Source organism: Ixodes scapularis, unplaced genomic scaffold, assembly GCF_016920785.2.
Source record: "Ixodes scapularis isolate PalLabHiFi unplaced genomic scaffold, ASM1692078v2 PGA_scaffold5__190_contigs__length_132052651, whole genome shotgun sequence".
NCBI classification, from domain to species: Eukaryota; Metazoa; Arthropoda; class Arachnida; order Ixodida; family Ixodidae; genus Ixodes; species Ixodes scapularis.
This window is the reverse complement of record NW_024609880.1, coordinates 44,359,076-44,431,164: the sequence shown is the minus strand read 5'-3', so window position 1 is coordinate 44,431,164 and position 72,089 is coordinate 44,359,076. Positions and strand designations below refer to the sequence as shown.

Sequence of the window (72,089 nt, the reverse complement as noted above, 5' to 3'; positions counted from 1 at the left end):
TAATGTCGAAACAAAAAGACTTTAGATCACATCAGGTAAAAATGAAATCGAAATTGTGTATAGTTCCGTATAGTCTTTTGATAAAATTAATAAGTTAATTACACAATGTTTCTTAGTAGTTCACAAGACGACGTAATGGTGTCTATGGCGGGCTATTTACACACGGAACGGAAATAATCTATGGAAATTTTTAACAGGCTTTGATATCACAAGAAACGTTATATATTGAGGCAACTTCACAACGCCAAAATAATAATTTTTTTTTTATAAAGCATTTATATTTTTGAACTTAATATCAGCGAAAACAAACTGCGACTGGTAAAAGCGAGCGGGTTGAACATGAATGCATAAAATTGAAAGAATAAAACAAGGATAAAACGTGGTTGTCCTGTGCTGGTCCTCCGTATTTTATTCTTTCAATTTTATGTACAAACTGCGACGCAGGTGTAATTTTCACGTTTATTCGTAAGTCGCGAATTACTTGCTTTTGGCTCTTTCTTCGAACATAGAGGATTTTCGCTGCATGTAAAAAATCGCAATATGGTCGGAATTGATTCCCTGTTCCTCGAGGGGACATGTTAACACACTTAGTTAAATTGGCACATTAATTTCCGAATTTGGTCTAACTCCGCACGGACATTATTTATTGCCAGTTTAACTCTTCAGTAATTATTTGTTGCTTGTTTAAAACAATAAAACATTTATATAAAATTCGCATGTTCGCCAGGAAACCGCTATCTTAAGTATCAATTACAGTATTCTGTACATCAGAGATAGCAAAATTACTTTAAGAATCTAATTAAATTACATGGCTAACCACGTTTCTGAAAACTGCAAACATGTAATTAGAATACATTACAAATTACTGCAGACTAAAAGTCATAATATTCCATTACAAATTACCGCAGACTAAAAGTAATTATATTACTGTACCATTACTTTTCGAAAGTAATAAAATTAACGGAACATTACTTTTCAACACATTGAGGAAGTGATTCGTGTGATTACATTCGAAGTGATCACATCTTCCTGTTTACACGGCAATAGCCGTATGCGCCTCAAAGCAAACCACACTGAAGAGCAGTTTTGCTGGCGCACATGGCATATGCATTAAACATGATGAATAGCTTCTCCTTTAGGTGTGACTCAAAGACAATCAGCTCACCGGTTTCACTGTTTATTCAACGGTGAAGGTCCTTAGTTAAACCGTGATATCTTTCCGTCTTTCTGAGTTAAAAGAGGTTATAGTCCGTTTCAGTGTGATAAAAATACACTGAACCGAAATTTCGAGCAAAACATCACTCATACAGCGATATCTCTTACGGGTCGCAGTATTTTTGTGAAATAAATGTGCGATTGAACACGGCCGACGAGACAAGGCACGTCACGATTCTCATTCCCTCTCCTCGTCGCTACGTCCCGTCGAGCTGGTGAACGTAACTGAGGAAGAGAGATGCGATGCCGCTTATCCTCATTCTCAAATGTTCCAGGAGGACTATGACGTCATAACCCTCGCTTGATCGCGCCTTTCATTTCCAAAAGTATGGCCATTCGTTTGAGATATCGATGTATGAGTGATGTTTTGGAGTTCGTAGCGTCCCGTTCAACGCTTCTGCGGCCTTATTTTGCAAAATTCAGTTTTAGGTTGAGTATCCCTTTAAGTCGGGCCATGAAAGCTCGTTTCTAGAAGGAGTCGTCACTCCAACCGTTTCCTTTCCGCCTCGGACGCAATCTAATCCTAATTTCCCAAGAGCACTAGTTCAGGCATTTCCGGTTATTCCTTCATGAAGTTTGGTTCCCAAACACCCGAAGAGCCAAAGTTATTGCGCGTAGTCAGGCAAGGGGGCTGGACATTTGCGAGGCATAAGCGTCCCCAGTTCAGGAATGGGATGGTGCCAGCTTCCTAAAATGTGTACTTTCGCAACAAACGGGTAGCGACATCTGCTCGTAAGCTTATTCCAGAATAAACTTTCCAAGAAAATTCAGCGAGGCATACTGCGGGCGGCAGCTGCTTTGCTCGATTCTTGTCTATTCCGACTTCAAAAAACATCTTTACTTAGCAAGGCCAAAGATACGCGCGAAACGTTCTGGAAAGTTGACAAGGCATTTGGGATTAAATATTCTTTTCCGGTCGTTTGTTGTTCACGGTGGTGGAAGGTTACGGTTTGACCTTGCTTAACGAAAGAGCAAGAAAGCTGGGGATCAGTTTGTCCCGTCCTCTCAGGTTTAAAAATGTGCTGACCTCACTGGTATAGACCGACACGCGAGCTTCACGTCACGAAGCTGCGGCGGCGCTGCGATCGCGCCGCAGCCGGATGGTGTGGGCAAAAGGGCACACGTTTCGCATGGGCATTATAGCATTTCAGCATGCCGCAAAGCTGTGCAGCCGTAAATTGCACCGAAAAGTACAACAAAAGTAGCGGAGTGAGTTTCCAGTACTTCCCGGAGGACTCACAAAGGCGCAAAAGTTGGATAATATCCGGAGATCGAAAAGAATGGTAGCCTCGCTATGACGACCGTTTGTGCGGTAAGCACTTTCTTGAAAGGAAGTGTGCCTTCCTTTCAGTCCCCTTCTCGAGGCTTGCTTATGTGCAGGGAAATTGTCGTCTGATTGAGACTACCCTGCAGAGTTTATTCACACAGTGTTCGCACACTAAGCACCGACCAAGCGCTCGACGGTGGCTCGCTACGCCCGTGCTACCAAGCCGAAGGAGATCGGCAGCAAAACTGAAAAAAGCCTTTCCGCTTGTCGTGCCTTGTGGTAATGAGGGTAAGAAAAATAATATACATCGACTTGAAGGACGTTGAGTATATTTAATTAATTAATAAATACACTTTCGCTGACCTACAGTCTGCTGATCCCGCCGGCAGCGCGGAAAGCGGCTCGAAGTAATCATAAGCCTCGAGAGACTTGCACGCCTGCACCTTGTCGGCCGTGAACTGGCTTGGCGTAAAAACTAAATAAACGACGACCTAAGCCATCAACGTCGGTGGCAGAGACTACTCGTCGAAACTCCATCAGTCCTTATTTACTGCGTGCAGATCGTTGAAGGCAACGCCGTCCACGCACAGTTTGTCCCGATACCGCTGCAGCTCAGGCTCGGGTAGCGAGCTCAAATAGTCGGGCATAGCGTACGACATGCATTGGCGAAAAAAAAAAACGCACAAATAAAGCTATAAGCTCATCTACAACGTCAACAACGAGCGCACACCACAAAACGAAATGGCGAGAACACGGAGAGCCTGACCGCTTCTGTACACATAGCTTCTGCGCATGCGCGGCTTTCTGGCGGTGTTGGTAAACAGAGCCGCGCTGCGTGTCGGTCTGTAAGCCATTAATCCGTAAGCTGACAGTGCGGTGGAAGCTACGTGCTCGTTGGAACAGTCACACGTCTATCTTTCGCCACTTAACCACGCTCTTCTTCATACCCACGCCCAGAGAAAAGGCCGGGTCAGGTGATCAAAGGGAGGTGGTTGATTGGTTCTGTTTTACTTGTAGCTCCCACTGCAATGTGAGCTTAGGGGTGAGTGAAGCATAGTACCGCCGTGATGCGGGACGCTATGAATCTGCCTTGATTGGAGTTCGTTAGCCGTGGCCTTCTAGTGATGCCTTTTTGCACGTAAGCTTTCCTCTTTCGACTTTCCAGCCCGTCTTTGTGCGTCTGTCGAGCTCCTCGTACGATGCTTTGCGCTCAGATGGCTGTCCTTTATTTGCTCTGATGTCTCGCGACATTTCACGATGCAAAATAATTTTTTTTTAAGTTCACAAATAAACTTTTTAATTTGGGAAAAAAGCAGTTTCAAAAGTAATGAGTAATTGTTTTTTAAATGACTGCCTGAAAGTAATTCATTACATTACTAAATGTCCAGCTTAGAAAAGTAATTTATTGCATTACTCATTGCCACAAAAAGTAATAAAACTACTCTAATTAACTCGAGAAGGACGCTCTACTCGCTACATCTCTGAAGGCTGACAAAACATCATCGAGAATAAATAGGCAGGTAAGATGACTACGAAAATCAAGAATCATGCCTGAGACCAATGAAGTTCCAAGCGGTGACGAGCTCTCCACAGAAGCTGCGAGGATGCTCCGGAAAACGTCGAATAAACGGCATCGAGAAATCAGGTCACGAGGTGGGGTCTTTGAGTCGACCGTACGATCGTTGCTGTCAGAATGGTGACAGAACAGCTATGTATCATCGTTGAGCATGTGCTACAGTCCCAAACGGATTTGAGTTTCACACTGGAGTGCTCGAAGGTAGCTGTGCATCATCAACCATTTTTGTTTTTATGTGCCCCTCCGCAGGCACAGGTTACTTGTCCACTTTATATATGCCCCAGTACGCCAATAACCTAATAACGGAAGCCACGGTGAGCTGTTTGAACATCCTTGGGATCTCCAAACCGATAACTCGAACCCAAGTAGTTTGGTTAGTGTATAATGGAAAGAATACACAAAAATTAGTTTTTCCTAAAGCCTCTTTATGATCTTAACTGCAGTTATCGCAAATGATCTTCATGAACTAAAATAACCTTGCTCCACCTGTCCGTTTTATCCTAATAACTATAACAACTAGGGTGAGAGGTGGAAGCTTGGCTCTTGGGTTTCCTGAAGTAAGCTAAAACATTTACATTGTGGGAATATTTTGAGCTTTCCTAGTTTTAAGGAGCATTTGAACTCACTGAATTCTGTTGTCTCGGTCAGTGAAGCTCTTGGAGTATAAACTTACATAATTCTACAATAGTTCATGGCAAAAAGTGGTTTGAACTAGTCGGAATAAAGTACTTGTTACTATGCTCCCTTATGCCTTTATATCTCAAGTATATTTCTTTAGCAAAATACCCGGTTGTTTTCTATCTTCATATCTGTCTTTTTCACTGTTTTCCTTTTTGTCGAAATTTACAACTCACTCAACTTACCATTTCATAAAAACACATTTGTGGGACTAGAACACCTGTCAAGTGCATATGGAAATAATTAAGAAGTATAGTTTTTGCACCTCTTTGTTCTTAAAAGTGACAAATGCGTATATCAACAATTATGATTCAAAGCTTCCTGTGGTGGTCTGTTTTTTGCACAACCTCGGAGTGAGTTTTATGAACTTCACAATTCAAATTCTACTTATCAGGCTATCTTGATAATAATAAAGGTCTTCCTTACAACACATTGCTTGGTCAAAGTCATAGTCACCAGAGACATTGAAACATAAAATAACAAAAACCGCCCAACACTTTCTTCAACACGGTCTTTTGTGTTTCAGATATTGTTGAATAGCTTCACTATTTATTTTTCGAGGACCCTGGTTAGCTGAGTTTCCTAGCTTTGTTCGCTTGATTTCTATCCTGAGCTACCATCCCTGCACAAAATGCAGCTTATCTAAATTCTGTACAGTCCCATTATGGAAAAAGGCATTTCCAGCTAAGCCACTGAAATTAAGCCAAGCGCATTTTCATAAAAATAATTGCATACGTCTGTTTGCAGCTGTACCAAATATGAGGAGCACCTACGCACAGTGCGATATGACTTAGTGGAACTTGAATGTGCCTATTGTCAGTGACGCGTCTGGAATAAGAATGGCAGTGCCCTTATGTGTGTCTTTTCAGTAACTTTTATATTATCTAGGTTCTTAGGCATGTCTTTTTGCGACATGTCAAGATTACAACCTTTTCATGTGTAAATAATTTCTTTTTTTAAATTTTAACGATCACGGTTTTTATTTCAACGATCAATCTACAATCTGAAAACGACGACCATCCAGTGGTAGTTCTTAGCACTTCAGAGCCCTCTGGAGGTAAGTTAGGTCACCAGAAAGAAAACAGTTTTGTCATAGCACCGTCTAAGAACAATTATTGACTGCAATCGGAGGACGACGACCATCCCGCGGTAGTTCTCAGCACCTCAGAGCCATCTGGAGGCAAGTTGGGTCACAAAATAGAAAACTTTGTTGTAATAGCAGCGTCTAAGACCAATGACCGACTACAATCTGAGGACGACGACCATCCTGTGTCTTTTCCAAGGCTGAACTCTTAGTGGAGCCTTCATACGTATCATCAGGCAATGATCACATACATAAAGTTGAAATTCCGCAGTGCCAAACTAATACCTACTACAGATCATTCATACCTCGTACGTCTGCTGACTGGAATCACCTTTCCACATCCACCACAACAATTATTAATCCTGTTGATTTTAAAAATTCTGTATCTGTACTTCTAGAACTTGATTCGTGATTTGAGTGTTTTATTAACTTGTGCGTTCTAATCCCACCCACTCTGTGATGTTTCCGGGCTCTAAAATTACAAAAAAAAAAAAAAAAATATCGTGGTAGTTTTTAGCACTTCATTAGTGCTGTGCAAAAACAAGTTGGGTCACAAAAAAAAATGTTGTAATAGAACCGTCAAAAGAACAATGATCGACTGCAATCTGCGAACGATGACGATATCATGATTGTCCTCAGCATTTCAGTGCCCCCTGGAGGTCCCCGATGTTCTGCGGAAGTGCCTCAGCACCTTCCAGAACAAGTCTAAAATAACGGTGCAAGCATGTGCAGCCTCCAAAGGCACTGAACAGGCTCACACTGCGGTTTTCCCTCAATGTGGCAGTTGCAGCTGTTTATAGAGAGATTACAGACTCCAAAAAGCACTGGCCTAAAACAAGAACCTGGTTCACAGAAAGATGACGCACTTCAGAAATGGCAAAGCACAACCTAGCAACCGTGCTCTCTGATGGGAGCAAGAAATATGTCAACTGTACGCTGAAGAGAAAAAAAAATAATATAAAACAATTGAAATACAAGGGTGAGTACAAATTATTCACTCTGGTTGTACTTTTATTTTGATCAGAACTTTTCCAAACCCAAGACTGTCATGGGTTTGGACTAATTTGCAAATGATTTGTCACATCATCCACTGTCACCCGTCTATCCGACAAAATCATTTCACAAGCACGCTCAACGCTATCATCAGTTGTTGACACGGATGGGCATTATCTTCTTTATGAAAACTTAGAAACAACGCAAAATATAAACGAAGGACAAGAACGAGAAGTGAACGAACACAACACTGACGGGAACTGAAGCTTATTCCTGCGAGGACCAGAAAGGAAATAAAAAAAATAAGCAAGATAGATAAAAGATAATCAACCAAATTTGCCGAATTTCTCGATAAAAGACACATCGTGATTTACTAAAGCCACGCTTATATTTTGCGCTGTTTCCAAGTTTTCATATTACACTAACTAGCGCAACTGCATGCCTCGTTGCAGCTTCTTTGTGGTTGACACTTGTGCATCCTTCATAAAACTTCGGCATCAATTAAAACAATTTTTTTTTGCGACAGAACATTTTCATGATACCGTGCACAAAGTGTTCTTATATATATTGGCACCAGACTCACCTTCATATAAAAAAAAACAATGTCTCCTCCGCTTGCACAAATTACATATGGGGGAGCTAGTCTTCCTTGTACCTCAATGACAACCGAACTCATTTAACACATTCAAGCATGCAAAGCAGTGATTGGCGAGACAGGAACCTGGTACGAAAAGTGCCGATGAGACAATGCAGCCAGCAGAAGGTGTAAGATAACCGAAGTTTGTATACATTTTAATCAACCTCTTATGACATGAATCCTTCGTAGCGTCTGCATTCTGGCTCCAATCCCACTGGGTTTCTTTACTTCATGAGCCATTTTTAGCAACATAATACGTAAGGCTTTACATCAAGACACTCTTCGTGTGGTCACACTGTCTAGTATATGCCTAATATTTATCTTTGCATAGGTTAAAACGTACCTACTTTGACTTTATTATGATCATAGAAGTCAAAATCAAATGAGTTTCGACCACTTTGATTTTGACTTCAGAGAGCCTTGAGTCAGTCAGCTATGAAACTAGACGGGTTGTGTCTCCACTGTAGAGGAAAAATTGTACATATGCAGTGGGACTGCTAACTTGGGGTCTTTACATGCAACCTTCTAACTTGATAATTTGTTCTTGTGTGTACAAGATTAGTCAATATGGTTATGTTAGCTTATAAAATGGAGTGTAGGTAAATTTAGATTAGTTATTTCAAGAAGTCAGCTGAGTTAGACTCTGGTTTTTATCTAGATGCCGCACATTGGGAAAGTTCCACCTTTTTTGTGCCAGTCGTGCATTTTATTCCTCTGGTTCTACTGTGTTATTCTAATTTCTATGCCTTGGTGTTGAGGGTTTGACTTTCTAAGCATCTGTTATTTCTATCTTTTAGCGAATAGATACAAACTGTGCCTTAGACCTAGAGAGTGCACATAATTTATATTCTATTATTTCACACTTTCTGTCTTAGATCTCATTCATGAAGACCAACACTAGGATCATCACATTAAGGTTGGGTTATTTATGTCCTACATTGTTTTCCAAAATAAATCATTATGATTCCCAAATCAGCCTTCCGAAACATTTAATGTTTTTGTTTGTACCTCAATTATTCTTTTATGAAATCCCATGAAGAAATGTTAGAATAATCAAGGCATGACTCTAGGGCTGGGGCCCAGCTGTTTGCCAAGAATAATTTCAACATAAATATTTGTAATAAAATGTGAAGTTCAGCCAAAACGCTAAAGTACAAGCTGTTCTCATGAAGCCTACTTCACCACACAATAGATGTGTCTTACAACAAAGACCACCCCAAAAATGGAAGCAAACATTTTATTCAATTCTAATAATGATATTGAAATATATCGAAGTACAGGTAATTACCTAACGATTATGAGCTTCTACGATACTGCACCACATGTCGTAAAAGGTGTACCTATAGAGGGGCATGACATATATGCTGTTGCACAGTACACTGCGTGTCTACCTATTTGAACAAATAGGCAGCGGCGGATTTCGAAGTACGAAAACTCTCACTAGTTCATCACATCGTGTCGACAAGAACGGCAGTCTCTTCGCACTGCCCGCCGCAGCCTGCCCCAGAATAGTTACGATTGTAGGACGACACAGTTTTTAGAAGCTAAGATTCTTCTCGCGAGACAAGGCGACTTTACTGAAGCTTGTCCCAAAGCCCGAAAGACGAAATAAATGGGATTTTTGTTCTTCTATTATTTAAATAAGTCGTTCGTCACAATCTGATGAGAAGTGAAGTAGTGTCGACAATCTGCTGATTGCCGAGAACATGCACTATCGCCGACACTATGAGCTGAAACAGTGCTCCGGCCAGCGCACGCTACGACCTGCGCCGCCTGTCGCACCGCTCCGCACACACAGCGCCCACAGCGCACCCTGAGGGTAAAATAAATGCTCACATGCGCTCGCTGCACCACGGCGCTCTCCCGACCGTCTGCTTGCAACGTGATGGTGTCTGGAACGCGTCTCCGACTGGTGTGTTTAGCGTCTTATCCTGCCCATACATCAAAAGGTTTCCCGAAGTGGCAACAAACGACGTCATAAAACCGGAGTGTCATGCTGTCGCATGTTGCGATCCTGGAGGTTGGTCGTAGAAATGCTGGCAAAAAGCACGAGAGAACGCGAGTGCCGCTGTCTTCGTGGCGTCCCAACACCTGGCTGCTGAAGCTTCCATGGACTGTCAGATTGGAGAGTGACGCGCAGCAGAAAACGCGTCTGCTACATTCACCGCCGCTGCTGGAGCACCGCCAGGATCGCGACCGACGACAGCATGACACCGATATGACGTCACAAGGCGAAAATCGAGGGACCCCTTCTTTGGACGCGATAAACATTCCAGTTGAAGACGCGTTCCAGGCACCACAGTGAGACGGCGGGTGTGACAGCCGGCGTGTGTGTGCTGTGGGAGAGCGGCGGGGGGGGGGGACAGAAGATTACATTTGTCGTCCCTTTTTTTTTCAATTGATTTATTTCATTATATCCCGTAGAATCGCGTAGAAAAAAAGCTGACTGGTCAAGAAAAATGTAGAAGTATTCTAAAGTGCAACTCTGTGATTACCGTTTTTGAAAGTCATATCAAAATACGTTGTAGGTTGTTTTTGTTTAATTAAGTGCATGTGCAGAGTAAGACATCGCAAAATATTGGCCAACATATGTATATGAGATTTAGGCCGGCTCCGCCCTCTGGCTTACGGCACAATACAGTTACCATCAAATAAAGACAAAAAAAAACTTTTATCCTTTTACATTTTGGTGAAGAAGGAAGAGTAGCGAAGCTGTACTATGGTGGGAATGAAGTAATGGCCGGCCGCAAGTCAGCAGGCCAGAGTGGAAAGCAAAGAGGTTAGAAATACTAGGGGGGGGGGGGGGCACGCTGCGATATTGGTGAAGCCTAATCATAAAAACGATGTTGTGGCGAACGTGACCGTAGATCTCTCTGGCAATTGGTGCGCGTGACATGTCACGTGTGAGATGGATGGTTGATTGTAGGAGGACTCCTTTCAGGCTTGCGCGCGCTCCGTCCGGTAGGTTTTATCAGATCGAAGTCTAGACTGTGGTGTGTTCTAGTACCCCATAGCTAGACGAAGGCTAGCTACGGTCAGGTGGTGTGGTCACGTTGGCATGGTAAGTGAGGAGAGTAAGGAGGAAAATGAGAAAGAGGCGAGGCGTCAAGGGAGCATGGCTTGTGGAGGCTACGTGGCTGGCGTCATGCCCTCTCCTACCCTCCTATCCTCCTTGGTGGAAATACTCGAAAAGTTACGCCATCTATGAGCGACGGTGGCAAGCGGACAACCGGCAAACACAACACTCTGGACAGCTACCTCCATCTATGAGCGACTGTGGCAACCAGAGTTTTGTGCCGACATTTCTATGCGGGGGACACGATCCTGAGGAAACTAGCCCTTAACTGCTCCGTTGTAAAATTTACAATCGTTCAATCTAGAAGCGAACAAATTTGCGTTTAATAAAACACTCGTCCTGAAACTACCTACCAGAGTAGGAGAGCGAAGATACGAGCGGGACAACGCATTCTCCACTTAGGCTCTTTCTTGAAATGCACTGCAATGCATGTTAGCTAAAAATGTGAATATTGGGCTGCACGGAACACGTGTCGTGATGGCGGTTCTACCAACCAATAGTTTCCCTAGAAGACGGTCAGAAGAGCGCAGCGGCGCAGCGAGCGCAAGTGATGATTTATCTCAGTCTCAGGGTGCGCCGTGCTCTCGGAGCGATGCGATAGGCGGCGCAGTTGTAGTACAGTGCACAGGCCGGAGAGATGTTTCAGCTCATTCTGTCCGGAATATTACCGTACTGGCGCTGTGCAACACGCCAATAGGAATAAAGGATATGCGTTAAAAGTAAAAATAGACGAAGTTCTATATAGCAATACGGTACAGTTACGCACAAATAAGTACATAAGAATCAGAAAGTTGACAGAAAAACCAACGGGAACACCGACGTTATCCCCACACCTGCGTACCCTCCCCGGTTAGAGCTAACACGCACTCAGAGTGGAGAGCCAACTTAAAAACAGGGGTCGATAAACATTCCACACGGCAATATTTTGCACCCTTGTCACTATCGAAGGCCATTCTGTTGAGACTCTTACGCTGTTGTACCTTAAAACTCTTTTTACAACCACTTTCGTCCACCACGTCGACCGGCACAAACCAGTCGCCATGATTTAAATCAGGAATAAAAAAACAAAAACAAAAGTAAAGTGGTCGATGTAGAGCGCTCACAATAGGCGAGGTTTTAGTGCTAGGTTTAGCGATAAGTGATTTTGGTGAAAGAGAACCATACCGAAAATCAGCTTAGGTTTCCGGCTGAGCTAGAATTTGCGCTAAACTTCGTTGGTGCAGCCGGCCCTTAGTCATTTCGAGTTTTATAAACATGCTCAAAGAAGTTTGGCGGGCGTGCCTATCCCTTGCCTTCAAAAACAAGGTTTCAAAAGGAAATACAGCAGAATCATTCTGCCGGCAGTATTCTGAATAAAAGACAGGAGCGAAAATCATAGCTTCTCCGCTATCTGGTACCGTCCTGATAATACGAGTATTGAGGAGGGAACTTTAACGAAGAGAAATTATACCAAATGCCCTATGCTCCCACCCTTGCTTCATTATTGTAGTTAGTAAAATTATACGGGTTAGCGAACGCACCTAAATGATTCTGAGTAAAAGTAAAGCATATACATGTATAGGATTCGTTGGGTTCCCTTAAAGTTGCCTCTGATTTCTCTTGCAATTTTGCAAGTACGCATGACCGCTAACCGCTCACCTTTACGTACCTCACGAAATGAAAGCAGAACCTGACAGGTGCATGCATGTTTTTTGCGCTCACAAAGAGGTGAATCTAGAAAAAGAGAAGTATAATGACACGTCAATTAGCCTATTTAAAATGCGCTTCGACATTTCGAGTTGCCTCTGAAAGGACCGACGCAGTGCGACAGTTCGACCGTCATTCAGGAAATCTGCGTTGTTCTCCAGATTATGTCAGATATAAGAACAAAACAAACAAATTTATGAAACTGCCGCATGTGTGCAAGATCAAAAGCTTTTCTGCTAACGCGTAGAATTACCATTCCAAGGAACATGGTTAAAATCAGCTAAAAAAAGGCAGGAAACTGAAGAGTACAGGAGACAGGGTAGTAGAATAATACAAGCGACAGGAGACAGGAGACTGTAGAAGAATACAAGAGACCATTCCAACCTCGAATGTCAGAGCTCGTCATTGTATACAGAACGATAAAAAGAGGACATGAACAGAGATGCACACATCGCAAATCACGTGTGCTTTAAAGGAAAAATCGAGATCAAGTGTATAGTACACACGCCGAAACGAAATGGCGCAATGAATGTCTCATGCGGACCGAACTAAATTAGTAGTTACCGAAAGTTCCGTGTACATTTGTCCGGTGGGAACTGTCCGGGTGGATGGGGCGTCAGGCAGGCAATTAGTGACACAGTAATTACGTTGTCGGCCAGCCTTTATCAGCTTAGTATCGGATAAATTGTACAAGTCCTCTCGCAAATCTCGACGATTTATTGCTTTTCCATCTCTGCCCATTTTCTTGCTTTACGATCCAAGAAATTGATTCTTAAAGACGAAGCGTGCAGACGTAGTTGAGAATCAGTCGAGTATTTTTGTGAAAAAGGCATTCGCTTCAAATACAATCAAATTTATACATTTTTTAGTGCTAAATGTACATGTCACTCTCTTCGTTTACTTCAAGTTCGAGCACGGTAAGCGCCTTGAGCATAAACGAGCGCATACAGACAAACAAAAGCATAAATTCGCGGGGTACTCTCTGCGCTTAACTGCAGGAGCCAGCGGCTGAGCGTACAAAGAAGAACGGCAAACGCCATGATGTTGCGTTTTCGGAACTTTCGTATTGGCTCTTGGGCCCATACAGTCCACTTCCCTCGGCTTGAAGGTAAAACAAAATATAATGGAAAAAAAAGAAAAAAAAAGTATGTCGATTTGCCCCCTTGGCTGGCGATTTGCCCCCATGGCGTGGCTTGTAAAAGTGGTTTCCAATTTTTTAGAAGTTTTGAATTGAAGGGGAAGGGTGGGCGTCATTTTTTTTCAAGTTTAAAAAGGCGTTCGATAAGGTAACCCTTAGGAAGTTTTGAATGAAACAGCAGATGCTTAACAACCCTAAGCTCATAACATGGATTGAGTCGTTTTGAAGTGGGAGAACGCAATTTGTAGGCCTCAAAGGTAGAAGGTCGAATAAGTGCGAAGTTATATCGGGGGTCCCTCAGAGGTCCTTGCTTGAACCCTTGTTGTTCTCGATGTCTATCAATGACTTGGTTTCGAACTAAACCGTACACGTCAGGTTGTTCGCTGACGATTGCATCCTTTTTACTGAAGTAAAAGCTGATTCGGACCAACTTAATCTCAAGCGATCTCTAGCTCAGATTGGTGACTAGTGCAAGGAGTGGAAAATGTGTCTAAATATTGGATAAACTGTGTTTAGGACAATCACTCACAAAATGAAGACCTTAAAGTTCCAGTACAGTATAGACAATAAACCAATGACCCCTGTTTTGGAATAGCCAATGACCCGTGTTTTGCAATAACCAATGACCCGTGTTTTTGGAATTGGAACACCTCGTAGGTGTTACAATACCGTATGACCTTCGTTGGGGGCTCACATGATTTCTGCGACGGACCTTGAAAGAAATCTCGAGTGACACCAAATTAACAGAGTATAAGCCGATAGTGCGACCACTATTAGAGTACGCGGGTGAAATTTGGGATCCTCACACAAAGTATGACGTGCTAAAATTGGGGAGGATGCAGGGGCTGACTCTGCGTTTTATTTTTTTTTTTCAGCTTTCGCAGGCTGGGATCCTTCCCCCCCCGAACTGTATTCCAAAGCAAATCTCCCTTTACTTAAATATCAACGAAAAAATAAAAGACTGAAATTCTTGTTTGTGATATGGAATAATCTACTTTTGGTTGACAAATATAGTTATTTAACACCGCATAAGTCGAGGATCTCTAGGTGTAGGCAGAGTCATACTCTACAGCAGCACTGTTGTCTGGAGGACTGCTTGAAGTATTAATTTTTTCCATTGACCCTCAGCGATTGGACTCTACTCCCCGAGGCGATGATTTTCTGTCAGTCCTTATCCTCGTTTTGCGCTCAAATCGATACGTACAATGGTGATTCACTGTATTTCTAGGATTCTTTTACTAGTGTCACTGTCGCTAAATGTTTTTACTTGTTGTAATAGCTGAGTGGTGATGTGGTATATGGTTGTTCTTCTGTATTGTTTTTAGAGCGCAGCTCTTAGGCGCCCGTTACCAGCTTAACCAGCGTCGGCGTCGGCGTCGGCGTAACCGCGTGTTGCATTATGGGTAAATTTCCCCGCTAAATTTAGCAGAAACATTTCGCCGCTAAGTCTAGCGAAAAAATTTACCCGTTAAATCTAGCGGAAAAATTCCCCCGCTAAATCTAGCGAAAAAATTTCCCCGCTAAATTTAGCGCAAAAACTTTTAGCGGAAAAATTTCCCCGCTAAATCTAGCGGAAAAATTTCCCCGCTAAATCTAGCGAAAAAGATTCCCCCGCTAAATCTAGCGGAAAAACTTCCCCACTAGATGTAGCAGAAAACTTTCCCGCTAAATCTAGCGGGAAAATTTCTCCTCCAGCGGAAAAATTTCTCTGGGGGGTAACGTGACCTGGGGGGTCACCTGACCTGACGGGTCACGTGATCCCTTGAGGTCACGTGACACCCCCCGAGGTTACGTGACACCCCCCGAGGTTACGTGACACCCCCAGGTCACGTAACACCCCCAGGTCACGTAAACCCCCTCCCCCCGAGGTCACGTGACCCCCCCCTAAGTACCCTTCCCTCCTCCTCAAGAGCTGCGCTCTAATTCGGCGTTACAGGGAGTTGTAAACGGCTTTCACTTTTTGACCCACACCTATTATAGTCCTACACAACACTGATAGCATGTGAAATAAATAAATAAAAAATAAATAAATAAAAATTGGACTGTAATTATTGACCGTGATTGTTTCTAGATTGTTTTAAATATTCATCTTTGCGCAAAAAAATAAGTCTTCTTCTCGAGATTAATTCACGAAAATGCTTAGGTAATATGTAAAAGATATGTAAAAGCGCCTAGAAAGAAATTGACAAAGAAGAGTAGATACAACACAAGGCGTACTGGCAACTGAAGTTTATTTAAGGAAAACGTAGTATATAAGCTGTTGTAGAACGCTTATTAGTCACAACTACTGATTAAACCTTATGATAAAATCACTATTTCCCTGAGGGGGCAAGGAAGGGCTCGCTGACGCACTCCATTTCCTTTTGCCCAAATCTAAAACGCCTCCTGGACTTCTCGGCATATTTATCTTTATATTTCGCTAGAACCTTAACGTCATGCAGAACTGGTAAGCATGGGCAGCGACTACAATAGATGGTGTGATTACCAGAAGGGCTTGCTTTCATGGCTACCGCTTGTTCGCGTGCACGGCCCTTGTCGCACCTACCCGTCTGACCAATGTACTCACAACCGCAAGACAGCGGTATTTCGCACACCACTTCCATGGTACACTCAGCATATTCGGTCCGGTGTTTTATATCACACTTCTCTTTATAGTGGGCTGGGGACTGTTGATTTCACGGCCCGCACGTACCAATTTATCGGGGACGGAGAGTATCACACCTTGTGTTGTATCCGCTCTTCTTTGTCCCTGTAGTATTTGGCTCTTTGATAAATTTGACAGCCTCAACACGTGTCAAAACAGAAAAAAAAACTGTGCATGTGAACACAGGAGACATTGGCCCTAGTAAAAATGCTAACTCGTGCAGACGGATCGATTCACAACTGTATGTGCATTTGTTTTTCACTCGAACCTCAGCTTTCTTTTAATTTTTTTTCACGTACTTCATGCTTGACGTGAACCCGCTTGCTAATAATTCGTCCTCTGAAGTAGAAAAAAAAAAGAAGGAAAGAGTGGCTCTAGAATATCTAACGAGAATTCGGCCCTCCATGATCCCCAGACTCGTCGAATACGAAGTTGGAGCCGAAGTTTGCCGACCGTGTCGATTGGACTCTCGGGACGGCAACGCCGAGGTTTGGTGGCCGAGATCCAATCGTCTCGCTGCGCAAACTTTGGGCTCCAGTTATGCGAGTTTCAAGCAGTTTCAAGCACTCACCAGTGCTTGAACCTCAGTACGTACATACGCAGGCTTTTCTAGTGCAGAGGCCTATTATGCAGAAGACGAGCCTTTTGTGGTTTCGTCCGGCGATTGTACTTAAAATGGTTCGGTTGCATAGAATCTTAAGTTTCTAAAGAATCATGAATTTTCCGTTCGTTTTTTGTATACTGTTAAACTCCCGAATTTCTTCAGTGCCTGGTCGGATCTAAGCATCGGGCATAAGCATGGGGCATATTATTATCATATTTTCGGTTTAATTTCTCGATCCTTTTTATCCTCCATTTTGCATTGGAATCCAACTGCAGCTAATGATACGGTCCATTGGAGCCAATCAAAGAGAGTCCAAAAGTGTCTATACATTATTAATTTATTTATTTATTAAACCTCGAATGCCCCAAATAAGGGGTATTACATGAGGGTAGTACCAAGCATCAAAAAAATTTCTTCGATGAATGCCTTGAAATGGGCGGGGTTGGAATGGAGCACGGCGTCAGTGGGCAGATCATTCCAATCCTTTGCTGTCTGGCAGAAAAATAAAAGAAGATGCGCAGTGGAGCGGGCATGGGGGGATAGACAGCTTCCTGATGACTGATGCGGCATGGAACGCGGTGAGCTCGTGCGATAACAGAGCTGCCAAGTGGTGAGTGATAAAAATTGTGAAAAAGGCAGAGCCTGGAAATTTTGCGCCGTGATTCGTGGTTAAGAAGATTAGCTTGAGATTTAAGGCGCTGTGACACTGCTATGATAAAAGTAGTCTGAGAGATGAATCTTTCTGCGCGATTTTGCACGGCTTCGAGCGTTTTAGTAAGATTAGATTGATGTGGGTCCCAAACAGCAGATGCATATTCTAGTTTGGGTCGGACTAGTGAGTGGAAAGATAGTAGCTTTACCGATGGAGGGGCTAAGCGTAGGTTGCGACGTAGAAAGCCAAGGACGCGATTCGCGTCATTAGCTATGTTCGTTATGTGAGACGACCAAGTTAAATCGTTTGAAAAGGTAATGCCTAGGTATTTATATGATGGTACAGGAGATATGAGTGAACCACCAATGACGTAGTTAGGAGATGGGTAAAATTTCCTACGATGAAAAGAAACAAGGGATGTTTTGTTAGCATTCAAAGACATTAGCCACCTAGCACACCAGGCCTCAATATGGTGAAGATCAGACTGCAGGGCGTGAACGTCAGTGCGGTTATTTATACGGCGATAAACAACGCAATCGTCTGCGAATAAGCGTATGTTAGATGAAATATTAGCAGGTTCGTCATTTATGTAAATTAAGAAATGTAGGGGACCGAGAACAGTGCCCTGGGGCACTCCAGAAGCAACCGGAGATCGGGGCGAAGGGTGGTTATTAGCATGAACGAATTGTTGTCGGTTTGACAAGAAGTTACGAATCCAGTTACAGACTTGAGGATCGAGGTTTAAACGCGAAAGTTTTAATAAGAGACGTTGGTGTGGAACTTTATCGAAAGCTTTTTCGAAATCTAGAAAGAGGGCATCCACAGGTATGTTATTATCAGCACTTGAACATAGATCGTTAGTAAAAAGAGCAAGCTGGGTTTCACAAGAAGATCCTTTTAGGAAACCATGTTGGCTCGGATGAAAAAAACTAACAGATATACTAAGAAATTTATAACATGCGAGTAAATTATATGCTCCATTAATTTTGATGAAACACTGGTGATGAAAATAGGACGATAACTGCTGCTTGAGGTTGGTGGACCTTTTTTTGGTATGGGAACGATCTTGCCCACCTTCCAGTCCAGTGGTACTACTCCAGATGAGAGAGATTGCTGAAAAATGTGTGACAAAAGGACGCTTATGGCACTTTTTGTGTTTTTGAGTATGTTTGAATTGATACCGTCAGCACCTGCGGATGATGTTAATTTCCAAGCTTCGATTGCTTTTAGGACTTCATTAGAATTAAAGACTATGTCGGCCATAGCCGGGTGATCAGAATAAGGAAATTCAGGGAGATCGCCGGCTGGTTCTTGCGTAAAAACAGAACAGAAGGAGGAGTTCAATGTTTGGCGAATGTCATGTTTGGGAATGGGCGAGTTGTTCTGATCACATAATGATATGGGCTTCGATTGACCGGGGTTGATCTTTTTCCAAAATTGCTTGGGATTGCTATGCAACATCGCGGGCAAAGTAGAAGAAAAAAAAACGTGCGTTTGGCTTGAGCAACAACTTAGTTAAACATTTTTTTGGTAGCATTGTATTTATCCCATGCCCGCGAGCTGTTCGACAGTTTAGCTGATCTAAACTGTCGCTTTTTTTTGTTGCTGATACGTTTCAGCACGTTATTGAACCACAGAGTTGAAGTTCGTTCAATAACAGTGATAGTGGGAATATACGTTGTGATTAGATGTTCCATTTTGTTTTTAAAAAATAACCAGCTTTTTCAACAGAACGTTTTGCAAAGTCAGTGAGAAACCAGCTGCAGAAAGTGTCTAGTTCTTCGTTCATGCTTTTGTAGTCACCTTTATCATACAGTGTTAAAGTTTTCTTCACTTTTTTGGGGTGCGGAAGTTCACACTGAAATGTGGCGTGTATCGTTACGTGATCACTGAAACGGGGTAAATATGTAATTGACGACATGTTTTCTGGGTGCGAAGCAAGCACAAGGTCAAGGATGTTAGAAGAATGATCAGTTTGCCTGGTTGGGGAAGAAACAAGTTGCGATAAACCAAATGTCAGGCACGTGTTAACGAAGTCGCTTTCTGTGTTGTGTTTGGATGTAGTATGTGCCAGTTCCGCCCAGGTTATCGCAGGAAAGTTATAGTCACCGAGCAGAAGAATGGGAGCGTGCTGATATGACGTAGTTATCCATCGAAGGGCTACATGAAATTCATCAATGAAAAAAGAATCGGCACCTGGTGGGCGGTAACAAGCACCAATAATTATGGGTGGGTAGGAAGCATTACAGGATATAAACATGATTTCTGAAGGGGAGAGGGTGCTAATAGCAACGCATTGCAGGTTGCGATGAGCAGCCAAAAAAACGCCTCCGCCGCGTTTGTTCGCACGATCGAGACGAAAGATATCAAAGTTAGGAAAAGAAGATGACAATTCTGTATCACAAATAGATGAATTTAACCACGTTTCGGTGAGAACGACAATATTACACTCAGTGGTATCAATGAGACTGCGAAGTGGTTCTCGTTTGGGCAGAATACTTCTAATGTTTGCATAAATAAGAGATAATCAGCTGTTGTTTGAACTCGCAGAAAAGTTTGTTGATAGCTATGAGGGACGTGGAATAACCTTTCGTGTAGTGTGATCGAATACGTAAGTCGTGTTGTTAATTATAAGTTTATCATGACGGAGCTTCAAGAGACTTCGTTGGTTTTTACCAAATTCAAGCAAATGCTTTCGAACAGTGCGTGTATTTGGCGAATAGTCTTCGGAGATACTGTAGCTGGTACCCTTAAGCTTCTTAGCAAATGAAAGAACTTGCTCTCTGATTTTGAAATGTGCAAATTTTATAATAATAGGCCTATTTTTGTTAGGCTGGAAGGTTCCAATCCTGTGGGCTCGCTCGATATCCGTTGGTTAAATGGGCACGTTGAGCACCGCACTGCAATGCTCAATTATTAGGCTTTCTGACTGGGCCCATGTTTCGCGTTGATTATCTGCGTGTCCGAAAAAAAAAATAAGATTGGTTCGACGAGCCCTGTCTTCGGAGTCGTCGAATCTGGCTGTTAAGTGAGCGATTTGTGCAGCGCTGTCCTTGGCGAGAGTCTGAACGCTTTCGACCTGTGACTTGATTGCAACTATAGACGAGCAGTCCTCTTCTATATTCGTAAGCCTTTTTTTAATGTCGTTAAACGTTCTATCATGTACTGATAGTTGTGAACGGATCGATTTCATTTCCTCTAAAAGTGACGTTTGTCCAGCCTCGATCTCCTTTAGGGCCGACATTATGTCACTAAAGTTTTCAGTGGTATTCATATTTGCAGAGCGAGTGTTGGGACCAGGGTTCACTTCAACATCCCCAGATAAAAGCAGTAGTTTCAGTCATGAAACTACTGCTTTTATGCAATAGTTTCGCACAGTATTTTCGCACGCACGCCCAGTCATGAACAATAATAATACAATTAATCGGCACCCATCGTCCTTGTTCGTCTGCCGTCAAAGGTGAAACCGATCGTGCACAGTGAGCGCGACATGATCCTGCACATTTTTTGTACTTGGGCTTCGTTTAACCGGTGATATCAAACGTGCATGGACGACGAGTGTTTTGTGGTGCTCCTTGATTGATCATATGAAGTATTAGCTCTGACTGTGGTCGCACTTTATGTGATACGGATTATAGAAATAAAAGTATTCTTATCATTTTGTTTATTCTTAGTTTACTATATTTCAAAAACGAGATTTCGCCAACAGAAGTTCGGCTTTAATGCGTAGTCTGCTAGTGTCGATATGCAGTGATAATGGAGCATAGTGACTTTTGATGCCTTGATCAAATCAGACGAGCCTCCGTCAAAAATATTTTATTCTAGCAAACGGAAACAAACGGCGTTGCAGCATTACGTTACGCATTACTTACATGCAACGTTCATCACGGGTGACACCAATAAAATTTATTGTTCGTTAAGCCTCGCGTAGTAAGCAGTAGGAGTTTTTTTTTTAATGAATTGACAACGTTTAAAACAAACGCAATGTTCGAATGTTAAAAAAAATTTTAACAATAATTCTCTCCTCTTTTTTTGGCTCTCTTCCCCCTTTCTTTCTCTTTTTTCTTTCTTTCTCTCTCTCTGTCTCTCTCGCTCTATATATATATCCAATTTTTTTTTTAACTTCGAGTCGCATGTTGTATGAATGCGAATGCAGCAACTTCATAGTTTAAGCCGCACCTGAATATTTCATGAAAAAATTGCTATAGCAATGTAAAAAAAAGCGCAATCCGTACCTAGTTTGACAGTGAATGACTCAATCAGAATTTAATTAACAAGCTAGCATCGCGTCGTTCTCAACCATTTTTTTTTAGAATTTAGGAGTGTCTTTTTTATCTCCCAGATTTAAGGAAGGATAAAAATTATTATTATCCTATTGCACTGGCATTAATGTGTTTACTTAGTTGTACGTGTTTATTCGTAGATAAATCAAATATGTCGAAAAGAGTAGAATTTTGAGTTTCACGAAAATTAAATAAAGCTGATTTTATCATAATAAACCAAAGGATATGGTGGACTAACAAGTAGAACCCCGGACTAGAACATTTCGGGTACATATCCACCGTCTTAACAAAGCATGTAAAAGTTTATTAAGTGTTTTCGGACTATTTTTCATTCAATTATATTCAACGAAAATAAAATTCGTGCATGAATCTCCGTTCTTTTCATAATTATTCCGCTTTATTTTCTTTTGCTTTAATCGTTTTCGATTATCAATACAGAAATGTTTGTAAACATTCAAACGTCTTGTAGAAATATAAAACGGAGAATCGTTTTACAGGTGTTTCCTTTTTTTTCTGAATACGACAAATGTGTCGTTAACTTCCTCGATTACACACTTGCTGGTTTATTGCTGCTTCGCTTTCAGAATGAGTAAACCATACGTAATAAAAAAAACTACTAGCCTCAAGAGAAATTCATTGGGGCATAAAGCGAAGTGATAATTTTTGTATTAATAAATAATCTCTCCAGACAAAACGCAACAAAAGCCAATGTCGTGATTCGTGCTGTCGCGCAAAATTTACACCTGACTAAGTAGCAATGATTGATCACATGTTTTATTTATTTGCATCGGATAATTAGAGAGAAATATTCCTTAGATGAGGCAGCCCCTGTGGGGAGCTTACCGAAGGCATCAACGTTTAAATGGTTAAAATGAAACACTTCTGCACGCATACAACACTTTAAAAAAAAGAAGCTTTGTAGTAACGAAAGAAGAAAGAAGTTGCTCGCAACTTAAACATTCGAAAAAAAAAAAAAAAAGCTTCGGGTTGCTCTTTCTTTTTTTAGAAATAGGTGATAGGAGACTGAGGAGAACAGAAATAATTAGACACCACCCAAAGAATTCGAGATTTTGTGTTTCATGGTGCCTCCTTTTTTTCTGTTTTTCTCAGTTTCCAAAATATTCAAAGATGAATTGTCACCAGCTCACGTGTTGTTTGAGGATTTTATTAGCTTTTGCTTTGTAGGCAAAATAGGTGATCCCGGACGCATACATTTTACGTTTCTCTAGACGGAATTCGATTGACAAGCCCATCACAAGTTTAGTTTTTTTACTTTTTTGTACCATATTAACCCCCTCTTCTTTCAGTCGCGAGTCCCTAACCACGCGCAAAAACATACTTTTTCAGGCTCTGCTCCGGTAATTACGGTAATTTTCTCAGCCGACGGCATTCTGGGTCCATTACGAGCCCCGGAAGATAGCTCCCCATTAGTGCCCCTGCATGGCAGGAATGGGAGATACATGCAATAATTTTGTCTCACCTGTCTCACATGCTTATCGGATTCAAATACCAGGCGCTTTGCTGAGCAAAAGAGAAGTTCTCGTTAGTATTTCGCTGATAAAATTTACCGGGATAAACAACTTGCCTCATTTGTGGAAGCAATAGAGAATAACAACCTAATATAAAAGAACACAACAAGAAAGAGGAATATCGATGTTTTAACAGTATAGCACGGTGTACATTAAGCTGGAGTTAAAACAAACAAACTCACAGTAAAAAAAAAAAAAAGAAAGCCCACGCTGCAGATTCCTCAGCACGCGTGTTTAGGACGGCGTCATCATTAGGTATAACCCCAAGGATGTCGATATCCTTGGGCATGTGTACGGTCGCACAAGGTTAAAAAATGGCATTTTAACAACAAAGTACACATCGAAGCTAAAAAAAATAGTATTCAGGGAACTGTTACCGGGCGTTACGTCAACGCTGCGCTACGCTATGGCGCTATCGAGCCAATCAAACAGCCTTAAAGGTACATCGGACCGGCGCTTATCGCCTTTCTGCGTTGTCGATCCTCGATTAAGTCAATCACGCATGGTGAACGCGTTCCACGCTGCGCTTTCTTTTATGCGTGATTGGTTTTGAATCCGGAAGAGAGCGAGCGCCGTGACGGTGCAATTTGGACGCGGCTTGGTCGGCGCCACGAAATTGTGGCCACGACTGCCTCCGTACTTGAAATGAAACGAAGTATAAAAAACATGCAGTCCCCCCCAAAAAAAAGTAGTTAGTACAAGTGGGACGACGAAGCTCTCGACTTTTAACTCAAGCTGCGTTGTCTAGGTTGTCCTTCTGTGCATTTATTAATGCAAGAGCATTGAAGGGGCACTGACACCCCAAAAATCGTACACTCTAAAGAAAAAAAAGGGTATCACCTTACACCCTTTTGTTCCATATAATACACCCCACAACTTCATTTCGACGTACAGCGCCTGTAAGGGTTCTGGAAAAGACGGCTGGTTTCTCGATCGGCCGGGCGACGGTCGTCTTGTCCGGCGGCGTGTATGATGCCCCCTCCCCGGTCGTTTTGTGTAGTTTTGCTTTTCTAACGGCGGACCGCGCGGGCCTTTCTGCCGACGCGGCCCCCTGGAGAGCGTCTTCCTGTGTCTCCCCCATCGGGATGACCCCTCTGGAAGAGATGTTGTTCTTTTATTTTGAATCTGGAAGGCTTGCGCATTCTACGGGGCTTCTTGGGTTTCAACCTGGGGGTTCCGGAGAGGCGCCGCTATGTCTGCAACGGGATGCACGGACGAAGTTACGGAGCTGTCGGCTGTAGTCCGTTGGCAAGTTAACGAATGTGTATCGACGCCCTTGCCAACTATTGGACGGTGGATATCACGGGGCTTCAGCAAAGCTTTGAAATGATTGGTTGATCCTCGCCCGAGAGTGAGGGGGTCAGCGTCTTCAAAAGCCCGTGACGGGGGAGAAAGAAGCCCCTTTTTCTGGCTTGGACTTGGACTAATTTGGAGGACGGCGAATTCCCTTTGCTTTGTATATACTGTGTACAATAGCTCGTCACGTCTAAATAAACAGTTTAGACGAAGTCCTCCCGCATCTGTCACACTCTTCTGATCACCCACCGAACAAGGCTCATCAAACGACTGGCCCCGCAAGACACCGCCGAGCTGTCGTCATCTATTCAACCAAGGGACGAACCCTTACTGGCGCAGCTCGACATCGATGAGCGAGCCTCGGTGACGATCAGAGGATCAAGAAGGCGACAGAGGTGGTCCAGCTGAAGCTTCCTGGCTGGCCAGGTGCTTGAACGGAGCGACCGACGGAATCCGCCGACAAGCAACGCTGAGCGTCAGGGAGCGGTACTGCCGAAGCGGACTGGCCGGTGGAAAGCGGCGCATGCGGCACATCGACGGAGAGAAAACCACCTGGGTCATCGGACAGCAACGCTGAACGACCGGTGGCTGAAACCAGGGACCTCGAGGGTCAGGAGTTCCGACGCCGAGGCCAAGGACGACTACTGAGGACGCAATATCCGGGCTCTGGGCGTCAAACTGCAGCAACGTTTGCGCCGGGTGAGTGGGATTTCTTGCGTCGGGTCGAGGTTGGCATGGCTGGTAGTTGGCGGGACTTATGGTTTTGACGCGTCAGATGCTGGCCGACATGGAGAACGGGTTAAATGGAGAGAACTCGCAGGGGACAGGAACCTCTGGTCAGGGGCAGGAGGCTCCACAGGGTGCGACAGAAAAGGAATCGGAGGCGGTCAGAATTCGAAGGCTCGAACTAGAATTTGAGTTGCGGAAAGCGCAACTTCAGATTGAGTCCGAAGAGCGGATCGCGTGTCGCATGGCACAGCTAGGAAAGGAAAGTGGTCGACCTTCGTCCTCTGGGTCGGAAACAGACGACCAACGGCACGCAGGCTTAGACTCGGTTGCGCAATGCGCAAACGTTTTGAAAGGGTACAGCCTGCCATGTGACGCGGACGTTCCTCTATGGTTTGATGAGGTGGAAAAATTGTTTACCACGTACCAGGTGCCGGATAGTGGTCGAGTACATTTGATTATGCCACTGCTAACGGAGCCTGTCCGCTACCTGCTGCGCAGTCTAGGGCAAGACGATTGTTTAGATTACGAGTCGGTAAAACGGGCGGTGCTGAGCGAACTGAAACTCACGCCAGCTGAGTACCTAGACAGGTTCGACAGTGCAGCCAAAAGAAAAGATGAAACATGGGCTCAGTTCGCCTCCCGTGTCCGAACCTACTTCACGTATTACCTTCAGGTGAGAGGTGCGGACACGCAGGAGGCAGTAACGGAGCTCATGGTTGCTGATCGGATTAAGGCGAGCCTGAGTACCGATGGTTTGGAGTATGTTCGCCTTCGCGAGGGAGAAACTTGGTTAAAACCGGTCGAGGTGGCGAGGGTGTTACAGACTTATGAGCAGGCAAAAGGGAAAGGGAGCGCCACAAAACAGGTGTACGTTCCAACAGAACAGTCAGGGACGGGGCGCTCGCCAGGGTTCAAAGGTCCCGTGAACTCGGGTCGAGCAGCTGTAAGGTGTTATGTATGCCATGAGCAGGGACACATTGCCAAGCACTGCCCTCGCGCTTCGGGTAGTGAGGTGCCTCAGGGGCTGGCAAATGTTCCTGAACCGAAAGGGCAGACAGACAGAGTGTTAACCGCTCGGGTTGAGGTGAGGCGGTCGATTTCGGAGACGGCCGCTCGAAGCTACAATTGGTTCAACTGGAGTGCGGCGACGTACACACCGAAGCAGTGCTCGACACGGGTACCGAAATGACGGTACGGGAGAGCCTGCTACCTCAAGCTTTGAGGGAACTGTCGGGCCCAGTGAAGCTAGTGTCCGCTTTTGGCCACGCCATTGATGCCAATCTTGCGACACTTCCAATAAGGTTGAGCTGTCCAGGGGCGGTAGAAAATCCAACTAAAGCCGACTTAGTGTGCGCGCTCACCAATCAGCTGGCGGAAGGGGTGAACTGTTTGCTTGCCTGGGAAGATTGGGAACTGTTGAAAGCTAGGAGTGGTAAGGTCCAGGTGCAACAGGGAGGTACAGCGGCCTATCCTTGTGAAGTTGAAGAACAGAACGTCAGAAGAGATGAAGACAGCGAAGCACTGACTTGTGGGGTTGGCTAGGTAGGCCTCGGCCCTTCAGCGTTACAATGTAACAGCCCAGCATGGGAGGGGAACCAGTAACGGAAATACTGACGCGTAGTGTGGGCTCAACAATTTATGTTGGGAGTCGACTGAGTGATCATGCCATGCCGCCTCGGTTAGACGTGAATGTTCCCCTCACCCGTGCCGCAGGGCGCTGTGGGGCTGTGAAGTGAATGGGCGAGTTGAACTTGGGGACCCAAAAGGACGTTTTTCTCGTTGCTGTTGTGAATACGTTCAATGCGAATGTAACGCTGTTTTTCTCTTTGTGTGTGTTATTTTATAGCCTTTGGAATGTCACGCACGCGTTTTGGCCCCTTTTTATGTTTGCACTGGGATTCCGGTTTGTTAAAGTAGAATCTGTTGTTTTTATGTGTTTTGTTTTATTGTCCGCTTACGATTATGTTTGCACGCTTTGAGTCGGTTCTGAAGAACTTCACGTTAGTGTTATCTAGTTTTATTTCTTTTGCGTGTGTTTAGATTAACTGTTTAGCAGGTCCAAGAAGGACCAGAAACAGTTTTAGGGGAAAGGTGTAAGGGTTCTGGAAAAGACGGCTGGTTTCTCGATCGGCCGGGCGACGGTCGTCTTGTCCGGCGGCGTGTATGATGCCCCCTCCCCGGTCGTTTTGTGTAGTTTTGCTTTTCTAACGGGGGACCGCGCGGGCCTTTCTGCCGACGCGGCCCCCTGGAGAGCGTCTTCCTGTGTCTCCCCCATCGGGATGACCCCTCGGGAAGAGATGTTGTTCTTTTATTTTGAATCTGGAAGGCTTGCGCATTCTACGGGGCTTCTTGGGTTTCAACATGGGGGTTCCGGAGAGGCGCCGCTATGTCTGCAACGGGATGCACGGACGAAGTTACGGAGCTGTCGGCTGTAGTCCGTTGGCAAGTTAACGAATGTGTATCGACGCCCTTGCCAACTATTGGACGGTGGATATCACGTGGCTTCAGCAAAGCTTTGAAATGATTGGTTGATCCTCGCCCGAGAGTGAGGGGTTCAGCGTCTTCAAAAGCCCGTGACGGGGGAGAGAGAAGCCCCTTTTTCTGGCTTGGACTTGGACTAATTTGGAGGACGGCGAATTCCCTTTGCTTTGTATATACTGTGTACAATAGCTCGTCACGTCTAAATAAACAGTTTAGACGAAGTCCTCCCGCATCTGTCACACTCTTCTGATCACCCACCGAGCAAGGCTCATCAAACGACTGGCCCCGCAAGACACCGCCGGGCAGTCGTCATCTATTCAACTAAGGGACGAACCTTTACTGCGCCCTATAGTCGAACAGACGGTCCCAAATATAAAGAGGGGCTTGATAACGGTGCGATAGAACTTTTTAAATAGTTAAAGGACGCATCAAAGATCACATAAAGAAAACACTGAGGTTCTGCAGTAGGGCCAAGAATACCCCAATTATACTTTTTTGTAGTCACCAACACGTAGTACATCAGCTATTTTAAAAGGTTGTACCACACGGCTATCAAGCCACTCGTAAAATTTGGGGCAATCTGTTCGACTTAAGGGCGCTGTACGTCGAGTTGAAGTTTTGGGGTGTATTATATGGGACAGAGAGTGTAAAAATACACCCGTTTACAACCCTTTTTTCTTTAGAGTGTATTTTTTTGGTTGTCTATAACAATGCAAGTTGTAATCATAACCACAAAAAAAAAAATAAGACAAACAAAAAACTTTTTTAAACGCAGGTGCGTGCCTTTTTATTTTGGGCGTTTATCTGTCCCGCTCTTCACTCCCTCGCTTCTTTTGATTTGTGGAGTCAAATATGAAGTTTAGAAACTTTGTCAGTGACACTTCAATAACGTTTAATAGCGGCATTCGTAAAGCATGTTTTATTTTTAACGCAATTTCGAACGCACTACTGCCCTTCTCTTTGAAATACCGAAACTCGGAGTCCGGTGTGGTGCCGCCTCCTTTTTATCCTCCCTCGTAAAAATGGCGGCGCTCGACGTATGTAGCAGAGGATGATCCATGAGTCAGCGAATCAGACGAAGTGGTATTTTTTAGGTGCCCGACGACTTCTCAGACTACGAAAAGGAAATCGTCAAACTGTCAAAACTAGGTTTGGTATCTCTGCATCGTAGTTTCGGTTGTGACTCCACCGTGCCAGCCTTTCATGGAGAATCGGCGGGACGTGGCCCCTCACGTCCCTCGCAAAAGTCCACGGCGCGTTCTCTTCGACCTCACACCGTTTCAAAGAATTCGAGATCGCCTGAAGGGGCCATAAAAGAACTGTGAAATCGAAAGTGAAGCATCGTCTGCTCGCAGCGATAGGCGGCACGCACGGAGGAAACCGATTGTTCGCGGGACGCCGGCAAACAGAACACTTCGGTTGGTTGTGGTTTGGAGGCTTCTGAGGAACTCAACTCACAGGATGGCTCAATATTTGACGTCACTGCACTGGCGCGGATCTCGCGGGAATTTCAAAATCGGCCTTTGGAAAATGTTATTTTTTTTTTTTTTTTTTACTTCGCAAACATTGGATTTTTAAGTTTCGAATTTTGAGAGTAATGTTTAGGCATCGTTTTCTATCGTTTCGGATAACAAAAAGCAACAACAAAAAAAAACACACACACATGATTTTGACGCGTCAGTCCCATGTCCCATGAAGCGAAGCCTGCGTTGTCTGTAACCGTCTGTAGCAGCGAAACGGCAGTTAAATTCCCATTGGCCGAAAGCACAGCAACGCAAGTGTTTCGTCACGGGAGCCGGGGGCCGTTGATGGTCAAAGCGGACGCGCCTCAGAAATAAAACGCAAAGAAAAGCACAGCATCGCAGATTCTTCGTCACGGAAGCCGTGAAGCCGACCTGCGCTGTGGGGAAGTTGATGTCACCGCCGGAGCGCCGTTTGCGATAGGAAGGCGTGACGCGCTGCTTGTAGGAATGCGCTACGTGTGGAAATTCTGTAGCATTCCTACACGTAAGCAGTCTCAAGCTTCCCCCTGTAATGTTTTGCTTATGGATAGAGCTTCTCTACGCTGGCGCCGCCGTCTGAAATCGCGGAACTTTCGGTATGAGGAAAAGGAACATCGTTTTGCTCTCGCCACACCAGTGGAAGAACCTCACATTTTAATCGCTACTGACTATGCATTCTTGTTTTTTGACTTTTCGATATTCTTTTCTTTGTTATAAGTCGTAATGCCTTGCTTTTGTTCTTCATGTCGCATACCGAATTTATCAAATACGTGGGCTGGAGACGAGGGTAAACGAAAACCAATCTATAAACTGTTTACAAACACGCTTTAATATCATGTGGTTGAGGTGCACCTGGAGAATGGAAATAAATTATATGCATTTTTTATCTGTGAGATCTTCTCATTGAAAGGTTAATCTCGTTATTTTTGAGTGTTGGTTTATTTTTCGAACTTAAGGGTGACATAACTAAAATGTTTCTTTTGTGCCTCTGTTCTTGAGATCTTTCTGCTGATGCCATATGTTCCCAGTCAGCATGTTTGTAAGTTTCTTATTTGTTGGAGCCAATTGATGTGTGAATTTAGAATTGTCTTTACTTGTCTTCCAGCGATATATTAGAAAATGAATGACGCAAACAATTATTTTTTTGTTCTTAAGTATGAGAGGAATGTTTTTTGATGGCTACATTCTGAAGCTAATTCAAGGAAAACGTGGAAATGCATTAATTACCCGATACGCAATTCCATTATCTTGAGTAGGGAACAAAAGGCGGAAGGGGTTCAGTACATGAAAACGTTCCCTATATTGACGTAAATAAAATAAACAAAATAGTTGTGCCTCGGACAGTTTTCTTTAAATATAAAAAGAACAGGTACTAGGGAAACGCTTACATAGCCAACCCAAACCCAGTAAAACATTTGTTTTCTTTATCGGCCCTGGTTCTGTACTCATTAGCAGAATTTCAGGATGTTGGCCGCATACAAAAAAAGAAATTTTATTTACGGATATTTGCTTACAATGTAATCAATATGTAAAATACGTGACAGGCCCATCAAGCGAAGTTTAACATGCGTCTTGCACGAAATTTACTGAATGCAAGTAAAAGGACGCCAATAAACATGACATCCGGAAAGTTTGTTTGAAATCAACTGATGATTACCACTTCGTGTACCTATGTAGGCAGATGCTTACTGCTTTCAACGTATGCGCTTTGTAAATTTTGACATCGCCACCCCCTGAGAGTAAACCCCATCCGCAATCCACAATGTAGCGGTCGGCTGGTTTTCATGTAGACGGTTACTTTTAGCGTGGCATATTGAGGGCCCCATGCACCTTCGTCTCTGTGACAGACATTGCATCTGGGTTTCAAAGCAAAACCCAGGTTTTGCTTTGAAAAAAAAAAAAAAAGATGAATTACATACATTAACAAAGTTATTAACTTGAGTGACTACATCCGATGCGGAGAGAATATCGATATTTTAAATTCATAAAAAAAGACATCCAGCAAATGTTTACTTTGCAAAACGATTAAGGACGTCTAATACATTCAAAACCAATCTTATAAAGAGACAAACTTCTGATATGGATGTTACCTTTATTCTCAACCATCAGATACGTAAAATGCAAGTTAAACATTCTAACCTATATCCGATGCTAGTGCTCCCCATATAATAAAAAAAAAAACTGTTTCCTATGTGCTAGGAATGTCAACGACGATACATTCCGGGGGCACAGATAGTGGCTTTCTACGCTGATTATTTTTTTCTCACTTCTTTTCGTATACAAGGTATTCATAAGATACTAAATGCGCAATCAGATATAAGCATTGCAATGAAATCGAATGTATGCACTTCAAAATGGTTATCGGCATTATAGTTGTCAGCATCATCATCTCTTTGAAACAACAACAATTATGGGCTCTTTGTGGTATCGCATGTGCTAGTTCCTAAAAAAAGGTCCAGTGTGAACTGTTAATTCTTACTCAGATACATCGAGTTTGTCCGTCTAGTAGAGTTAATTTCCCTAAATAATATGGTGGGTTTAATCGAAACCTACATGAGACCACCAATAAGACTCAGTCCTAGTCTGACGATCACTTACGAAAAGCGCGAACGAAGCTAGCGCTACGGTTGCTAAGGAGTTAAAGACAATATACATGTATTTGTTCGTACGTTCAGTTTGAACTCCAAAATCTAAAAGCGTGCTTATATAACTCACTGTAAAAAATAAAAGGTACTAACAATCGTCAACAAAAGGTACAGCATAAATACTGGTGCGCTAGTCAGTTTATGTTCATTTCTACGTGCAAGTTAACTCTAGTCACTCTAGGGGCTACACATTTGGCTATCAGCTTTTCTGCACAACGAAACGACAGGGTGAGCAACGGAGAACGTACTAAAGCCAAGCACATCGATGTTGAAATTATTGGGCTGGGACATAATCCCAAACAGCTCACATCCCGACTAAAATCGAGTGCTTAATCCAGAAGGAAGCACCTTATCTGTCGCGGGTATAGAACATAACTACGCCTCCAATCCTTCTGGCTCTAAGCTGCGTTAGTGTGTGAGAATGTTAAGCGTGAAGCGACGTACCCAAAACACTTACCCCCGTGCCTTGATGGCCATTCCTAAAATGTGTGCCAACGACAAAAAAAAAAAATAAATAAAAAAGACCAGACTCAGGTTTGGTTTTTCGGATTAGTAATTTTATTAGGTTTGATTTTATTTGAAAACCGAGAGTACATTTTGTTGAAGTACCCTTCGGCTCCCGAACCCGTATGCAATTAGCGTATCAAAATTTTGTTTCCCATGTGAATTGTTTCAGGTCCCTACGACGGCTTTGACGTTACTACAGTCCCTGAAAGCTTGACGAAGACAGCGTGTGGTGGAACCTGTGGTTGCTCTTTGTGGTGCGCGTCCGCTAAATAATAATCGCTTACATCCGATCGGTATGCGCTTCACTATTCACCCAAGAAGTGGCACACTGCATGCAACGAGAAGAGAGCGAATGGGTTTACTGTACTTCCCGGTTGCCCGTCCTCGAGAGCAGAAACTCCGGGCTCAGCAATCGACGTTCCTGGCCTGTGGCGACACTGATGTGTTTTTATTAAAGTTATTTCCTTCGCTCCGACTGGCGTGACTTTCTCCTCGCTGTCACTCCTCACTCTCTTTCACTCTCTCTCGCCTCGAAACACATAAGAAGTCGAGTGTTAGGCTTAGCGTCTCAGGCGCAAGGTTTGAAACCCAGCACCGGCTCAACCGGAGCGAGCAAACGAGCCAGCATTCTTCTTTGGCGAACCAGACTAGCGGCCACTTGACATAAAAAAATCCCGAGAGAATCTACGCACCTTCCGTTCGGTCCTAACTCGATCATCGATTCCCAGAGCTGCCCCCCCCCCCCCCCCCCCCCCGCCCCCCCGTGCGTACCCGCCGTAGCCATGGTAACGGGGAAACGTTTTACACACGTTTTTTCGTTGTTTTGGGCTTGTTTCTAAAGTGGCGAACCGATAACTTCAGTCACGCGTTCAACCAGCCATCCAGAACTGAGGCCAAATTAATAAAAAACCTCGTACGTGCGACAACCTAGCTGCGAAGTTCGTAAAGTTAGGATCATCGTAAGATGAGGCCAAAACGGTATTCACGAACGCGTTCTTAAGTGAGAGGAGGAAAGTTACGACCTCTTCGGAGAAACGACGCCTTCCGGTGCTGTTGCTATGGCGATGGCGTCTTCGGCTACACGAACAACCAATCAGAGAGCTGGGCATAGTTCGGAGCACGTGGATTTTTAAAACCAAACACAGGATAACTGCTCGTTGATAGTCAGCTCTGTATTTCTTTTCCTGTCTGTGTGTAAATGGATAGTGTTCAAGCAGCTTCTCATAAACACAGACGGCCTTGCAGTGATATAATGACGCTAACAGGATTCAAACGCTTCGTTGACTGCTACGAACTCGATCGCTACGAAGTCAACACAACTGTCATCGTTGGTAAAACACCCCGTGCCAGTCGTTTGCAAAGCGACGTAGTTAGAAACAAACCGCCGCGGCGTTTTTCGCGGCCTCAGAAATGCAGGAGCGAGCCGACGTCAAAAAGATACATTGGAACTACGAGAATGTCAGCAAGAGCCAGGAAAATACCTGTTCACACTGGGAGCGGACGCGTGCGTTTGATCGAAGTGCTGTATTCGCTCTGTTAGACGACGTCTTGGTAAGCGCCCCGGGACCTATATTTTAAGACAGCAACTCGACACTGACGTTACACTCGGCAAAGAAAGCTTGGACCGGCATTGCGTAGCTCCCATGAACTGCAGTTCATGGGAGCTACGCAATGCCGGCTATAACATGTTATAGCTCGAATATGACTTAGCGTCGTGTCACGATAAAGATGGCATACTAATAACAATTTGTACATACCGTGTTGCGAATGTAATCCATACGGCGTTTATATGAGCTTTATGTCACACAAAACAAGGAGATAGAATCAACGAGAGACTCTTTTCGACGACCGCGTTCGTCACCGCTGCCTCGGAAAACAAGGAGGTCGAGATCGTAATCGTAATCGTAATCGCAATCGTAATCTTTATTGGCTCAGGAGAGCCGTGGCACCGCAGAAAGGCGACAGCCCGTACCATGGAGGCCCGCGGTGTCACGTCTAGTGATGATGATTATGAGATGCTATATACAATGGGGGGTCGACGCGGTCCTCTCAACATCGCAAGTACCGTTGCTTGAAGGTTCGGGGTTTGCCAAGACACTTCTACGAGCTGTAAGAAGTGTCTGGGCAAAGGGTGGTGTCCGGAGGCTTCACCGTGCGTTGCGACTGGGAAAGCCATGGCGCTTTGATGGTGTTGAGGACGACGTGCTCTTCTGATCCGCCGCACGAGTCTTGGAGGTTCGGCAGCGGTTCAGGCCAGTAGGCAAGCGAGCCAAGTAGACCTTCGGTAGGCTGTTCAATGGACGTTCTGGATGGTAAAGCCCTGACGCTTGATGGTGCGCTCGCTCGCTTCGTTGAAGGCAGCGGCTCCAGGTGGTGGCCCAGTCAAAGTAGACGGCTGCCACCCCCGATGCATTGACGTCCAGGGCCAGAACGTAGCGCCCCGGTCACCCGGTGTAGCTTCCTGGTATCGTCGCCGTCGTCGTCCACACAAGGGGAAGAGATTGACCTCTAAAATTTAGTTTAGCGGTCAAACTATTCATACGGGAAGGGTTCACAAGGGTCGCGCGGGCATATACCATTCGCAAGGCAGCCGGTCGTGGGCAGACGGTCTTGGCCAAGGACCGTCTGAGCAATGCTGCGCCGGAACAGGACGGAGTGCCTACTAGGCCTAAATTCTGCCGAGCTCGCTAGATCGCTGGGATCGTTGCCTTTGTTGCTTTTCCCGGATGTTTGTGGATCCAGTGTTCATGTTCGTCGTGGTCGATATAAGTAGTTCTTTCTTTTTTGTTTTTGCTGCTTGAAGTCGGGACGCGCGAGAAGAGCCCGTGTAAAAATAAATGTCCGTTGGCCGTCGCGACCAAGTAACTGAGCGACGCGGCGACGCTGTCGGCCATGTTGATTTGATCGTAAAAAGTGCGAAAGACAACTTCGGAGCTGTGGTAGGATTCTGTTTTAACTTGCGCAAAATTTACGACAATTTCGTTTGGAGAAAACGGATTTTTTCTCAAATTCTTCGTACCCACTTTTTTCGTCGTAAGTTCGCTTTGAGAGTCCGCCCTCTGTATTCTGCAGGGATTGACTTCCGGTAAGGGGATTGAAAGACATTTGGTACTCTGGGAACATTCAGTGACTCTAGTTTCTTGCTTTCGTGACATCCAGTGCGTCTAGTTTAGCGTCTGACACCGCCTGCCAGTCGTGCGAGCAGTCGTGCGGCAGCCTTCGGAATCGTCTGCTATTGCGCCACCGTCTATGGTCGCCTGCAATGCCCATGAGATCTGGACACGAAAGCTGCGAGTCGGCTTTTGTATTCGCCATAGTCCGTCTGCTATCACGCCCCCGTCTAAAAACCGTAGAGTTTTTACGATAAACGCTTACGGCTCAGCTGGCGCTAGTGTGCTGTTGCATTTTGAAACAGACAGAAAGCAGTCAGAAACTGACTTCCGGTAATGCATTTCTATGGGAAAAAGCGAGTGCATTTTCTCTCTGCGCTCGATTATAAGAGCCAATATCAAGAATAATTTGTACGTACTAGGCACATTGCTACATTTCTCAGTCACGCAGACGAAATAATTGGTCAGTTACAGCATTTTTATTTGAAATTCGTGGCATGAAAAACGGTGTTAAAACCGCTTCGTACGTGGATTTATGTGCACTGTCGGACACTGTCAGCGCGAACACGGCGTCGACGCTTTGCAGCATGGGGATATACGTGCCAAACGATCGAAGAACATGTGGAAAACCAAGAGAGACGGCAAGGACTACGCAGTAACACTGGATAAGTAGCTCCCTGTGCACGCAGACGATCAAAATAAATTGAAAGCCACGTAATATTGTCAGATTTGCAATAAGTAAGTATTGCTTTATTCTTTCTGTTCATGCATATGTGCGAAGATGCTTGTTCTGGGTTCAAATCATCACCCGCACGCTCCAAATCCTTGCAAATAGGGGGTGCCAGAAAGCGGGTGACCGATAAAAACTGCCCGACTTAGAAAATAATAAAAAGACACACCTTTTGTAGCTCACGTGCTTTATTTTTTTGCGTTCGAATGCTTCTTTAACCGATCGTAAAGGTGCGCGACGGAGTCATTTTCATCCAATGACAGGACGGGCATATTAGCAACATATAAGCACCACCGAAATGCTAGAAAACCTTGAACACACTCTACATTCCTTTCGATCGTTAGTTTGCTTAGAATCGTCGCTCGTTTTCACATACCTTCCTTGAAACAGAGGTTTGGACCTGAAATAGAGCAAAGTTTAACATGGTTCAGTGATAAAGAAAAATGCTGTAACTAAAGCAATTGCACTTTCACAATACCAATAGAGGTGCATACTATCCGGTACAACCGAAATGACATAAGTTATTTATGTTATGTTCCGATGAAGAGACTTAATTCACGCGCGTTTTCCCATAGGAATACACAGGGAGGCTGGAAATGTAGACTGCATGCTGTCTGCTTCAATTTGCAACCGGAAGTCCAGTAGACACTAGCGCCAGCTGAGCTTCTAGCGTTTATTGTAATAACTCTATGCTAAAAACTTCTGCAACGCTCAGTAGACCCGACATCGAAAGCGGCGTTCTAGCGTTCCATCATGCAGAAGCTACGGTTCAATACAAGCGCCTGTCAGCGTCTCTCGATGTGTGGTAGTAAGCGAGCGAGTACTAAACAAAGCAACGAAATAAATAGGCTGTCCTTCTAGCTTCACTGTTCTTATTTTATTTGCACATTGCATGCGCGAACAAGGTGGGGGCGTTTTATGATTCACAATTAAAACCCGACTTAAAAATATTTGCTTTGGTAGGACAGGTGCACTGCAAAACTTGGCCGCTAGCCTTTCGAACCAAAATGAGGGGAACATACCTAAACAAGCTTGATGCGAGCCGAACGCCCGATTGCCTCCAGCCAAATGGCTCGAAAATGTTTGCCTCTGTAGGAATCTTCTCGGTATTAAATCACGATTGAAATGCCAATGGTCGCACAATTCAAAGACCTGAGGGGCTGCTTTTATGGGAACCATAATCTTTTATCAGCAGCAACACGCGCAAAGGAACAAATCAAAATAGATGAAGCAAAAACAGTTGACCATGGACTCTAGGCTTAAGCCACTCCGGCTATTAACCCAAGCACCCGCACAGCGCTTCCGAAGGCCTCCAAAACTGAGTTCAATAGACAGTTGTTTGCTGCCGACTAGGTGGCTCCAGGAGATCTCAACACCTTGGTGAACGCAGATCGACTCGCACTCATAACAATAAACGAGGACAACGAGCGTAGCAAACGACGGCAGCCATGTTGGTTATCGGTTGAAGCCGAGGCGGAAAGGCAATCACGGGATATTTTCCAAAAAAATGATGACTCTATTTAGAATATTTGTTTCTAAAACATAGAAATATTGTCGATTGAAACGGTATTAAGGTACGGAGATACAATTGGAAAAAAAATTCACACGTAAATTATCTTCACAAACGATGAGAGCCAAGAAAAGGTGCTTAGTTTTGTAAGCACCGGGCTTGGTCTAGCGCATGGCGATCCCCACTCGTATTGCGCCTAACAAAGTAAATATTACTCGACATTTTTTTTCTGTGCAACAATTTACACAAAAAAAACAACAAAAAAAAACATATATTTGTTTTATTTAGACCGGTGGTGGCCAGAATGGCATGTTGTTAGAGCCGCAGACAAAACGACAAAAGTTCAGAAAGCAGCAGGGAAGACCAAAAAAAGAAAAGGGGATGGTTGTGAAACTTTGAACAAGAAACGATTCGGAGGGAAGAGTCCTTTCCAAAGGGGACAAATATAATTGTCGGCTGCCGTAAAAAAGACCAGACCGCAGAACGTTTATTCACGCTAAGCAAAAAAGAATGCATGGCTCGCTAGCTAGCTATCCCCGACGCCCGTAATGCGTATACGGCTGGAAATTATTGGTAGAAAAGTAAAGAAAACAGGGAAACTTGACACATCTGTGTCAAAAAGCAGCCCAGATTTATGTATGTAGTGTAGTACAAGACTCTATCAACTGTCAGTTTTCTTTTTTTTAATTCACGAACTCATTTGTTTTGGGGACGCAGGAGGGGAATGGGGGCACGCTTACCAGGGAACCGCGAGCCGCACTTCAGCCCGCGAAGAGCCGCATGCAGCTCGCGAGCCGCAGTTTTGCTACCCCAGGTCTAATCTAATAATTTGAGCAAAAATACTTAAAAGTAAAAAAAAACAAAACAAAAAAAAAAAAAAACAAGGACGAGGAACAGGTACGTAGAACGCGGACTGGCGCTAACGTTTAACTGATTTAATAAAGGCAGTCAAACCAGCACACATGCAGAAACACTCTTGCCTATCTTACCAAGCTCGTCTGATAAAAGCTATCATACAAAAACAACCACGTAACAATAGTTCAAATGTTCGTATCAATTCAACAACGTGTCTACGGAAAACAAACTAGAAAGGGAACTGTAAAATGGACGGCTAGATATATGCTGAATTGAAATTTTTGTTCGGCTAGTTGGTTCCTTCTGGAGCTATGAGATGGAGGACTTAAAAGCGCCAAAATTACGGACGAGGACTATGCACATACTACATGGACTGGTGCTAACTTCAACTGATTTAATCGAGGCAGTTAAATCAGCACACATCCGTGAACATTCTTGCCTATCCTGCCAACTCATTCTGATAAAAGCTATAATATAAAGACAAACAACAGGGAACAACGCTTCAAACATTTGCATCAATTCAATAACGTGTCTACACAAAAGCACAAAAAAAATCAGAAGAAAAAGACAGGGAAGTTTATTTTCTAGTTGATTTTGTGTAGACATGTTGTTTAACTGATACGAATCTTTCAAGCGTCGTAACGTGTTGTTTGTGTTTATAAGATAGGTTTTATCACAAGGGGTTGGTAAGATAGGCAAGAGTGTTCGCGAATATTTGCTGGTTTGACTGCCAGTTAAAAGTTTGCGCCCTCCGTGTTTTATGTGTCTCTTTGTCGTCCGTATTTGTGTGCTTTTAAGCCCCCCAGTTTATATTGAAAAAACTAACCTAATCCAAAGTTTTAAATTAAATCATTCGCCTTGAGTCAGCCAGTAATCGTAATAATTAAAAACGAATGGAAGTACGTTCAGTGCGGGCTTCAAATTGAGGTACACCTACTCTATTTGACTATAGACGCTTTCAGCGAGTCAGTTACTCGAGCTGCCACCAGTCGGCGCGCCCTTCGCGCGCTTTCCGCGCCGCCATAGCCGACCTTCATTTTTGCGCCGTTGCTCCGCGTTGTGTGCTGCACAGGCAACTACCGGAGCTTCGTTTTCGTGTTCTTTTGCGTTTCGCGTTGAAATCTTGCATTTTCTTTAGGTCTTTTCGATATTTAGGACTTTCATTTAATCATTCGATATTTATATTTCGACATAGCTCTTGTATTTTCTTATGTATGGAATGGAATCGGACAGCAAATGGGTCGACGATACAAGATTATGAGGCTTCAATGACCATGTAAGTTCCTCCCATTCTTACGTTTTTGTCGCTAATAAAGGGCGGTAACACTATTGCGACATATGTAAATTGCAACTGACGCAGTAAGGCTATCACGGTCGTGCTTCTCGCTGCATGTGCGCGCTCGTTTCCGTAAAGCCGACCCGCACGTAAGCGATTCAGCGTGCGATGAGACGAGCAACGCAGATTTCTCACTGTCGCCCGTCGCATCGCTCGGTTTTTGGATTTCTAGAAAACGTCGCTCACCGTCTTGGTCGCTTGCTCCGCCGCTTCCATGCGGTTTGCCTCGTCGTGCGACTGACTGAGCGACAGCGAAGCGGGTTGCCGTCGCTTATCTGGTCGCTCGCCAAATCGCTTACATGCGGTTTATACTCAATTAATTTCGATGCACACAGTATGTAACCATTGGCGCCTCAATATTAAGAATAAACCGCAAGCAAGCGATTCGGCGAGAAACGAGACAAGCGACGGTGACCCGCTTCACTGTTGCTCGGGCAGTCGCGCGACGAGGCAAACCGCATGAAAGCGGCGGGAGCAAGCGACCAAGACGGTGAGCTACGAAACCCAAAAAACCAAGCGATGTAACAGGCGACAGTGAGAAATCTTCGTCGCTGACTCTCGTCGTTGTCGCCGTCGCTCGTCTCGTCGCAGGCTAAATCGCTTACATGCGGGTCGGCTTTACGGAAACGAGCGCGCACATGCAGCAAGCAGCACGACTGGATAGCCTTTCTGCGTCAGTTGAAATTTGCATATGTCGCGATGGTGTTGACTGCCCTTTATTAGCGAGAAAAACGTTAGAATGCGATGAACTTACATGGTTTCTGAAGCCATAATCTTGTATCGTCGATCCATTCGCTGTCCGATTCCATTTCATAAATAGGAAAATTCAAGAGCTATGTTGAAATATAGACATCAAATGAATAATTGAAAGCCCGAAATATCGAAAAGACCTAAAGAAAACACACGATTTCAACGGGGAACGTAAAAGAACGCGAAAACAAAGCTCCGGTAGTGGCCGGTGCAGCACACAACGCGGAGGAACGGCGAGAAACTGAAGGGCGGCTATGGCGGCAGGGTCACGTGACGTCAAGATGGCGGCGCCCATAAAATGTTGCCTGAAAGGGTCTATACTCGGGCTGTCCTCACACCGCTACCGTCTATCTAAACAATAGTGCACCGCTAACGCCGCAACCGCAAATGCTCGAATTAGGGAGTCTTCGTAGACCGCGTTCTCCCTTCCGCTAAGCCCTCCGCAACAAAGAAGCCGCTACCGCGCCTGCGCGCCGATAGCCTTGACTGTAGAAACCCGCATCTCGTAGCGGGTTGCCGAGAGCGTTGCGGGACAGCGGAAACCATCTACGAAAACTTCCTATTAACGTTGTATAGCCACCGAAAAAAAAAAAAACAACAAAAACAAACAAACAAGAGCGGTGCAGAAGGCCTTGAACGCAGCTCTCGTCTGATCTTGTTCCAGTGAACCGGTAACCCCCACAGGAAATTAGGGTGCTTCCGGTTTGGGTTCAGAATAAAACTACCGTCTTCTTCATTTGTTCTGTAACGATAAAAAAAAATGTAATCGGTCTTGCCTGTCTGCCCTGGATTTAGTATATTTCAATAAAGCGTTTAAAACCAAGGTCTTATTTGAAAAAAAATCAATAAAAAAGGGATTTGTGGAAAAATATTAAAAACCTATACTTAGTTCTATCATAAGTCACAGCGCAGTCCAAGGGAAACAATCCACAATCCCACGCACAAAAAAAAAAAAGAAAAGAAAAAGAAAGAGGTTTTGGCAGATTGTATGTGTTTGATTGGTTAAACTTGTGATCACATCCGCCAAGACAGACGAGGTACGCCAATAACACTCCACATCTGACGCGGCTAGACTGGTCCTGTCCACTCGTAGGTCGACTACGCTCTGACTTACCTTTGTAGGAAGCCTAGCCGCGTCATTTTGATTTTCTCTCATGTGTTCAGGTGTTTCCTTCATCTCGGCACTCCACCGCCACCTTGAAATTTCAACGAGCCGCGCGTCGATTGATCTTCTCCACCGACTCATCACCGTTAAAGGCTCGGACGAACGACAATTTCGGCAAAAAACGGCGCTAAGTGTGGCTCACCGAATGCTCGGACGAGGGCCTTCATAGAATGCGACAGCTGCGATCCATCTTTTCCGAGCGCAATCACAAAGTTTTACGGTTGATTCGTACGGCTAACTGTGCAAGCGCCTTCAGGGGACTGTTAGTTAAATTAAATGCCTATCGAGGTAATAGCGAGAGGTCGTGGACGCGGATTTTATGAAAACATTTTTTCTGCATTGGCAAAAAATGTTTTAAACGAAGCTGTTCGTAAATTATAAGAGTTTGTAAGGGAAATTAACTCTGGCTCCTGCAAGCTTTCCTGGGCTCCTGGAGTTCATCAAAATTCCCGCGAAACCATTCCTATGCCCGGAAATGATTAGCCAGTAATGGCCGCACTGTATAGCACGGGTGAAGTTAACCTCTGACCTCTCTGTCCTAGGAATATTTCTGCCACCTGAACTTTAAAGCCCGCAACGTTTGGCAAGCTCTCCCTTCGCAAAATGCGATACTACGAAGAATGCTATATTTGTACATCTGTGATAGAAACGATATTAAAATTTTCTGGTTTGCTGAGCATTTAAAAGACTTGCAAAGAGAAAGTCTTTAGAAAAATGACGTTTCAGCTCGTGCTCCAGTGTCTTCGCGTGGCCCTCGTCGTGTGCTGGTTCGTCTTTTTTTTTCTTTTCCTTTTTTTTTTCTTTTTTTTTCCTTTTTTTTTTTTTTTTTTTTTTTTTTTTACGGCGATATTTGTTAGTGGGACATTTCGCGGCTTCGCGCCGTCGACCGCGTTTCATATCTACGAGGGACATTTTCGCCACCCCTCCAGAACATTCCACGGGCGCTCCGTGCGGGAACTATAGGGGGCGCTTTGAAAAACGCGCAGCGCCGCTAGCGGAGGAGCTGGCGTTCGACAGTGAGGCGCGTTCAGCAGCCTGCGGCGCCTTTTCGCATGCCAAGCTGTGGCGGCGGAAGCGCGCACGGACGAAACCTGTGCTTTTTGAGCCGATTCGTTGAGGGTGACGTTGCATGAATGCAGGGGCAAATATAAGAAGGGCATCTAACTGTTATCCGCTACCTATGCATTGAGTCGTTAATAAGGGTAATTTTTTTAGTTGCGTTTGAAAAGGAGTTGCAGCAATTTCCCGATAAGCAAGATGATCGCCACCATAATTTCTACCAGTGGGAAATTTGTTTCGCTCGTCGCTGCAAACGTAGGTCTGCTGGGAAGATGATTTTGGACGCGAGTGAGATGTTCACTAAGTTTATGCACTAAGTGTGCCAAGTTTCATTAGTGAAAGTCATGTCTCGAACGAATAAAGGAATAAAGCTGTACGGAACATCCAAGTATTGGACCCAAAATGATATGTTATACCGGGCTGTGCGAAGTGCAGTTTTCAACACAGGTTCTTGGACATGACCGTAACTTGACATAACATTTCGTTTCGGCGGCGTAATCGAATGCAAACCAGTTTTGACCGTGAGAGGGCTGTTAAGAAAATACCCCTCGTGGTGGAAGTTGTAGACTTTACAGGTAGGGACGAACTAATGGACTGCAATTCCAATTGAAAGAATTTTACGAAAGGTGGTTCCAAAGCCTAGAAAAGAAAATTGGCCAACACACGGTTTGGCCGTCAAAGGCCTTTGCCGTCAGCTGTTCTATAATAACCTAGTTGTGCGAGGTGCCGATTTTTGGCACACAGGTAATTGGACATGACCGTAACTTGACACAACACTTATTATACCAAGAAAAAAAGGTGGCACAGCGAAACCAGATGGAAATTTTGTTTGGGCAGCGTAACTGAAAGGGAACCGGTCTTAACCGTCAAAAGGCTGTCAAGAGAATACCACTCGTCCTGGGAGGTGCACGCTTTACAGGTAAGAAGGGACCAGTGAACGGTACTTCAGGTTCGAACAACTTCGCAATAGATGGCTCCAAAGCTCACAAAAAAAAAAAAAAGTTTAGGACTCGGGGGATCGGCGTTTCCATATCCAAAAGAAGGCTGATCAAAAAGGGAAGCACAACACGTAAACTTTCATACTCCAACATGAATTGTCCACTGATTCCAAGTTTCATTGTATTTTTTCTCAGATTCATATTTGTCGTTTTTTCGACCGGCCGCATCTTTCTTCATGAAGTACAGACTGCGTGCCATAATGGTCCGGAAATATCATCGACACGTACGATAGGGACGAAATGTCTCTGGAGGGCATTCCTTTAATAAAATTGGCAGTGCATACCTCCGAGTGTAGAATGGTATTTCAGTTCATTCCATCGGCGTAACATATGTAGGCGTTATTGGTACAAAGAGAAACGTAGGGCACAAAGCGGCGGTGTAGAATGTCAGCTGCGCCGGGACAGTGGCAGACATTACCGGGAGACCGAATTCCTCACGTCGTACGGCAGGGGTCCATCGTTGTTGCCATCTCACAAAACATTTGCGAGTTGAAAAACTGTGAAACTTTGTCCCCACGAGAAACGACGCATAAATATTGCAGCACTTAACGACGCAGAAGTTCATGCTGTCAACCCAGTGCAACCGCATCTCTCTGACTTCGATGTGAACCAATGTACGTGCGTGGTTTCATTTCGATGGGGTTCTCACTGCCTACTTTCGGTAACGGCCGCGCGGCGGCGCGCCGGTCGCGCTGCAGGGAGTGGATAACAACATAACAATCACGCATAATAACATGCATGTCATGCATGGCAGCAAGATAATATGCATGGTCAGTAAAACAGTACCCGCTGGGCAATCTGGCAGTGCACTGGGATAGATGTTCAAGTGACCTACAATTATCACGAAAGAATTTTCGCGAGATACGCAGACAAAACTGCTTGGTAACTTTACGATGTATTCCGCATCAGAAAGCAATCGCAAAGCAAGTGCGTTAGTGCCCCGTCAATGCACCTGCGAGGTACAGAGTTTTATTTTTTAGAGGAATAGCCAGACAAATGGTATTAATAGTGTGTTTTTGTTTCGAGAAACCTTCATTCGAGAGTGCACTTTCTCTTGTCCACTTCCCCGTCCCTGTTTATTCGGCGCTTTCCTTTAAGCACGCGAGCCTATTTGTACTGAAGTGACCTTCAAAAACACGTTCCCTCTTACGCAGACGCTCATTGGTTCTAAAACGCTATAGAATTTTCGTCCGGTGTGTTACTCAGTTTAATACGAAACGCCTATGCGGAGTCTATGGTGCGTGCTCACACCTTTACCGCTCATTCAGTCCATCTGCTCCTAAATGACACCTTAGCGGCTACAACGCCATACCCCAGCCGTCGCTGTGTTCCACCTTATGGGTTGCGTAAGTGTTTCTTTAAAGACCTTGATTGTGAAAGCTTTAAACATTTCCCTGAAGTAGTAGAGCATACGTACAGTACACTATACAATGCAATTGCACTCTCTGCTCTACAGTATACATAAAATATATATGAACTGCGATATTAAAGGTGGTAGCCTTTCTTTCGGCAGGACAACCCCCCCCCCCCCCCCCCCTTTTTTTTTCCGGACAAATTCTCCTCTGTAACACGAAACGTTGAAACGTGCGCGGAAGAGTGGTAAGTGGATGATAACTTCACAAGACAACAAAATGCATAATGTGACCAAGGAGAATTGAACCCAGAACTCTAAGACCCGACTTTCAACCGGTGCGCCAACGCTGAGGCTTGGAAAGCGGGTTTTAAATGGGATCAGATTTCATTCGTCCTCCGACGCTGTGGAACGCACATCTGACGTTGGCGTGTAGCTCCGAGTTCGGCTTCCCCTGCACGAGCGCAGTGCAGCCGATGCGCAACCGAACGCAAGGAGCTCGCGTATATGTCCGCCACTCAGCAGGGATTACTGAACTTCCGAAAGAGGGTGCACTTTCGAAAGAGGCTATAGTAAGTAGTACTCTTGACTGATATAATAAATGCATGGCGGGAACTAACTGGGGTATGTGGGTAAGATCTTGGGCCGAAGTTTTAATAGTAACAATTCTACCGTTACGGTGTTCAAGGGCGAAAAGAGGTCCTGTAAATACATGACCTTGATATATGAGATGTAAAGAAATAGAAATATCAGGAGATATCACTCACTAATTAAAGAGCATATATAGTGGAACATAAACGAAATATAATTTGAAAATAGAAAATATATTCAGCGATCATGACACTCCAGGAAGTGGAATTATAATAGACATGAAGCGGTCAGGTGTATATGAAAATGAGCGCTGGTGCCTGTACTGTGTTTTGGCAAAGTACTGTGTATGATGTAGGATTCTCATTAAGGATTCGAAATTTGACAAAGGCGCGTAGGGATATTGGCACTGGTAGTACATAGAAAGGCACCATATCAGGGAGTACGGGGGGGGGGGGGGGGGGGGGGGGGCGGGGTGTTGTCGTATTTTGAAAGCAGAGGGGCAATTAATAAACTAAAATTTTTATGCAGGTCAAAATAAATGGAGGAGATGCACTGCGACTAGAAAGTATGCAAGCCATTATGCATGAAAATTGTAAACATAAAATGAAGGAACTGATTCTAGATGCAGATATTTAAATATAAGCTTGGTGGGGCTCGGGAGAATAGTTCAGAAGAAAATAGCGTAAACGAATCAAAAGGGAAAAAAATGAAAGGGAAGGATTCAAGAAAAATTAGATTTATCAACGTACAGGTAACAGAAAGAGGAATAAGAAAAAAACCTGTGTTTGATAATACATGGGGAAGCTCTTAGTGTGTTTAAAACGAGAACGGGAGTGTTTTCGAGAAAGAAATGAATGGTTTAGAGATTCACAAATGTGACGTATGTCATATTGATCGCGAGACGCTAGAATATGTGATTTTGAAGTTCACGGGGCTTCCTTCTGGCCTTCCAGAAGGAATACCGGATTTGGCGAGAGTGCTGGGTTTTGCTGGCGACGAACGAGAAACGGAAGAAATAAAGATTACAATCACAGAAACAATGCTAGAAAATTGCCGGAGAAATTCTAGAGAAGTTTGATAATGCACACCATTGGTGGGGTAGACAACTTAACGAGGTACATAATTTATACCGAGGCCTAAATGAAAGTGGTGTGAATGTTTCTAGGCTAGGTGGTGTATGACTACGCCCAATACAAAGGATACATCCATTACCATCCATCCATTCATTCATCCACCTCATTACATAATTCATACGCTTGCTGGGAGTTTTCAGGCTGCCTTCACATTGCCTCACAAGAAAAAAAAAGAGATGTTTTCACAACGCTACGCAAGATGAGAGCGTTTGACTAGGAAGAGAGAAGCTGGTAGGGTTCGTTCAGCTACAAATGGCTAAAATTTGTAACACATATATCCAAAATCGAGTCATGTCGCGCCGCCGAGCGGCTTAACCATGGCAACCACCACTGCCGCTATGGCTTGGCCAATGGACGCTCTGCCACGCCAGTGTAGACTACTGTTGCTATGGTTACGCAGCCCGGCGGCGCGATGCGACGCTCAATTAAATGAGCTGAATATAACCTCCCTATTGAAAATTTCATCAAGATACGTAATTTGGGACAGTGACTGCCAGTCAGCAGCCTTGGTGGAACGTGATGGACCATCAGACGTTATCTGATGGTCCATCAGGTGACGTCTGACTGCCACTGCCAAGGGAATTTCATCAACAAGGGCAGCATTTATATAAGAGTAAAGCTATACGCACTCATAAATATCGCCAAATGCCTCGATAAAACGAAATGTTCAAGAAAGAAAAAAAGCAAAAAAAACAAAAAAGCAGGACCACTGCGAATCGAACCCGCAACCACTTGCGTACAAATCGGACACCTAAACCCCATGCTATGCCATGCTTTGGAAATTCGATTGGACCATTCGTTTTATACGAGATGCTTCGGCTGCAAATGTAGTTAAGCCTTCAGAATGTTATGCAAAGCACTCGTACATCACTCGCCGTATTTCAGTTCTACTCACCTGCCATGTAAAGTACTTTCGCGTCGTAGAACGATCCTTTTATTCACGCGTCTCAGGCCCAGTAGACCTGGTACACCTTGTCGTCTTCAACTACACCGCTAAAGTCTCTTACATCGTCGGAACTCACAACAGACTGTGTGTTGTCGAGTAGAAGTTCTACTAAAACATAAGACATTCAGAGCCCGGGCAGGATCGACAGGTTGGAGCAAGCGGGCAAACAAAACGAGTCGAGAGCGATCGTTCATGAAAGCTCGGCGAAGCCTCTATGGGCGAAGCGAAGTGGCGTGTTCGGCGTTTCTGTTTCGGCGGGTTTCTGATCAAGGTTGTCGGTCGGATGCGTGTCATATCTCAAACATCAGCGGTTTTATGGGCTCACGTCCCGAAATCGTTTTCTTGTGCATAGATTATTTTTCGTGTTCATAGATTTGACGTAATAGTGGTATCCGAACGAACTTTACGTCCTTGGACCGTACGTCTGTCTGCACGTCAAAACTTTTTGACGTACAGTCAGAGACAATCGATGTACGATCAGAATCGCCACCAAGACATCTTGACGGCATTTCGCGGCGGCCGACTGCCACCAGGAAACCATCAGAAAGCCGACAAGCGGGGTCTGACTGGAGTTTGACTGTCGGTCAGAGTAACTTGTTGGCCAATCAGACATGCTTGACGTACAGTCAGGCACAGTCAGCGGTCCACTAGAAAACATTGACTGCCAAACAGGGTTACATTGATGGATTTTTCCTTCGGGCTTTATAAAGGAAACCTAGAAACGCTTTCGTATTTAGACGTAGTCTGCAGTGAAGCATTGAGAGGCAGCACTGTTGTTAGATGCTTTCTGCTCTAGCGAGAAGCCGCACACTTCGGCCCAATCTGGCATCTAGGAAGCATGTACTGAAAGTATTTTTAGTTTACTATTAGTGGACTACAAGAACACCCAACTAGGATTTCCAAAGCGTTTTATAAAGTTACAAAATCACTCTATTTTTATTGAATTTCATTTATAAGGTCGTGGAGATGCCATTCTGACGTCGCCTTACCCCTTCCGGTGGCTCGAAAAGCTTCCTGTCTAGGTGGGTTAACCTTTACGTGTACGTTGTAAAAGCGCATGTTTTGCTATTTTTGCTTCGATTTTTCCCCCCGAAGTTTAAGGCTTACTTCTCCATCCTCTTTCAGACGGCAAGGTTGTTATGCGCGAACCGCCTATTTTTGGCTTGTAAGCTTGATAGTTTCAACTTTTGCTCGTAAAATGTTTTTTAAGATCGAAACTCGACTGGCGACTTGTTACTGTTACACCCGAAAAAAGAAATAATGCGAAAGAAATTGACCGGAACGGCATGTCCACTTGTGCAGATGGGAGCCTGCCATTTCCGACTGAAGGGAGAGCGAGAGAGAAACCGGAAGGACTGAGGGAGGAAAGGGATGTAGGATAGGAGGGAGAAGAAGGAGGGGAGATGGAGAGAGGGGCTTTTGTTCATTAGAGATGTGGTCTCCGAAGTGTCATATCCGCTGACTTTTAATCATATGTGGTTTCATCCAACGTTAGCTTTTTTTAGCAGATCTTTTTTGAGCGTCCTGGTTGGGTGACGATCACTGAATGGTGTTATCAGGCGAACTAAATATGAAGTACGAAGTCAATCTAGAAAGTATCTAATGCAATCATGTACAAGTTTCTGAAAAAAGTAATTAAGTTAAGTTGCTGAGTATATTTCCTTAAAAGAAATTTGAGAAGAATAGAAATTACTCAAGTGGAAAGTTATTGAGTAAATTACTAACTACCATAAAAAAGCAGCGACCTGGTTTTGAATTTGCTTTTTATATTTTTAATGGTTACAAGAGAGCACATAGATTTTTATTCGTTAGGGGAATTCTGCTAGCCAAATATAACGCGGCATGTTTTTTCACAGCAATGGTTTAATTAATAGCTGGTTCTGCTTGTGCGTGCCGAATTGTTTTGCACATTTTTTGTTCTTTGGTAAATAATGTACTGCACATTTCTTGTTTCTACTTTGAGGTTTAGCACTGGGTGAGCGTGATTTCGCAGACAGTGTTTGCTTATTTACAATGTTGCGTAAAGTACATATAAAAAGTACTTGAATTAAAGCACAAAGTGAATTGGACGTTATGCACTCCAAGTCAGTCTTGAGTAGTAACGCGTTACTGTAACTTCGTTACGTTTTTGGTAACTTGCAACTGTGACGAGTTACTTTTTAAAAATGAACTTGTAGCTGTAGTTTTATTACTTTTTTCTGAGGTAACGATGAAAGTAACGACGTTACTTTTGTCGTTACTTTCCAGTGTTTTATGAGTAACATATCACTGAACGAGTGCAATTTAGCCATTCCTTGCACTTTCCAAATCGTCTATTCCGACATTTTGAGTGTCAAGTTGGCCTTGCACAAAGTTGTGAATACGTTCTTTCTCGCGAGTCACGACCCGAAATTAGCCACGTGCAGATTTTATGAAAAAATATCTAGTTATCTTTATGCACGCGCTTGTACTTTGCGACTAAACACTTAGGTTTTTCTTTTTTCCTTGCAAACTCTTTTTAATCGGGTGAATCAACCGTGAAACAACAATTGACGTGGAGGGCATGGCGCATGTCTCGTATTTTGATTAGCGCCACTACTCCGCATTGCGCATGTTTCGTATTTTGATTTGCGCCACTACTTCAGTGTGGAAACTTTCAAACACTAACTTCGAGAAGCAACTGCTGCTAAGTTACAATATGAAGTAAAAAGCGTACGTTTTGATTTTATGCAATAAACCGTTGTGAGGGGCGTTTTTTAGTTTTTTCTATTTTTTTTTGTTTTACAGAAAAGTAAGTGAAAAGTAATGTCGTTACTTTTTAAAAGTAACTGTAACTTAACGAGTTACTCGTTTGTTCCGGTAACTGTAACGGTAACTTCGCTACGTTTTTCTGAAAGTAACTGTAACTGTAACGAATTACTTTTTAAAAGTAACTTACCCAAGACTGCTCCAAGTGAAGTATTATGTACCAGAATTAACTGCTGGGCTAGATGGTAAAACATTATAAATGACAAGAGCGAAAAAGACACGGACAAGCAGAAGAACAGGAAGTGCAGTGTTTTTAGTGTAGAAGAACACTAAGAGATTACATTCCCGCTTCTTCGCCACCGCCATTCCAAGAATTCCCTTCAGTAGTAGGCAAAGCTGTTTATTAATGAAGACAGGTGCCATTAAAGGCATGCCCAAGTTGGAACTGACAAATCGATTTTTGTTTTTGCTTTTAAAAGTAGCCCATTACTAAAGACCGGATGTTTAGGCACTAAAAAAGCCACTTTTAGGCGCCTATAAAAGGCACTAAAAACTTCGTAATAGGTATCTGTAGGAACAATCCGTTTTCATTCACAGGGTGCCTTTGAAAGCATTTAGGGCCTCTGTCATTGAAAGAAGTACAGAATAAGGTGGCACAATGGTAATTACAATTTAATTTGTTAAACATTCGAAAAAAATAGTTGACTCAAGCCCACACCGATACTAAGCTGTCCCATGCTGCACGTAGTCTGACTAGAAACAATGGTAAAAATTAGAAAAAAAACAATAGCAAACAAGCACCATTTCAATGTACTTGGGTTCAAACTTCTGTCTCTTGCCACTTAGAACAAGTTTGTACGCTGAAAAGAGCGTTCCACGTCAACTGATGTGTGTGGGGCGTACTTGTACTTAGGAATATTGAATGCTTCCACACCCTCTGGTACTCTGGAGTGTACCCCACTGAGGATCTTCGAGACTTCTTTGAGTACAGAAAACCCACTATTTTTGCTCAAGACGAATTGAAGCTTTGAACGAACTTGTTCAGGAGCGGGGCCTGCGCGGACGGGGTCGACTCGTTCTTGAACGTTCGAAATGAGCCGGATGTTCCGAGCCTGAGTTTCGCCCGTACCTTCGAGGCTCTTGATTATGTCCGCCAGAAACGTGAAATTGGAACACAAATTCGCCAGGTCACCTTCGAGAGTGTCCTCGCGCAGGATATCTTGAATTCATGGTTTTGCGCAAAAAAGACGGACACAAGAGAGAGAACGTTTGGATTCATGGTTTTGCGCACAACAATGAATCCAAGCGTTCACCAACTCGCCCAACAACAAACTATTTTATAGGATATCTTGAGCCTTGCTGACTGAGACACTATCGTCTACTCGAAACCTGTTAATGACCATCTTCACACCAACAAACTTAGTACTGTAATACTCTACAGCTTTAAGCCAATGTGGTTCCATTGCGACACGATGAGTTCTGGTGGAAGAGGCACACCTTGTAGCTGTTTCTTAAGTGCACAAACACGAGACGGTAGCTGATGGAACATAGCCGTCACAGCAGCAGCGAGATCGTTTACATGCTTAAAGTGTTCTCATAGCTCTTCGCAAATGCGGTGACTGCCGTGGGCAATGCAGCTGACGTGCAATATTCGCGGGTAGAAAGCCTTCAGGAGGAGGGCAGCTTTGTGCATATAAGCCGCCGCATCCGTGTAAAGAAGCAACACCCTGCTGCCTTAAAATCCAGTTGGGTATAGCACCTTCAAGGACGCGTCGACGAAATACGCCACGGTTTCCCCATTTGTTCTATCTAGCGACTTGGAGCACACACGAAAAGGCCTGTTGTCTCGTCTGCTATAAGCTTCCCAACTACAAGTGGCGCGACAAAGCGTCCATTCGCATCTGACTTTTCGTCTACGGAAACTCAAATGCACGAGTCCCCAAGTTCATGCCTGGTTTTCTTTAGTGTTTCCTCGTACATGGGTCGCAGGTAGTTCTTGCGCAGAGCCGACTCAGACGGTACAGTATGACTCGAATATTTTTGCAAGACTTTTTTGAAAACTTGGTTTTCTAGTTTCGCCCAAGGAATATGAGCGGCGACTAAGGCTTCGCACAAGTCTGCGTAGAATGCGTTCTTCTTTCCATCGCTGAGTTTACTCTAAAAAATTGCTGCCTAGACGTTGAGGGCACGTTGCGCTCGGCGTTGAATTGATGTCTTGCTGTTTTCTTATGTTGTGCCAGGAGGCACTTCTTCTCGCATGAAATATGTGAAACAACAACATAACGATATGATAAGAAGCCTTGTGCACCGTCCTGAGCGGGGATGGTTTCAAGCAATGTCTTCGTAATACCTCTAAATATAACGACACTGAAAATATATAAGTGTTTTACAATTGTGAAAGAGCCTAGTCATTGTGCAAGCTTGTTCAGGTTTTAGTTTAGCATCAGAGAACACAGCTGCCATTAACTCCGCTGCCAAAGCTCACTCTCGGGAGACTATTTGCCGCTTAGGTAACAGGACGCAGGGCTGTTTGGTGAATTATGACTCGTGTACAAATTGAGTGTGTGCTGTTCATGTGGGGCATCTTGAGATACTGCAGGCTATTCATCTCTCTAGAGTTAATTTGCCGATTATATCGCCCAAGATAAGGGGTATTTCAGTTTCCTCGGCCCCAACGTGAGTTTCAACTCTACACGCCCAATCAAAACATGACGGCAGGTAACATGCCTGTACTGGCGATCAGTAGTCCGATAGAAAGACACTGTGTGTTTTGTCTTGTTACTGAGTGTAGGTAATTTATTAGGTAAAATTTCAATTAGCGTCAAAAAGTTTGTGTGACTCCTTTTGGTGGTCCCTCTCCGGGACGTCACAGAATTTTTTCTGAGTCACCTCGCGAACGGCCCGGTAAGGGCTGATGCTCACTTCGAATATTCTTTCTGCTTGGTCTTTGAATACCGTGCATACAATTTAATTTGTGCGATCCTAATATCACGGGAACAAGGTCGCTTTCCTCGCCGTAACTTCACGGAGAGAGACATCAGCCAATCAGCACGCTGCAACTACAGCAACGGTAGCGTTGCAAAAATACTTAATGCGTTTTTAGAGGGTCATGCCAGGACTCAGAAAACTCCTATATTGCAAATATATGTGCCTGTCTCGGACGCGGGGGGGGGGGGGTCAGGGGATACGCAGTTTTGTAGAGCCATGTGGACTTTGCGCAGGAAATTCTTCACCAACCCATAGACGAGTAAACCTTTCATCAAATAAATACATCTCCATCATCTCTTTAATAAAGATACGAGTGTTTTTCTTGGTCTATATTATACGAGCGAATGACGTTTTAGCGATTAGAAAATATTTGAGCGAACGAACGTTTCTGCGAACGCCATCTTCGCGAATAGGTTGTTTTTCGGCGGTGACAAGCTAAGCTTTTAAATTGGCGCGGTGACCCCTTGCTGTCGATCAGGGGAAACGAAGCTGCCATTCGCTATAAGCGTCATTCGATAAAACGTCGTGGTTTCGTTTTCATTCGCTAAATCGTCGTTCGATCATGTTTTCGTTTTCCTCCGAAACAAGGTACCTAAGGGTGTCTTCTTACCTGCTTCCGTCACGGTGGACAGAACACCGTACACCCGTCAGTCGAGTAGCAAAAGGAATGTTGGGTCCACTGTCCAATCAGCACGCTCTTTGGAACCTTCCTTTTTGGCATTGCTGAGATGCTTCAGGCAGCGAAAGCGAAGAGCAGCAAACCACAGACCACTGGACACAATAACGTTAGAGACCGACGCGCACGCGAAAGGAGCAAACCAGGCGCATCCTATTTCTTTCTCCTCCCATGTAGGCTGGCACGCACGCACACGCTCACGCACATACATACACACGCGCTCTCTCACTTGAAAAAAAAAAGCTTTTCAATCGGCATTATGTTCTCTTTCTCGATCTTCGAATAAACCGCAGCGAATAGGACCAGCCCCCCCCCCCCCCCCCCCCCCCATCCCAGCCAATCCAGTACTACTTTAGTTGGGCGGAGCGACACGCGGAAACTCCAGGTCACATGCCACTCCCCCAGCGCCGGACTGGTTGTGACACTCCCAGCATCCACTAAGGTCCATTTAGGGTGAAACGGAGTACAGCTACAACCAGATCCAGACTTCAAGCCTCCAGGCAACTCCCGGGCTCCACACTGTCCAGACATGTTAAGACAACAAACCCGCTTTTCTCGGGATGGGCGAGTGGGGGAGAAGGCAAAGAAGGACGATGCGTAGGGAAGGGCAGGAAGGGCCTTCTACTAGAAGGAAGGCGACGTTTGCAACTTGGCTTACAGGCGTGAAGAAAAAAAGAACATGTTTGTGGTGGATCTCGGGACAGAGATCGGAGCAGCCTGTTGCCATGCATCGCAGCAAGATAAAAAATAGTTCGCTTGAAATTGAAGCTAAACAAAACAAGACAATTTGGGGTAGCGAAGCAAAAAAGGTAAAAAATAGGCATTTATAGGCGAGAAACGGTAATTTAGGCTCAAACGCCAAAATATGCATTTATAGGCACTATAAATCCACTCTTAAAACGCGTCTTAACTCATGATTCCTTCCTGCTCATATATAGAAAAGGCGCGATAGGGACCAAAGGAACAAAATTGGCATTTGCCTAAATGATCCGGCCTCTGGTTATTACGTTGTCCTCGATTGAGAAATCGCAGGATAACGTTTGATTCGTCAGAGTCCCGAGTGGGCCCCCGATGAAAAGCGTCGATATAAGCAGATGTGATCGGTTCACCGATCATTTCGCCTACTTTAAAAAGCAGATCATAAAGGTTTTCCTGGTTGCGTTTTTCAACCTTCTTTATTTCTAGATTCGAAAAGTACCGTTCGCCGTTCGCAGTGCGTTAGTCGTTCCTCACATGTATGCCTTTAGGCATGTGAGGAACGAGTGCGTTCTATTTCTCTGCGTTCACCGCCTATTTGCGTCTCCAGCTCGACGCTCGCCCTCCCGCGGCGGAAACGGGAAGCGCTCTAGTGAGGGTCCCCCAATTCTCCTGCTCAGCGGGCACGGCGGAACTGCTCGCGATCATGGTTGGCGAAATGTCATTTCCGAACTCAAACAACACTCTTCACCGTCCCAACATGCTGCAGTCGGTATGAGATTGTACCCTATTAGAGAGTTCTAGTACTGCGTATAGAAGCAACGCAGGCGCTGTCCGTTTGCGTTAGCGTTGCGTACTCCACGTTGCGCGTCATCGCCACGCGCCAATCTAAGACCGCTGTTTTGGGCTCCACGCACGCGCAGTGCGGAACACGCAACGCTAACGCAAACACAGCGCTTCCGTTCGCTCGTATACGCAATAGTGAATCTCACTACTTTTTCACCGGCTTCCAACGCCGACGAAACGTGCTGCAGTGAGCCGACGTGCAAGCAGCTAGGCGTTCCTTCGAACTGGAAAGGCTGAAATTGACAAAACGACGGCGAGTAAAAATGAAAGTAACTAAATTTTATGAAACAATTACTCATAAAAAAATCCTCTATTCGTTTTTTTTTTTTTTTTTTTTTTTGGGGGGGGGGGGGAGCATTTGGTCTGAAAGGATATTGGCGGCGACTTCGTCGATTGTCAAAAGTCGCGACTTTGACAGCACAGTATGCTTTACCCCCAATTAACGTAATTTTAGATGGATTCCTCACATTAGCTAGAATGTTTTCATTGATTTTAGATTTTTTATTTTAAAACTTGGCAATTAAAATGATGCATTGTTACCAGTGATGATAATTAGGACGTTTTTGATTTTCATCCTTATTCGTATGTTTGAAATGAGATAATGAGCAACAAATTATACTAGAGACTTTAGAAGTAAGTATTAAAATATCTTAGCTTAATCTTATATTAATATTATTAATACAAATTGCGGCAATTTATTCTGTCACTGTTGTGCTGAAAATACAGTTAGATGAATTCATCATCTAAATACCCAAAACCGATTAAAAGGCCCGGAGTTCATTATTTCGCATCACAATTGTAAGGATCGACCAGAGCTCCGCGGGTGGGCCGTTAGCACCAGGGAGATTTGGCTGGGGGGAAAGCGCTGTTGTAAACACTTTCCTTGGCGGGCGACCTCGAGAGACAGGCGTACGGTACGACGCGAGGTTCGGAACGCGCGTTTTCTGCCGAGAGAATCGGAGCGTGCGTTCCGGGCCGGGAAAATTAAGTTACACCGCCACCACCACCAGAACGCAGTGGCTCTGGCCGGCGCTGTTTACACGGCGCGTTTACATCGGTTTAGTCCTTCTCGCCCGAGTGTGGGGGGGTCGCGGCAGAACGGCAACGTCGGACCACCTCTGGCAGAATGAATTGCGGGATGGCTCACTTAGTTGGCGCTATCCACACTGGGGGTCGGTTGTCCACTTCGCCATGCGAGAAATGGTTTTGCTTGCATCCGAACCAGCCCGACCTTTGACCGTGAGATGTACGCAGACTGCGGGTTCCCACCCAGGAATATAGGCAATTCCTAAGTGGCGACAAAGTGAGCCGATTGGTTGGCGGTGGGAAACGCCTGTCTCACGACTCGTCCAGGATTCGCCGGCCTACTAAAAGGGGGGGGGGGGGGGGGGGGGGGGGGGGTTCGCGGTTCCGCCGACGCCGCTTAAGCCGAAAGTGGGCGCCTAAGAGCTGCGCTCTAAAAAGTCAGAATATGCCTTTATGGAGTGTAATGCGATTGACAGCTAACCGCGTCGCACGATGAGGTAGGCTTTCTAAAATTGCTGGTACTATGTTAGCACAATAGCAAAAGGTATTATTAATGATTGTAGAAGCGTATAAATAAAAGGTGTTTAAAATTGATGGAACAACAAATAGTAGTTATTTCTAAATGCATTCAATTTTATATTACTTAGCGTAGTATTGGGAGGAATGCTCGAGACATTCATTCATTAACTTACACAGGCCAAACAAGTTAAAACTGCGTATCATGCATTTGTCTAGGTTTGGAATTCTGAAGGGTGAATCGGTGGTCGAATGTGTAAACGAACTACAGTACGGCGCGCGTGTAGCGAATATCTCGTGCTGCCGACCCGGGGATCCTAGGTTGAATCACTACCCCTGGCCATTTCGATAGGGATGACTATCGTACCGGCATGCAGACGTGTACCACCACTGCGTCGTGCTCGTTAAAGACCCCAAGCCAGCGTTTGTACTGCACCGGCCAAATTTCTCATCTATAGCTGACACACCAGGCAGACATTAAGGGTGACTAACTATCGGCTATCTAAATATACACGCAGCCCGATTAAATCATTCGTAAAATGGCATTTGGACATGAACAAAAAACCAACGTTCGTTGCTTCCCTGGCCGCGCGTGCCTGTGTGCACGCGTGTGCGTGTGCGTGCGTATGTGTGTGCTTGTGCGCGCGTGTGGGCGCTTGTGTGTGTTTGTGCGTGTGCTATGTTTCGCCTCCTTTCCGAACGCTGACACGGTAACCCATCTGCAGACACGGAGAAATTGGGCATTCAATAGTATCGGAAAAAGATAACTTGCTAAGCCTTTAAGATTAATCATTTTTAATGAGGTTGAAATAATGAGTGTGACCTTCAAGCGCGATGGAGCAATTAAGTTCACAGGTCGACGGTCCTCAATCAAATTAGGAATCAATCGCCTCAAGCCCGTGATAGGATTTCCGCATATATAATGATATCGGAACAGCGAGTTATCAAACTAGAGGAACACGAATCAACCTTCATTACGATGGGGGTTCATTAAGGTCAGCTTGAATGGCCTTTTAAAGACGTACTAAAGCGGTTTTCGAGTTCGTCTTTTCTCGACGATAGCTCATCGACGCGGTCTATTTATTTATTATTTGTACCCTGCAGCGCCGAAGCATTACAGCAGAGTGGGTTACATATCACATTTATACGTTGGAAACTCACACACACTGCATAAGTCAGCAACCAACAATATAAATCGACATGAATAAACATAATTCAAAACAACACGCAATAATGAATTTTCAAAATATCGATAAGTCAAACATTCCGACAAAGAAATTCACATTGTACTGATCAGGTTATCAAAATAAGCACTGTCATTTAGTACAATATCCGGAGGTAGCTCATTCCATTCCGATACAGTTCACGGAAAAAAAGAAAACGTGATATAGTTAGTTTGACATTTTATATCTTGTAATTTCTTTCCATGATCCCTTCTGCTCGATATATAATTGGGCATTTGAAGATAATTTTATTTGTTGATGCCATTTAAATTATTATTATTAGCGTCGATAAGTTTAAGTCTATCTTCTTAAGCCTCTTTCCAAGAGATTCGATACACATAAATGCTTTAATTTCTGACACACTTTCTGCTCGAGAATAGTTATTTACGGTTAATCTAACACCACAATTTTAATTGCCCTGTAACTTATCTACGAGATATTTTGAAGCAGGATCCATACTGCGCTTGCATATTCATGGTGTGGTCTAACTAGTGAACGATACGGAGATTATTTTAAGATTTGAGGAGCATTACGAAGGTTGCCGGCGACTGGGCTAAGGACCCTGCCAGCCTGTTTCAAGGTCATATCTATTTGTTGATTGAATGAGAGGCTTTTTGCCAGAATGACACCGAGATATTTAGTTTGGGGTACTTTTCGCAACGAGTCTCTTCCAATAGCGTACGCACAATCAATATCCTGTTTATTTTTACTAAATATAATGTGAAAGCATTTACTTGTGTTAAACCCCAGTTCCCAGGTTTTGCACCATGAACTCACTCGTTTGAGATCCTCCTGGAAATCCACACGTCATTAACATTCTTTATTGCTCTGTAGATTACGCAATCGTATGCGAATAATCTGATGTTAGAAGATATAAAAGACGCTAAATCATTGATGTATACAAGAAATAAAAGTGATCCCAAACCTGATCCTTGAAGCATCCCCGAAGTTATGACTAGACGTTTGAATTTCTTACCCTCCAGGACAACGCGCTGTTTCCTCCCACTCAGATTGTCTTCTATCCACCGAGGTACATTACTCTCTATGTTTAAAGCAATTATTTTGAGCAATAATGATAGGTGAAGAACAGAATCAAATGCTTTATGAAAATTTATAAACATTTTATCAGTTTGGTGCCTATTTTCAGCCGTACTGACCAAATCATCAAAAAGTTCAATTAATTGGGTCTTGCAGGAGATTCCTTTACGAAAGCCGTGTTGTTTAGGACAAAACTTATTATCTTCTAAGTGCCTAATTATATTGCTATAGACAGTTCGGCAGCAGTGCACGGAGGCCCTTTTTTAAGCGTACCACTCTGCTTGCAGATACTGCCTCGTTGTCGCAAGATTCGGCAAAGTCACCGCCTTATCGTCAACAGCCCGCTCGGCAATTCACGCTGCCAAGCGGACGGAGCGCACCCAAGTGGACGCAAGGCCGCGACATTTAACATCGTCTACAAAAGGGGACGGCGGTCCCGCGCCGCGTCCAATTCGGCAACAGTGCACAGGAGGCACTTTTCTAATCGTACCACTCTGCTTGCAGGTGAGAATTTTTACACCTTTAGAATATCCCTGCCTGGGTGCACTTCTGCCGAACACAACTGTTCTGACTGTGGTGTCTTTCTTTCGCCCGTTTCTCGTTTTGTCTGTCTATCACGACTAAGGACGGGAAGGATGCGAACGTTTGCAAAAGCAATCGACGATCTTCGGCGCGAACTAAGGGCGGACCTCCGAAGCCTAAAAGGAAGTACGGAGTTCTGCAGCGACACTTACAAAAAAGTGGAGCCCATTGGAAATGATCTAAAGCACATAAGAAAAGAAATACAGGAGTTGACAAAGAAGAAATCCGCGCTTCAGAATGAAACTCAAAGACTGAGTCAGCGTGTAGAGAAACTAGAGCATTACTAACGCTCTAGTTATGTCAGATGTTGATATCATTAGACAAATGTCGATATCTACTAACGCAGATATCGACATTTGCCACAGGGTTCCAACATCAAAACCTGGAAGAAAACAATAACAAAAAAAAAAAAAAAAAACATTCTCGTGCGCTCTCGTTTACAGCGGACGGATAGAAACGCTGTCTTCCTGATAGCAAGAAAGAAAAGGCGAGTCAGTACTGAAGCGCTGGGCTTCACTAGGACCAGGGTGACAACGCCTGTGTTTGTCAATGAGCATCTTAAGCGACAATGCAAACAACTGCTTGGGGAAACTATCGCTAAAAAAGGGAAGTCAGTGGAAATACGTCTGGACTGTGGGCGGAAAAGTGTATACGCGAAAGGCAGATCGGTTGAATATCTTGAAGGTTACATGCACGGCCGATTTGGAAAGAATGACGTAGACACGATCGTTCTGAACTCGTCTCCAACATTGGTACCGTTTTACTACGATCATGCTAGATCAGGAATGTGAATACTATACTAGTCTGCATTTCAACGATAGGTACAGAAACTATAGGCCCAATTTTTCTGCAATTCATCTAAATACGAGAAGCATAAGTAGAAAACAAGACACCCTTGATTTGTTCTTTAACTCATTCTGTGTACGTTTTGACGTATTGTTATTCACTGAAACTTGGATGAGAGACAATGAGATACCACCAAGTTTAACTAAGTACAACTGTGCTATTTTAAATAGAGGTAAGAAAAGAGTATGTGCAATTTCAATATACGTATTAGATTAAATTTCTTTTACTGTTGGGGACGAATATGCCGTGACAGACACAGATATGAAGTGCCTAGTCCTGCGCACAAAAAAAAAAGATAATTGCTGTAATGTATAGACCGCCAGCGGAAAACAAATATGTGTTTTTGAAGTTTTTTGATAACTTACTTCAGTTTCTTTCTTCAACAAAACTGCCGTTTAGGATTATAGGCGATATAAACATAGGGTAGACACAATTTCAAACGACGTGTATGCTTGAGACCTTAATGACCAAATTTTGTCTTATGGTTGTGCAAACATAATATCCCAACCAACTAGGATAACAAGTGAGAATGCCACATCATAGATGTGTGTGTAACAAATGTAAACCAAACTGAATTGGTTTCTGGCGTCTTCAGTCAAGACATTAGCGACCATCTGCCTATTTTCTGCCTCAGCCGCGTTCCAATAGAACAAAACAAAACGGACCCAGGAAATTACTGCTACCGAAAAATAAATGATGAAACTCTCTGCACTTTTGAAGCGCTCGTTGAGCGATTTGACTGGACAACCATCTAGTTAGAACAGAGTGCTCAAACTGCCTTTCGAAAATTTTCAGAAGAATTCAGAAAAATAGATGACCTCGCCTTCCCTGTAGTAAAATCGAGAATGATGAAATCAAAATTTCGACAGCCATGGCTGCATGATGAACTATACAAGAGAATTAGAATCAAGAACAATATGTACCATGCTTTTGTGAAATCCCGTGACAAAAACTTGTTAACTGAATTAAAAAAAAAATTAGGTATAAACTAAACTCAGACTTGAAAAATGCAAAATCGGAGTGTTTTCTACGCAAATCTGAAGGCCACTGCGATAACCCTAGAAAGCTATGGGACATGGTAAATAACCTTACAAACAAAGATAAGGGTGTGTATAGTGCGCATACAATATCGGTTGACGGTAGAAATGTAGCTGGTGAAGAACTTGCAAATATTATGAATGAACATTTTATAAATATTGGTGGTCCGCAGGAACAAGATACTGACTGAATTCGATGGTACAGCTAAGACATCGAATATATCAAGCTATATAATGCTTGCACCCACATCCCCGAATGAAATAAGTAATTTGATTAAACAAATCAAGACGAGTGTAGCAGCTGGGATAGACAAAATCAAGCCCTTACCAATTAAAGTTGCGTCCAATATAATAAGCACGATCTTGTCACATATCGTAAACATCATGCTGCAGGAAGGCATTTTCCCAGATGATCTCAAAATTGCAAAGATTAGCATGGTGTATAAGGGCAGAAATAAAATGACCTGAAAAACCACAGACCAATATCGGGGCTGCCAATATTTTATAAAATATTTGAAGGTGTGATAAACATTAGATTGCAAAAGTGTTTTATCAAGCACAATGTAATCAAAGAGTTCCAATGCGGTTTCCAAAAAGAAAAATCAACTGAATTTGCACTTACAGATATAAAATACAGAATTATAAAAAAACATTGCAAATAGGTTCTATAATACGCTCGGATTATTTCTTAATCTACGTAAGGTCTTCGGTTCTATACAGCACAATATTTTACTCTCCAAACTTCAGTCTTATGGCGTACGAGGAATAGCATCGAACTTAATTGAATCTTACCTTCGAAACCGTAAACAGTTTGTTTCTGTCGATAAAATTAGATCCCAGGAAATTGAAATCAAACATGGCGTACCACAAGGCTCTATATTAGGCCCGCTACCCTTCTTCGTGTATATGAACGACATAACCGATATTCCCAATCCTCCTCATCTCGTAACGTATGCTGACGATACAAATGTCCTCTTCAGTAGCAACACAAAGGGGAACAACTACGTCCACAAACTATGGTAAACTAATCATACTTCAAAAAGGTTTCTGCAAATTTTGGAAAGCTACCGTGGCAATATTCGTGAATTTCATAGCAGTCTTTAATTTTACTAAGCATAACATGCTCAAAGCAAATCAAATCTACTATTTCAAACTTATGCAGACAATACACAAAAAAACTCTACCGAGTGGATGGATCTGCTTTACAACTTTATCTTTTGAGAAATAGTAAACGTAGAACTCCGAATGTGCGTACAAACTATGGAAAACAGAAAATTGATTATCAGATTCCTGCATTACTCAACACTGTGGAAGATTACTCTGATTTTACACAGTCATTTTATAAATACAAGAAAGAGATTAAACAAATACATATAGACAAAGGCATATGTTATGCGGTGTAGAAGTGTTTTGTTTTTGTTTGTTTTTGGTTACCTTGGGTTCACCAGTGGACAGGTGAATACTAAAGCTGCTGAGTATTCTTTCTTTATTTTGTGGTGTGAATTGAAAGTTTTGTTTAATATGTTGCATGCAATGTATTTTAAGTACACAGGCATGTATATTTAGGCAAAAAAGAATGCTACAAAGCTGTATACCGTGCCACCTTTTGCACTTCTGTAAACTACGAGGGGTAGAGGCCCCGTCATGCAAAAATGTCTTTTGAAATTACCTCTCTACCGGGCTTGGCCCGTGAAAATCCAAAGAAGTTTTCAAACTTTCACAATACGTTCGTATTTTTTATATATGATATAAAACTTAACAAACTAGGCCTACATTTGTCAACAATTGCTTGCGGTCCGTTTTTATAAATTTTGTACAACATACGTTCCTTTCCATTCTTTAGGAAAAAAACCAGTTTCGAGCGAATCACAAAAAATTACATTAAAGTATATCGACACAATACCCGCTCAGGCTCTTTAGTTTATACCCTTGGAAACATCTAGTCTGGGCCGACTGCCTTGTCTTCTTTTAGGAAGTTTCAACAATTTCTTATTCCCTCTAGTGGGATTATGACGAGAGGCATGGCATTTTCTACCCTATCTCACTCTAAGAATTGGCAAATATTTGCAGCTACTGTTTTAATAAAAAAATATTGACTGAAAATAATCATTGAAACAGTTAGCTTTAAGAGCATTGTGGGTTATGACTGTACCACTACTTTTAATGATCGGGAGGCTTGTTCTTTCTTTCCGTATTTTCCTAAGATAACTACAGATTGCTTTTGGAGTTGGTGCTGATAGCCTTTGCAAACCAGAAACACAATTCTCTTTGACCGTACCTATGGTACTCTATAAACTATATCTGGCTCTTTAAGACGCCGCTCAAGTGTTTCAGAGGGATTCATTTTATACTTGGTAGACGAACGTGAGCGTTGTTTAAACATTTTTTAACTTTATAATTGATCCACGGCTTATTGGTTTTTTGCTTGTCCTTTACCTGTTTACAAGGAATGGGTTTATAACCAGCTTTTAGAGCATATCTTTAAGGTCAGTCCACAGTGAGACACGCATCATAAGTCATGACTTAGCCAGAAACATCTCTACTTCGCCCTCTAATTCATTTATAATTTCATTGTTATTGGCCTGAATGTACACGTAAACTTTTTTAATATCGTGATTGGCAGGGGTTAATTGGGGTAGAATGAACTTTGGGGTAACTAGCTTGTGATTGTTTATTCCCGATAGAAAAGTTACAGATTGAACCATGCTTGTGTCATAACGTAGCATTAAATATAAAATATTGGCTCCTTAGTGGCGGACAAAACGTACTGCTTAAGGCCATACGTACTGGTTACATCAAGAAATGTTCAAGAAACACCACTAGAGGGTCTACTTCAGTCCCATCTTAAATCCGGCAAATTTAAATCCTCAGTTGAAGTAAAATGATCAACAGGAAGAGTGAAAAAGATAGGATATAATGACCTGATAGCCTCAACACTGTCTCCAGGTGGACGATAAAAAAAAAAAATCGAACACTGTGGTTCCTATTTTTGGAGTACTTAATCTACACCGTAGACATTCGGAGTCTTTACATTGAATATGAATTTCTGTATTATGCAACAATTCTCTGACCATAATAAATACCCCTTCCCTACGTGAATTCCAATATTTAATCTAGACGCGATAACCACACGGAAATATTTCGGCGTTTTCTTAAATGTAGCGTCTTACCATGACTCTGTTCTAAAAACGAGATCAGGATTAAAAATCTGCAGGAGGCCATTGGAGTCATCAGTTTTATTTTTTTATGTTTTGAGAGTTGATTATGAGGGCGCTACATTCTGTTACGGTTTTCTATGCGGACACAGGTCGCCATTGCTTATTCAGGATTTTTTAACAAATTCTGTAATGTCATCCAATCTATAGTCGTCATCATTTATAAATAGCTTATCATGTACCAGCAAAACCTTGTGCTGGCCGTTTTGTGGTCATGCTTTGCCAACCGTCCATAGACGACGCCGTATTTCCCCGACACGAGGTGAAAAATCCCTCGAGACGCCGTAATTATTGGCTTTCATTTTCTTACTATTAGGACTTTTTTCAGTTTCATCGTAAACACAATATTTAATATTATCGGACGGTTGTTGGTTAGGTCGATACTTTCCGATCGTGTGGGCTCTCCGAATTTCCGCGACCGTTTCCTCCTGCTATCTCTCATGGCAGAGGTCCCTAATCAGGTTTTCAGACGATTCCCAACTCTCGCGTGGTCCCGATCTTCAATACCATAAAATACGTGGTTTAACATTCGACCACGGTTTTCTCAGTCATCAAGTTTCTTAACCATATCATCTGTATGTTCTGACAAGATCTGGACCCAGTTATGTACTCGTGTCGTGTCACCCTCTGCATTTTCAAAAGTTTACATTCTAGATTCTAATATATTCAATTCTAGTTCCGAGGTCACTAATCAGGTTGTCCTACTTCGTTTGCTGTTTTTCGATGTCATCTAGCTTACACAATGTAGCAATTTAACCCTTTATAGTTGATGTAGAATAAGAGCCATATCAGTGTCAGAGTCAGGGTTTCCCTCAACATCGCCCGCTAGAGTTAACAATCTTATAAAAAAAAACAAAAAAAACACTTTCATAGACAGAGGAAAGTTGCGTGCTTTTTGTTGGAAAGGCAGTAGCAACAAAAGTCTATTGTCACTACGGTAGCAGGGTGGATTTGCCTTTACCTGTAGCCTTTACCATAAGTGTCTGATTAAGTACATGTCGTTGCGATCGCTGTCGCCTCTCCCACTGAAGCCGGACCGCTCGGGCATGGTCCTTCTGTGCCTCCCCTACAGATGTCAGCTGACGCTTCCAAACAAATGTAATGTAGATTGGCGTCCCAGAAATGTTGAGCACTCCATTGATGACCAGCGTGTTGATTGTGGTCGTCAGAGATTCCTCGGCGGTCACCAGGCTCGTGCCGCAGCGTGATCTCCCGAAGTTGCCGCTCCCGAAAACCAGAAGCTGCAGAAGACAGGAGTGTCTGATTAAGTACATGTTGTCGCGATCGCTGCTGCCTTTCCCACTAAATGTCATACAAACCCAAATTAGCATGCCCGATATATTTCCCTACTCAATACGTTAACAAACATCGCGACACGCCCCTTTTGCGATTTTCGCTGGAAGAGTAGAGTGTCGTCGGCATTGATCACCGTATACGTAAAAAAAATAAAAAAAAAAAAAAATGTATATATATATATATATATATATATATATATATATATATATATATATATATATATATATATGTATGTATTTTTTGGGGGGAAGGGGCGGGGAGGGGGGAGAGGGCTTTAAAATTTTGAAGTAAATGTCTTAAGAAAACGTTCTGCCTCCTCGTCTGTCCCAATATCTTATTATACTTTAAATTGTTATTTTTTACAGGCGTGTAATGCAATCTGTTTGGCAGCGGAAGAATAATGAAATACTCGAAAGCCGTCAAGCCCTGCATTTTTAAGCTGTCATTGACAATAGTATATTTGACCTCAAGAATTGTGTCCACAAAGCCACAGAGAAAAAGAAAATCCGGTGGTTGTGGCGCACTTTTAGGATGTAATCTCCTCTACTACCAACAGTCCTACGGCAGGCAACAAAAATACGTCCTGTACCAATGGGTCATTATAATTCAAATAGCGACTTTGAGCTTGAATGTAGTCTCTGCTCGGAACTGTCGATAGCAGGCGACATATTCTTGGCCACGATATGCTTGAGAGCGACCCAGTGTTGTGGCCGGAAACCAAACATTCCTTTATCTGAAGCCCGTTCGGCTGTCTGAGATAGACATCAATCACAGGGTTTTTTTTCTTTTATTTTCAGGCACTTACTGTCCCCTCAAAAGCGCCTCCGCTCGATTTAGCTTCCCCTTAAATTCGAAACGCATTTAGAAACGAGGGGAGTTCGTGTTTCTTTGTTTGCTTTTTTGTATTGTTTTGGGTATCGCGTTCCCCAGATTTATACGTACGTTTCGAAAACAAGAAATTTCGGAAACAAAACAAGGGCCCTTTTTTGCCTTATCGATCGATGGCGCATTCGCTGAAATATTCGCGTCGACATTTCTACCCCCATTGGTTGCGAATTTAAGTCAAGCTGAGAATAAATTCAAACTCTCCTTGTCTTTAAATTTTTTATTTATTTATAAAATCATTTTAGCCTTGTGCTGATTACTTTAACGGGACACGTACGTATCGATAAATCTTTGTCCAGTAAGCAAATCGTATTGTAAAAGATGTGCGTCAAACCAAAATAGATTGTGTACCACATATTTCGGTGGAATCTTTAGGCGATGTATAGTATATTTTTTATGCAATTTTTTGCGATGGTTGGCTGAGCACATTCCTTACCTACTTTTGTGTGTTTTTTACTAGATGCTATGTTCACGCCTATTATTTAATGGCATGCGGGGGGCACTTCCGGTCACTGCTGTGGTTAAAACTTCTCAGCGAAGAGTTTTCGTTCCGTGTGACAGTGAGCGGCTTATACATCATATTTCGAAGGAAAAAATGTAGGTTTCCCTGTGACAGTGGGTATTACTTAATAACTGTTGACTATTATTGTCATAGCTCGAAGCTCGTTTTAAGCCAAAACGGTCCTTGTCTTTCTTATTCGCAAAAACTCTCGTGTAAATTTTTCTTTCTTCATTTTGTTTTTCGCGTGCGCTAAGAAGAGGAAGGCGCGCGGTCATTATTTTATTAGTGTGTATGTCACGAGCGACAATCTCTCGCAAAATAATCCGGCAGATATTGCCGCCATGCTCGTATTCGCGTCTCCAGCTCGGTGCTTGCCCTCCCGCGGCGGAAACGGGAAGCGCTCTCGTGAGGGTCCCCCGGTTCTCGTACTCAGCGGGCACGGGGGAATTGCTCGTGATCAGGGCTCGCAAAATGTCATTTCCACATGAAAACCACACTCTTCACTGTCTCTTCGAAGTGCTGCAGCCCGTACGGGATTGTACCTCATTAGACAGTGTTAGTATTGCGTATAGAACCAAACGCAAGCGCTGTGAGTTTCTGTTAAAGTTGCGTTCTCCACGTTGTGCCTGCGCGTCATTCCCATGTGCCAATCCAAGACCGCAGTTTTGGGCTCCGCGCACGCGCAGTGTGCAACAAACAAAGTTAACGCGAACACATACCGCTTGCGTTCGCTCGTATACGCAATACTGGAGCTCAATATTGTTTCAGTGCCTTCCAACGCCAACGAAACGTGCTGCACTTAGCAGACATGCAAGCAGCTAAACGTTCTTTCGAACTGGAAAGGCTGAGATTGGCAAAACAGCGGAGCGTAAAAATTAAAGTAACTCAATGTTATAAACGGTTGGTAACTAAAAAAAATCAAAATCTGTTGTGTATTTAATCTTTACATAATATATACATTACAGCATACAGCGGGCACAACCGACCGGGTTGGGGCCAGAGCAGTCGAACGTCTCGTGCCTGCGCGCGTGCACCAGTTCACCGGCATCCCTGGATCCTCGGTTGCCAGCACACAACATCCCTCCCCCCTAGGTCACATAGTCATTTAGGTAGTCGGGACGTCGCCGTTGTCGCTGGGGACGATTTGACTGTTCTAGCGCAGGCGCTGAAGTTGGCAACACTGTTTGGTGTCTCCGTTCATAGGGTGAAGCAGGTGAACGTTGTGGGGAAGCTGGAGGTGTTGCCACTGGGTTTGACTCCTCAGGGAAGTCCGCTTGACTCGTAGATGGTGGGCACTCTTCCACCGATTCATTCCTAAGCGATGGCTCGCTTGGTAAGGAGAGCTGCTGAGGTGACAGCTCTGTCGTAGGCTCCTCCTCGTCCAGGTATGTGCTCCACTCCCGTCTCCGGATTTGGTCCACGTGCCGCTTCCAGAAACGACCGTCGATGGTGCGAACCTGGTAAGACACCGGACCGGTGATCTCAGTGATGATACCGGGTAGCCACTTGGGGCCTGCTAAATAATTGCGGATGAAGACTGGTTCTCGCGGCTCGAATTCGCGTACAGCTTGTCTTCCCCGCAGCGCTTGTTCCTCTTGCTTGTCCACCATCTCTGCTTGTAGGTCTGGGTGAAGCCGGTCCAGTGCAGTACGGAGTCTCCGACCCATCAACAATTCCGCCGGACTCTTTCCGGTCGTTGAGTGCGGGAGAATATGCTGACTCAAAAGAAATCGGGCCAACTTGGTGGCCATGTCGGCTCCTTCCATGCGCCTGAGGACTTTTTTAGTTTCTTGGACCATGCGCTCCACTTGGCCATTTGACGATGGATGATATGGCGCCACCTTAACGTGCCGGATCTGGTTTCTCTGCAAAAATTCTTCAAATTGTTGTGAGACGAACGCTGTCCCATTGTCCGAGACTATAGTGTCGGGAACACCGTGTGTTGCGAACAGCGCTCGCAGCCTTTGACACACTGCTGCTGACGACATGGATGCTATCTGGATGACTTCCAGCCATTTCGAATGCGCATCCACCACCAGAAGAAAAACCTTTCCTTGGAAGGGTCCTGCAAAATCGATGTGGATTCGGGACCATGGGTTTCTGGCAAATTCCCACGGATGCAGTCTTGCACGTGCAGGTTGCGGCCTTGTCTCCTGGCAGGGCAGGCAGGTTCGGACCTTCCTTTCGATATCTTGGTCGATACCCGGCCACCAAACTGTGCTTCTGGCAAGCGCCTTCATGCGGACGATCCCGGGATGCGTGGTATGCAGCAGCTCCAAAACCTGGTCTCTCGCTTGCTCTGGAATGATGACTCTACATCCCCACAGCAGGCATCCCCGATACTCCGACAACTCGTGCTGCCGTCGAACAAATGGCTTGAACTCGTCCGGCAGCCTGCCTTGAGGCCATCCAACCCCCGTCCAATGTCGAACTCTGGACAAGGTTGGGTCGTTCCGGGTGCATCGGGCAATCTTCTGGGCATCCCACGGAATCTCCGGCGCAGTCTCCAGCATCCGGACTTCAAAAAGTTTCTCGTCAGTTGAGCTGTCTTCCACAGTTAGAGGCAGTCGACTCAGTGCATCCGCGTTCCTGAGCTGATGAGCAGGCCTGTACTCCAGCTCGTAGTCGTAAGCCGACAACATTAACGACCATCGCAACATCCTCGGCGACAGCACCTGAGGCATCGGTTTTGCGTGATGCAAGAGTCCCAGTAGAGGTTTGTGATCGGTCACGATCCGAAAATGCCGACCGTAGATGAACTTGTGGAACTTTCGTATTCCAAAACCTATCGCCAGAGCTTCCCGGTCTGTCTGTGCGTAGTTCCTTTCGGCAGCTGTCATAGTTCGTGAGCCATAGGCTACCGGTACCTCCCGGCCTTCGCTATCAACGTGGCTCAGTACCACCCCAAGTCCGTACGGAGAGGCATCACATGCCATGACTAGTGGCTGGTGGACACTGTAATGGGCAAGGACGTCCGAAGACTGCAGTAGCTGCTTGGCCCGCAGAAAAGCCTCTGCTTCCTGCGTAGTCCATCTCCACTTATGGCCGTTGTCGAGCAGCCTGTACAAGGGCTCCAAAGTGTGTGCCACTCCCCGTAGGAACCTGTTGTAGAAGTTGAGTGCCCCTAGGAACGCTTGCAACTCCTTCTTGCATTTTGGCTCGGGTGCCCCATGGATAGCCTTGACCTTGTCGTCTGTCGGCTGTATTCCTGCCCTGCTGACCTTGTATCCTAGGAATACAACTTCATCCACTCCAAAAACGCACTTGTCCCTTTTTAGCCGGACACCGTCGTCTTGAATTCTTTGAAGCACAGCTTGCAGACGGGTGTTGTGCTCGGCTTCATCTTTACCGCCTACCAGGATGTCATCGAGAAAAACTTGCACCCCTTCCAGCCCTTGCAGCAGCTCTTCCATGTACCTCTGAAAAATAGCGACTGCAACAGCTACTCCGAACTGTAGGCGCGTGACACGGAAAAGTCCACGGTGTGTGGTGATGGTGAGAAGGTCAGCTGTCTCACTGTCAACTGTCAGCTGCAGGTACGCTTGGTCTAAATCAAGCTTGGAAAACCTTGCACAGCCTGCCAGCTTCGCGAAAAGTTCCTCAGGTGTGGGTAGGGGGTAGCTTTCCCAGCGGACCACAGGGTTTACCGTACTCTTGTAGTCACCACAGATTCGCACTGTGCCATCCTTTTTTACCACAGGTACTATTGGCGTCGCCCAACTGGAATGTCGGACCGGTTCCAAAATGCCTTGCCTGATGAGCTTGTCCAAGGCTTCATCCACTTTTGGTAGTAAGGCAAAGGGTACTGGACGCGGTTTGAAAAACTTGGGCTGGGCAGTCGGTTCCACTTCGACTCGAACTGGTGGTCCCTTGCTCTTGCCTAGACCTGGTTGGAAAACGTCGGCGTGACGACTCAGCACTGCTGCGCTGGACGGGCTCTGATTGTTCGTTGCTTCTTCCAGCTGATTGACTATCAGCTCAATCCCAAGAGCCTTGAACCAGTCTCGGCCAAGCAAGCCTACGCCTGCTCCCTTGATCACGACGAGACGCAGTCGTTTTTGACGCCCTTTATAGGTGACTTGGACCATCACGGAGCCTAGCACCTTCAATTCCTGCTGGTTGTACGTGCGAAGACGCAGTTCACACGGTCGCAGCTTGTGCTTGGACAACCGCAGCTGACGCATAGTTCTCTCGTTGATCACGGAGCACACCGCTCCTGAGTCGACTTCCATCT

The 72,089-nt window shown here is 44.2% G+C and overlaps 2 protein-coding genes and 1 pseudogene across 2 annotated transcripts; 1 reads left to right on the top strand and 2 right to left on the bottom strand.

Moving 5' to 3' along the window:
* Positions 1-25,145: 25,145 nt before the first annotated feature.
* LOC115312794 lies at positions 25,146-26,629 on the top strand. The gene is made up of 2 exons (XM_042294190.1): positions 25,146-26,030; positions 26,177-26,629. Exons 1-2 carry the CDS (start codon positions 25,146-25,148, stop codon positions 26,627-26,629), a joined length of 1,338 nt encoding a protein of 445 aa, XP_042150124.1.
* Positions 26,630-52,218: 25,589 nt separating this feature from the next.
* LOC115310351 lies at positions 52,219-64,662 on the bottom strand (annotated as a pseudogene).
* Positions 64,663-68,943: 4,281 nt separating this feature from the next.
* LOC121838121 (uncharacterized protein K02A2.6-like) lies at positions 68,944-70,514 on the bottom strand. Its single transcript, XM_042294189.1, has one exon. It carries the CDS (start codon positions 70,495-70,497, stop codon positions 68,944-68,946), a length of 1,554 nt encoding a protein of 517 aa, XP_042150123.1. The 5' UTR covers positions 70,498-70,514.
* Between the last annotated feature and the right edge of the window lie 1,575 nt (positions 70,515-72,089).

What these genes read in the sequence shown, in the direction of transcription:
- LOC115312794 (XM_042294190.1), top strand. Translation starts at nt 25,146, where the DNA reads ATGGAGAACGGGTTAAATGGAGAGAACTCGCAGGGGACAGGAACCTCT. An exon ending in TGAACTCGGGTCGAGCAGCT is followed by an intron (nt 26,031 to 26,176) that starts GTAAGGTGTTAT and finishes GGTTGAGGTGAG; the next exon opens with GCGGTCGATTTCGGAGACGG.
- LOC121838121 (XM_042294189.1), bottom strand. Translation starts at nt 70,497, where the DNA reads ATGTTGTCGGCTTACGACTACGAGCTGGAGTACAGGCCTGCTCATCAG.